The sequence below is a fragment of the Dendrobium catenatum genome, unplaced genomic scaffold (genome assembly GCF_001605985.2).
Source record: "Dendrobium catenatum unplaced genomic scaffold, ASM160598v2 fragScaff_scaffold_1427, whole genome shotgun sequence".
In the NCBI taxonomy this organism is placed as follows: domain Eukaryota; kingdom Viridiplantae; phylum Streptophyta; class Magnoliopsida; order Asparagales; family Orchidaceae; genus Dendrobium; species Dendrobium catenatum.
The window spans coordinates 405,925-468,666 of NW_021319889.1; the positions used below are offsets into that span (position 1 = coordinate 405,925).

Here is a 62,742-nt window from a genome sequence, read left to right on the forward strand (position 1 = left end):
CAGCTTTAAGATTTGATTTGATTTGATTTATTACACTTTTTACATTTCAAGTCTTTAATCCATTTTCTACCCGGACCATGCAATGCTTCTGTTGTAGAGAGAGAAAGACTAATGAGGTAAAATATTTAAAGAGAGAGGGAGGAATGACTTTTCATTGTGGATGGAATAATGAAAAGAGATTTTGACGCAGAGTTGCAAAGCTATTTAATTAATTATTATTTAAAAATATTTAACTATTTAAATATGATTTTATTGAAACTTTTACCATTAACTAGCTATTCATTATCTAATAATAATTATTAAATATTAAATTACCACTCAATTATTTAATTATTTTTGCACTGTTAAAATGCTAATGATCTAATTAATTACTATGAAGGATACGCTTTGCTTTTCCTTGCTCTTTTTGCGCAATGAAAATGCGGCGGCGGCGCACTCATGACTTAGTAAGAGAGGACTCCTCTAAAGGATTTGGCTAAAGCTAAAATTAAAAGCCTAAAGAGGCTTAAAGCTGGTTGTTTTAGTGGCTTAATAGAGCAACAAGTTCGCCAACGAGAAAATCTGCTCTAATTTTTGTAATTCTTCTTTTTAAAGTTATTTATTAATCCAGAGAAGCCATCAACATTTTTTTCTGGACACATGAAAAGCATCAATGGTTTGTTTTCCCCTTTACTCCTCTCTCGCGACTCACGAGTCACGACCTCGAGCACGGCTTTTGTTTTCCCTTTGGCTCCTCTCTCGCCCCCAAACGAAGACCGCCTGTGGCAAATGGTTATGTATTCTAAGCTCTAAGGGCCATGTTTATGTCTTCTAAGATCAGGTAATGAGACGATAAACGAAACTATTTTAATATATTCTAACCTTCCAAATGAGATGACAAACATAACTATTTTAATTTAGGCCCCCTTGAACAAAATTTTTGGCTCCGCCACTAGATGGGAGGAAATGCAAATTTCGGCAACCAGAAGAGTGATCACGATGTAGAGATCTTGGGGGAAGAGGAAAGGAGGCAATCTTTTGAAATACCACCTAGGAGAGGAATGGGGGGAGTTTATGGCATGTGGAGGTATAGGGATGAAGAATTCAGGAGAGCTGAAGTTGATGAAAGAGAAAAATATAAGAGGGGACAGAAAAGAAAAGATTATCATAATCGTTACATGGGGGGAGCCAGAGAAGGAAGAGGTAATTAGGGAGACTTGAGGGTGAGGAAGCTAAAGATGTCGATGTTCAAAAGGGAATATGTACATGGGTGGATATATAGGGTAAAGAGATATTTTGCGGTGAATGGGCTAACATATGAAGAGAGGCTCATGAAAGGCGCTCTATATTTGAAAGGAAAAGCTCTAGTGTGGTATCAATGGAGGGGCATAAGGGCTCCGATCAAATCGTGGGGGGAGTTCAAGGATTGTTTATAAGAATGTTTTTTAATCAGTTAGGAAGTAGACTTCTATGAGCAGATCTTCTCTCTTGTGCAGGAAGGGACTGTGATGGAGTATCGGGGGGTTGAGGATTTTTTTTAGAGCATTTTGGAGAAAGAAAGGGGGCAACTATTGCTGTCAAGAGCGGGTTTCAAGGAGATTCTTGTGTAGGAGATTTGATCTACCTCTCGAAGAATATATTAAAGTTATCCTTTTTTTTTCAGTATTGAGTTGTAGGCTTGTAGCGTTGTTATTCTATTTTTTTAAGGGTTGTCTTGCCTTTTTTTTTTGTACGGGTGCATTGAATTGCTATTTTCTTTGATTTAATGGTGTTGAAATTAGTGCTTCTCGTCTTTGTTTGTTGTTTTAGAGAAAATCTACTATTTTATGGGTTCAAGTCCTATCACATTCTCCCTAAACCCATAACAAAATAAGCCATCATAATATTTGCTACAAATCTGTTTAAACCATCTTTGAACAATGGTTGACCATTGTTCATACTTTTAAACAAGGTTAGATAATATAGAAAAGGGTCAGAGCAATATTTAAGTTGGTTCGAATAAGGTTCAGTAATGGTTCAAATGAGGTTTAACAAGATTCGTATATGGTTTAAATAAAATTTAACTAAGATTCATGCATGATTGAAAAATGGTTGAAGTAAAGTTCGAGCAAGACTAGAACATGGTTTAATATGGTTCAAACATGGTTTAATAGGGTTCGAATATGATTGGAATAAGGTTTAAACAAAGTTTAAACATAACTTGAATATAATTTAATAGGGTTCTAAACTATTTGGAATAAGATTTCAATAAAATTCTAATAGAATTTCAACCTTCATTCGAAGCATTGAGCAAGGATCGAACACTATTGGAACCTTATTCAAACAAGACTCGAACATGGATTGAATTTTGCTCAAATATAGTTTCAAATTTCAAACATGATATAAAACTTATTTGAACATGATTTGAACTTTGGTAAAGCCTATGTGGCTCGAGGAGAACTTTAAATAAGTTGTCTGCAATCAAAGGCAGGGTATTTTGATACAAAACAAACTTTCGGGCATATTGGCCGAAAAAATAGTTAGAGAACTTATGACTATTATGAAGCATATGAAATAAAATTTCTATTCCAAACAACATTTCAAACCTAAATAATTGTTTTTTCAAAAAACATATGCTAACATAAGAGCAAGTTAAACTCCATTCCCCGATAGAACGACCACTTAAACCAAAGAAAACAGTCACATAACTAATAAATCGTATGATAAAAGCTAATCTTTAGCTAAGGAAAATTTATTCCCACCCATCAAAAAAATAGAGCCAATAACCCCAAAAAATCACAATTTCTCAGCCAATGGTTCCAATCAGGTCAAGAGCCAACACCACCCAAATTCGAAGAAACTCGCATGCCTCTACGGGCAATCTAAAACGAAAGCCATCAGCCTCGCACGCGTGCACAGATGGAGAGAGAGTGAGAGATAGAGAGAGGCGAAGCAGCATCAGCTTACTCGTAAAGAGAAAAAGCCCTCTGAATCACGTAGGTCGCGTTCTGATACTTGGTTTGAAGCCTCCGATCGCTGCAATCCCTAATAGCCCTGTCTATTTCCATCTATAGGATCGATTCTCAACTTGTTCCAAAGAGAACAAAAGGGAGTACGAACTAAAGAGAAAAAGATGACCCTCTTGAATGAATTGGCGAGGGAAGAGGAGCTGGAGGCGTGATCCAACAGCCACGAGGGTGTGGTGGAAGATTTTTAGCTTGGAAGAAACGGAAATGGGATACCGATTCGCGCGAACCCTACAGCTCTCAGACCCATAGGCTCAAACTTCATAGCGATCCGACCCTATCCGGAACCAAAAATGGTTATCGGGTTGTTAGGCTATTTCATTCCTACTTTGCGCCAACTCGATAATTTTGTTGATATAATATAGATGGCATAAAGTGTATATAATAGATTCTGTGGTGAGAGTTGGAAGAGTCATGTGACAAAAGATCGTTTGCTATTTATTTTTGCTGTTCAATGAATTATATTGGTTGTTCTCTAGGGGAGGTCAAATACCTAAAAACTAGCATAAATCTTGGCGCTGACGTTGAGAGTTAGAGTTGATGTCAATGATATGTAGCAGTCTTATGAGCCATAGCGTGTGTTGATGTTATTGGTGATGGCAAATGACGAAGTTAGTAAATTTTGATGTAGCCACGTGACAATAGTCAAATAATCATAGTTGAGTGATGATAATCGAATGATTGTAGTTGGTTGGTTATAATCGGAGGACCTTTATTAGGCAACGATGGTCGGAGGATTAGGCAATGTTGATTAGAGGACTATAGTCGAGTTGCTCTAATATGAGAATCATAGTGTAATAGCCTGCAATTTAATCCAAACAAATCATTTTTAGAGGAGTCATTATAAGTCCAATTTGAAAATCGTCTTCACCGTAAGATAGATATTAGAGTGTTTTAATTATAATAAATTTTTCATAATTTTTATTACTGGTGCAAATCCTTAAGAAATTGATATCGATCAATACAAGTCGGGATTTTAAGATTGTTAGGTGTTTGTTTTATAAACCAATTTTACCGGTATTTTTTAAATAAAATGAGCTAATTTTTTAATATTTTTATAGTTATTAAAGCACCCAAAAAATCTATTTATATTTTATACAAAAAATTAATTAAATTATATATTTATATTATATTATACTATTATTTTATTTTTAAATATCTAATTCCATTGCATGAATTTATTAAATTCTTTTTCTCCTTAAGCATTTGGCTAAGAGAACTATAAGGAAGAATTAGAGAGAAAATGAGAGGAGAGAGAAAAAAATAAACCTAGTGTTTAGACGTTGCGAAGCGATTTTTAACAATCAGTTTAGTTGAGATTTTTTTTTCTCAGTGTAAGGAACCTTTATCTTACATCTGATATAAAAAAATTTATGTTTTTCATATTTTATCAATCAAATTTATATTCCTTTTACCGAAAATGATGATAATTTTGTATTGGTAAAACTTTGACCACATAACTTTTGGTATGTAATAGATAATGTCAATATGAACATTTTGACATGAATATATTTAATTTCACTGGTTAAATAGGAAGTTATGGTTTTTTCAAGTAAATACAAAGTAGATAATTTTGATGGATTTTCCTGTATTATATGAATTCTACATTCCATATATGATATTGATAAAAATGTAGCATTTACATGTAAGGGAGGCTAGATGGAAAGCTGGTTGTTATCATAAAAGATGAAGATTTATATTTATTAGTCGACAATAGGGACTAATTAAGAATGATACACAACTGTGTAATAATTGGGGTGGATCGATACTAATTAGTTGAAAATTGGGCCTAATTAAAACTGATTACCAACTCGGCGATAATTGGGATTGACCGATACCAATTAATTGAGAGTTGATCCTGATTAAGATTAATACTTCACTAGACAATAATTGGGGTAGAAAAATATATTGTATTCATGATTGCATTTACATGATAGTACATTTGAATTGATTGATAATACAATTAAAATTATATTGGCATCAATATTGATACAACAAAATATAACATACTGACATAATTCATTGGATAATAATTCGTTTTACCGTATGTCTTATAGTTAGATAAATCTCTTTTGACTTCACCTGTTATATTATTTTTTCATATTTTTATTGTTCATATTAAGTGATGATTGATATTGACTAAAAATGAAACTGAGGATTGTTGTCAAAAGAATGTGACTAATATATCATAGTCTAGTAATGATTGACGAATTATAATCAAGTAGTAATACCCAAAGGTTGTAGTTTAGCATTAGTGGTTGTAGGATCATAATCATGTAACTTTGATTATAGTTCCATAGTTTTATGATCATAAATATAGCTAAAATATTGAGCACTTCGTTAGTATGTCTATATTAAATTCATACATCACAAATAATTCTTATAAGCATATAAGTGCCTTGATGATATTGGGATTAGATGATTTTAGGCTTGTTTGTTTTGTTTTAAAGTTTTATCGAGACACTCAATTTGATTGTAAGCATATAAGATTTAGAGTTCATTTGGGTTTACAATTAAAATCCTAAAGTTTTCTATTGTGCTTCAGTTGCTCTATTTGAGCTCAAATTGGATCACTTTTAATGGTTTTGGATTCATTTCTATAAGTCGTTCAGCTTCAATTATAAAGTCTACTAAAATCGATGTTTAGATGGTTCTGAATTTGAATTTGGAAGTTTAAATTCAACTATGTGGCAATATTCACGCCCGATTAGGTAGATTTCTTTATGAAATTAAATTTCAAACTTTTAAAATAAATAATATATAAATATATATGAATACATACATAAACTTTAACATTGTTGTGGAATAGAATATACACGGCGATAGAGTTAAAAAACATCCATCTCAGTGTTGTACAGATATCTAGCACACAAATAGAGGAGAAATAACGATACCACAATTTTTACGTGGAAAATCATGAAAGGGGAAAAACCACCAGGCCACACCCAATTTAATGAGTTCCACTAGTGTTTGTTTGAAATACAAGAGGATGACTCGTCTTTAAAATTTAGGACGATCAGATTACAATGAATCTCTTCAGGATTGAGAATCAATTACAACGTCAAGCAGATCAGTTCCGGCTTAAATTGAAGATCGGGCGGAATTTTGGCGTCCTTCGGAGGTCAGGAAGAATTCCGACATTGTTCATAAGTTGGGCAGAATTCCGACGTCGAGCAGAACTCTAGCATCACTTGAACGTCGGACAGAACTTCAGCATCGTTCGAAAGTCAGGCATAATTCCAGCGTCGAGCAAAACTCTGGCGGTGGTCGAGTAGGAGTTCTTCCCTCCTATCCTTCTCTTCTTCTTCTCTTTTGCTTGCTTGGGTCCCTCTCATGAGAAATAAGAGGTCTATTTATATATATTATGGAGTGGCATGACTTGTAAATAGGTGAGAGATCAGGGGTAAATAGGGAGTGGTCGGATGGACGACCAATATTGAATCCCTTGATTTTGCACCGTTCGTCACACATTTGAAGGTTTTAATGATGTTGAAATTTGACGATCTTGGGCTCGTTGGATTTGTCTTGTTGAGCTGCTCGATTTGACTATAAGAACGTCATATTTGGAAATCGTTTGGTAACTCAAATTATGGTTTGAACTTTCTAACAGCGCTTCGGGTGCTTGATTTGGACTCATTTTGTCTCGGATTGAGTCGAATTTGGTGTCGTTGAGTTCGTATTTTTGAGATGCTCAGTTTGACTATAAGTTTGTTGAAATTGAAGTTCAGGTGATCCTAGATTTAATTTTTGAAGTTTCCAGTTGGATTTTGCCTCGAGATTCGTGCCCGATCAAGACAAATTTTTGATGATACATCAAACATATAGCAGTTTAATGACCTCATTAGAATAATTAAACCCTAACTCTTTGGAATTGTGAGGTATTTAAGGCCAATGCTTCCAAGTTTCTTGCAATGGAAACTCTACCATTCCTCTATGGATGAAATCCATCAAAATGCACTTTCTTAGATTCCATTTGACAAAAAGTAATTTGGAGGGCAAATAAATCTATTTTATTTCATGCTTTTGCATTGTGTTTGATTATAAGGTAATTAATAGCTATATATTAGTAATAGAAATAAATTTTTATTAGGCCAATGTAATGAAATTTTGGATTAATATGTTATGTGTATTTTATTTCTTAGGTTTCATATGGTATAGCATTCGCGTTGCTTTTTTTTTTTTTTCAAATCGCAATCATGATTTTTATTTGATCACAATTTTTTAGTTGCTTTCAAAAAAAATTTGTATAAGGGAACTATTTTCTACAATAACTTTAAAAAAAAATACTTTCTCTACAATAATTTTACAAAGCAGCAAGAAAAATTTCATGAACAAATCCTTAATCTTCTAACTTGGCAATTAATACAAGGAAGCATTATGAATTTGGATTGGATAACATTACCTATCAAAGTATATTTTGGATTTTTTTTCCCTTAATTCTCAATGCATTCTATGTTAAGACTTGGAACACCCCCACTTTGATTTATTTTGGTGATTTAAGGCTTGTTCACAAAACATAAACTATCAATTTGGAAGAATAAATTGCATTGGTCAATAAAGAAGGATAATGAGGGGGTGGGATTCATAATCTACATGCTTATCTATTGATATTATTGATTGTTCAAGCTTGCCTAATTCAAGGGCTAATCAGGGACAAATTATTGCATTCGGTCACCGGACGCGGAGAGAGGTCCGGATATTAATAAAATATTATTTTAAATAAAATGCGTCAAAAGCGCAGGTAAAGCGCATGTAAAGCGCAGGTCAAAGCGCATGTAAAGCATAGTCAAAGCTCAACTAAAGCGTAAGTCAAAAGCGCAGGTGACGTGGCAAATTTTTATTGGATGTCCGAACCTATTCTCCGCGTCCGGTGACCGGATGCAATAATTTGCCCTAATCGGGTCTAGCTGAGTACATATGATATTGTTCAAGCTCGATTATTTTTTATTTTTTCTTATTGAGGTCAAGCCAAATTTGGACAAATTTAATATTTGAAATCTTGTTCAAATTTATTTATTAATTTCTGACAAACATTGAATCGTAATTGAGTTTTGATCGAGCATAATTAACAATTATATATTTGTTCATAATGTTTAAACATGTAATTTCACTACTAGATGTAATTGGATTTATAGATCTTAATCAAAATTAGTATAATTCAGTAGTCATTAGTTAAGTTATTTAGTGAAGTTCAAATATTAAAAAAAAGGAAAAAAAAAATTATTTATATATCTAACTATTTATTTGTTGTGTTCAATATAGTTATATATTTAATAAAACAAATTATTTTTAAATGCACAATATATGTAATATTTGATACAATAACATTTAATAAGTGATAAAAAATTAACTCTGATTGTAAAACATAGTTTTATACTCCAAATCTTTTTTATTTTTTGAAAAATAGCGAGAAAGAAGTAATAAATCAATAACAAAATAAAAATATAATTGAAGTTTGAAAAGTAAATCAATGAGAAAGTTATCCGACCCACCATTGCTTAGCTTGGTTGGTGAGTGAGTACGGTTGAGAAACTCCAACCTTTGCTCGATTCCCCTCGAACGACAGTGTCTTTTAAGTGGGGCTCAATCAAGTGCGGGCTAGTGTATGGGATGGGTGCCTCTTCTAGATCAGGCGAGTATTAGTCATGCCGCCAAGCACCCTTTCGGAGATATCAACGGGTGAATTCCGTTCAAAAAAAAAAAATAGTACTCATCACAAAATTTATTATTTTATTTCATTCAATATTTACAGGACAGGGTCTTTATAAATATTTACAGAACAAAACCATTAGACAGAAGCTAAGCAGAAGACTGATCCTGTAGGGCTTCAAATATATCACTGCGAGTAACCATACCTGCCATGATCAATTACCATACTTAGCCTTATTTAATTAACCAACTAACATAATGATTAAAAACTAATCACACTTAAGCTGCTAATTAAGATTGGTGGAAGTCTCACCTATAACTTGCTTTTGCTGGTTCAGAATGGGAATCCTGTGGATCTTCATCCTTAGCATTAGAGCCGCAGCGTCTACAAAATAATAAATTTATAACTAATCATAAGATGATACATTTAATTAACATCTAAGTAATGTGCGCATCTGTAATTAAGAAGCTCTTATTGTATACCCTTCACTGTCTTCTCAGGCGTCAGTGTGATCGCCGGCGACGACATTATATCAGCCACCTTGGAGTTCACCTGATTTCATAGAGGCAGAAAATGTCAAGACAGCTAAAATATCTCACCAAAAGCTCAGGGTATAAATTGAAGACTTACACATGTATTAAAATTTAAAAACATTCACATTTTTAAAAAATATTCTGTGAGGACCGGATGGTCCGGAGATCAATCAAAACGTGTCACATCACCTGGTACCGAACCAAAAACGTATTATGATCCGTTCAGATTGATCTCCGGACACAGTCCAAAGTTCGCACAAAATAATTTTTCCTAGTCAATAATCTCTCCATCGCCCCTTCTGCCAAAGAGCTCATGATGTAGATCTTGGCTTCCCCAATTGATGCCTTCTCTCTAAGAGCTACACTAGTAGCTCTTGTGCAATTTACTCGATTCTTTGTTGTTGAGAGTAACTCCAATCGAACACCGTTCGCCGGTTTGCAGCTCCAGCGAGTGTCCACTCGATGAAAATGGAATAAATTTTTGAGTTTTATATTGGCTATGAACAGTGCGATATCAATATTGACGTCACACTATTCATCCGAACAACAATCAAACACCATTTTTTCTATTGTCACTCTACAAAGATGAGAAATAATATATACATAATATTTATTTTTTATTTATTTATTTTGATGTCGAATGTTATATGAGTACTTATTAAAAAAAATCATGTCGACTATAGATGCGATGAGCGTTGATGACCTCATGGTTTGCTTTGGCTAAGTCAGTCTTGCAGACGACTCCGAGACACCGTCGCTCATCGTCGACCACCGGAAGTCCCGACACGAATTCAAAATGGTCGGCGATCTCTCCCAAGCTCTGCTCTGCTCTCGCTGCCCTTACAGTCGTCGACATCACTTCTCGAAGCAGGGTCTTCGATCCCACATGCTGAAGATAAAAGTTTGTTAACAAGAAAAATTTTGGTCATATTCAAGAAGTTTATTTCAAATCATCTGAAAATTTTTGAAAAATTTCAACCCACTTAACAAAGAAACTAAAAAAAAAAAGGATTTATGGAATCTAAGGAAAGCTAATCAATTAGAACCTTTTTAGCTGGTGGTTGGGAACGGATGTAATCGAGGAGGTCGTCGTAGCTGAGCAGGGAGAAGTTCGGAGCCCACTCGCCGGAAATTATGGCTTCCGGGTTCTCATCAAGCTCCGGCCTGAGATCGCCGGCAGAGGGGAAGAAGACCTTGAGGGAAGAGCGTCGGCCGGCAGTAATTGTACCGTGGCGGTGGTGAAAGCGGAGGGCGGCGGCGGGGGAAGAGAGAGAAGCGAACAGAGAAGTGGAATGGGCCATGGAGGTTGTACCGGGAATTCAGAATAGCGAGGCCTTGCCGATTAAATAATTGGATCGTCAAGAAGAGTGGGCCCTACTGCATGAAATGATTGGATAGATTTTAATTTTTAATTTAAATATTTTTTATTTTTACCCAAAAAAATATATTTTTTATTAAATAAATCAATTAATTTTATTTCGGTTCAATTCAATTAATTGGAGCAGAATTGAAATAGATAAGATCGAGCTGATCTGAAAGAGACAAGCACTTCAATTTCTAAAAAAAAAATAGAGTAAAATAAATAACATAAAAAGATATTTAAAATATTTTCTTATGATAGAATGATTGTTAAATAAATATAAATAATTTTTTTTTTGTTAGAAGTAAAATGAATGCAATATAAAATTTTACGATGGTGAGAACAGTCGCAGTGACCAACGGTGAGCGTCGAGATAAGGGGAGGTGGGCAGCTACCGATGTCGATGACCAATAACTGATGATGAGGTGGCATGTGGTGTCGGACGACAACAACAATAGTAGTAGAAGTAGTAGTAGAGAGTTTATTCAAATTTGAGTCTTGAGGGCTTTATTGAGGGGATTTTTGTGTTGGTTTGATTAAATTTCACTCAAGTGAAATATGTTGAGTAACTCTCAGAAGAAAGATTGAAAGTTAAAGACTTATATGTAACGTAAAATTTTTTTGGTGATTTTTCTCTCTCAACTATTTATTTATTTATTGGATATTCATATATCATTGAGACGAAAAAACTCTTTCACTTTATCCTCACAAAATACCCAATAGTCGACAACAATAATATTGATAGGCATTGGCTGAAAAGTGAAAATTATCTAAAACCAAAAACTGAGTGGTTTGATTTTGATTGATTTGAATTTAATTTGTTTTTAATTTATTAGTTTTTTCTTGTAAATTGATTGATTTGATTTGTTTTGAATTTTTTGAAAAAAAAAAATATTTTTTGAAATAACATGAATGTAGTGTAATGCCTAATGATTATAGTGACTTTTGTTTAGTGGACGACAGCTGTGGCTGACGACTGTGGGGGTACTGGTTGGTGGTAGGTGGCATCCAACTACAACATCTTGTAGCAATGTTGGGTGGCTATCGATGGTTGGGCAACTTGGAGGTTGTGGCTACCGATGATAATGGAGCCACCTTTGATTTTGATCGACTGAGTTTATAATAGATAAAAAATGAACTATCAAGTAAATTTGTAATTCACAAACATTTTATTATGCAATTCTTTTTCATCAAGCCAAACACCAAATTTTCTCAAACTCTTATAATTATTATATTTTATACTCACTTTTTATGAAACCAGCGAGCATTTACATGAAAAATAGAAGAAGTAAAAATATAAAATATCGAGAAATCATTGTATTCATTTCATTTTATATTCATCACAGCCATTTAGTTACAATACTGTCTTAAATAACAAAGAGATAATATTTGTTATCATGTGATGAAGAAACTTGGCTTGAATGGCTGAGATGAGGAGAATGGTTATGCTTGGATGGCTGTGATTTATGTAGTATAAGAGGTGGATTAGCTTGTGAGATATTTTGGCTATTTGGTCAAGTTTGGTTGTTACCTAATACCTACCATCATGGTAACAATCAATTCTTGGATTGTTAGCTTCTCCCTTTTTATGGGGGATGTGATTAGTTGGAAGATAGGGGGATTCTTCTAAGGTGAGTAGAAGAGTGAGGCTTAATTACGAGTAGTTAATTTGAAGGTGAGGATAAGATTTAAGGAGTTTAGATAGTAAGCCACAATTCCTATAATCTGCCTACAATGGAAACTAAATCTTCTTCCTAAGATTTGTTCCTCTACAAAACCCCAAATCAAGCAAACTTATATTTAATTTGTAGTTGAGAATATATCCTTTAATTATAGAGAGTTTGGTGAGGATTGCAAAAGATATGTTGGACCCATTGTGCTCCAGAAGTAGATAGGTCAATTTTGTCAAGAATTGGCCGGAGCTGGGGATTAGTTGTGGATTTCTATAGATCTCACGGAATTTAGAAATTCCAATTGCAATGGCTCAAGGACATTCACTAGTTCGGATTTAGAGGTTTTTATTTTTTTTAATGGAGTTTTAATATCTTTTGGTAGTTGTTTGGTTGACTGAAAACTATCTACAAACATTTTTTTTTTTTAACAAAACTAAATTTTATTAGAAAAAAAGTGAGATACAACACACAACCAAAGACCAAACAGGCCAGTAAAGAAAAAAGTACAGCCACAAGAACATAATTCTATAAAGGGTTAAAAGTCATCGGACTTAGACCGCCACCTGGTTGCCAGGCATGGGCCATCCAAGGAGTACAAAGCATCCAAAAAACTGACAACCAGCAAAAATGAAACCTCCACCAAGGTTGCCCAGCAAGCCCAGGCCATCCAAGGCGCATGCAGGATACCTGCTTCATCATTATCCGGACCCCAGATATGTGCCGCACTGAAAGTAATTCCAAATAGCCAACAAAGCCAAAACCAGTCAAAGAACAAAAGGAACCATCATTTCTTTTTGGCTTTACGACATCTAGACTTATCATTCATTTTAAGAAAACCATTGTATGTAATTAGAATAGCACCATAGCTAACTCATGCAACTCCTCCCCACCGTATAAATAATAACCTTCTTTAAGATCCAGCCAATCACATTGATCCAAAATGCTACCACCTGCAAGATGAGACAACAAGCAAGTACTAGATACAACAGTTAATGGAACATCCACCAAATGTCCCCTAACACCATCAAACTCCATCCCAAAACACACAACATCAGAAGAAACCAACCCCTTCGAAAAACAATCACCCCCTGACTCATTACCCGCAAGAGAGTCTTCCCCAGAATCAAACAGAGGAATCAAATCCTCATTAATGTCATCCATAGGAACATGAATGTCACTCGGACAACCAACCCGATTAATTAAACAATTTTGAAGTTCAACAGCCTCACCAGCCTTAGGATCAGGTGTCACAATCTCGTTACCCAACAAAGGAGAAATCGAAACCAACGCATCATTAGAATCCACCTTCTACTCTAAATCAATGGCCTCAATAGACACAACAATATTCAACTCAACAGCTAAATCCTACATACCAGAGTCCTCACAAATAATGCCAACAGGGTGCATAACCACAGAATCAGACAGAACCTCCGTAAGGCCAGGAAGCACATGAATAACTTCCCCACCCTCACCTTACATATTATTAGCTTTAATAGAAGGCGGAGGCAAAGCAGACGAGTCAAGGTCAAGATGCAAAATCCGACAAAAAGCCTTCGAATGACCCAAATAATAGCAATGCGTACAGTACTCAGAGAAATCTTCCAAAACTACAGACTGCACATATCCTATGTTATTTAGGCCAATCCAAATTTTATCATGATATTATTTGGTCACATCCAGTTAAACCAAAACACGAACAACAGTGAATGTGAACCAGAAGAAGTCACATTATCAATCTTTAAGGGCTTACCAAAAATGGAGCCTAAGCCATGAAGAATACGCAGAGTAAACAGATGGGGCCGAAGATTAGGAAAAGATAACCAAATAGGGATAACAGGTGATTCAACCTCAATGTCCAAAGTAGGAGTCCATTTAATCAATTTCATATAGCACTTATTCACAAAATAAGACCTATGAGCAAATATCCTATAGTAATCCAAATCGTTAAAGAATTTAATCAACACATTCCATTGGTTAAGAACGATAACAAAACAATCGCCATTAAGATTTAGGTTGAAGAAGAAATTCCTACTGGCATCAAGCTATGGCCTACGGTCAGGGAATTTTTGAACTAGAGCGAATTCAAAAGGAATAGCACGAGACAAGATTTCTGCTTTCGAATTCCACAAGGTCGGCATACCCCGATGAGACGACACTTTAAGGTTGGGAAAGGAGGCGGAAGAAGGAGACACACCAGATAATGCATCTTTAAAAGAAAGAGAGGAGGATTCAAAAAAAAAAAAAAAAACAGGATCCCAAAAATGGGGAGGCACCATAAAACCAAAACAGATCGCAAATAACAACGAAAATGAAAAAGAAGAGAAGAATGAACTTCCCTGAAGCACACGAGGAGCATCGCCCGTTGAAAGAGGCGGAGAAAGCGCCGGAAGGGGCAGCTAGGGCGAAGCCCTAGCACACCCCAGAGAGAACATGAGAAACCATTTTGTCAGTCAACTAAACTATCTACAAACTTGAAATAACAAATAAGAAATGCAACTAGGGCTAAATTGTTCTAAAAAAATTTGACTATAACAACCCTAAAGAAACTTAAGGTTGCAGAAATATACGATGTTTACAAAATATCTTGAGATTTTGGTGGGTTTTTTTTGTGTTTTTTAGGTTGATCAAATGCTTTCAAGAGTGGAACCAATCCAATAGTTCCAAAAAATACTTGCCAACTTTAACTATGAGGGAATCTATTTGGATTAAGAGGGATGGAATGGGATTTGAGATTTTTTAAAGATGGAATACCAAAATTAAAATTGAAATAGAAAGAAAGAAGATTAGAGTAAGGAAACATGTAGAAAAATAAAAACTTTACTCACCAAAGTAGAGGTCCAAGAGATCACCCTATATCCTTGAGTATGGCAGGCCACCAAGCCATTTAAAAATGCTCTTCAAAACATGTAACCAAAGCCTAAAGAAGTTATATACAGCCGAAACCATATGAAAAAACACATCCATTTATTTTAATTCAAAATAAAGAGGGAAAAATGAGAGGAGGAAGGGGCCATCTCCATACTTAGACCCACTAGCAACCACCCACAACCACCTCCTTCCATGCACACTAGCATGGCATGTCCTTACCTCCTTTTCCATGATTTGGACTTAACCTATTAAGCACTAACAAAATAAATTCCGCTTGCTTATCACTAGTAAAGCAAACTATAATATTATGTAGTCCACAAAACACTTAAAAAACACCATAACATGGAAATACAATACAAAATTATGTAAGCTTTCATTGTTTCTTCATGGATTGAGCTTTATGCAATCTTGGTCTAGTGAAAGAGCCACCTTTATGTGCTTATGTGCCCTTGCTTTAGTGATATGATAACATCCATGTGTTATAGCACCCTTAACATAAGGTAGTCGTTATTAAATAGATATTTTGTGATGTAGCTAGGGTGTTAAAGGACAAGGAACAAGAATTATCAGTGGTTAATTTTTGAACGGATGATAGATTATATATGCAGAATGTGGAACATGAAGAAGAGTGAGAATAAACTTATGACATAAGGTTTGGAGAAGATCATCACTATTGTGAGATGCGTAAATCTTGGTTCTTTCTAATTACAACTTGTTGGACATCGTAATAAGGTTTGACATTATCTGGCTACTGAGAATCGAAAATAATGTGGGATGAGACCTCTATATCAAGCAATTATAATAGCAACAACATTTGGAGTGGCTTCAGTGGTGGGATAAGAAAAGTTAGTGTGATGCCAACATATTTGAATAGTATAATCAAGCTTGTTGTAGATTTGACAAATAACTCCATTGTTATGAAAATGACATCCCATGAATTTGATATCTCAATTTCTGCTAATAGTTTTGTTCTTGGAAAAATCTTTTCCATGGAAGAATGAGCTCCTATGCCACAACCTTGAATGTTGGCAAGTGCAAGTAGAATATTTGAAGGATTTTGTATGAAGCATTTTCTAGGCATTAGGCAATTTCATGAGTTAAATTAGACCCACCGATGCTTAGCTCGGTTGGTGGGCGTATTCGGTTGGGAACCCCCCATCCCAAATTCGATTCCCTCGAGTGGCAGACAGCCCCTAAGTGGGGGCTCCAAGGCGCCAGCTATGAGTTTGTGACCTGAGTGGCCCATTAGGTCGGTCGGGGTTTACGGACCGTCAAGCGCGCTCGATGAAGTCGAGTGTGATAGCGGACAGTTCCTCGTCATAAAAAAAGAAGTTAAATTAGTCTCCTCACTGCACAAAAGTGAGGAGATATTTTGGAAACAGTTGTTGTGGAGCAGCTTTTGAGATATTTTGGTTATTTGGTAAAGTCTTGTTGTCATCGTCCAAATAATTCAAATAAAAAATATTAATCTTTATTTTATTGAATGGTATCAATCAAAATAATTTGATTAGAGTAACATAAAAAATAGGATAAATTTATTGGACTTTAAAAAAAAAAAAGACTTTTAATATAATTTATATTGACAGTAATAAATGATTTATTATTTTATTTATTTATTAAGGAGAAAGATTTTGAACATATATTTTCAATCATTCTCAATTTTAAAAAAATATTAAGATTATTAAATATAAATGTTATGCACATGTCATCTATTCATTGAACTTTGGAAAATTAGATACTGAAAAGCTTCCTTCATTTTAAATATTATGTTGTCTATATTTGCTTTTGAATTTTCTAAATACTATTATTTTGGCAACGTGGTATAAAATGATTGGCTGATCAAATTACTGGTGGGGTCAATAGCACGTGAGAGGATAAGATGAAACTGATCCAAGCCAAGCTAGGCCGACATCAGTGGGCCCTCCAAACTCATCAATAATGCAATAATTTAATGTTTTATTTGGGATAAAAATTGCTTTATAGTTTTTTTTTACTATAAATTTTTTTTAAGTGAAATTTTTTACTAAAAAATAGCTTCAAAAAAATAATAAAAAAATTATCCCAAAAAAAACTTAAATGAAAAAAATTGCATCATGATATTATTACATAAATTGTACTAAAATGTTCATGAAATGTAAAGATTTATTTGAAATTTTAAGAATATCAATAGTTTAAATATGTAAGAAAAATAAAATTTGTAAGACAAAATTGTCTTTTCATCTTCATGATATCTATCTTTGAACAAATATCATTTATATTATGCTCCTAAATAAATTTTGAATCAAATACTCTCAATAAAGTATAATCTCTTGAATTCATTGCCTATTCATAAATCCTTAGAAATTGATTCAAACTTGATTCAAATCACGATTGAACAAAAACTCAAAGTGGATCGAATTGAGAAAGCATGGGTGATATTGTGAGGGTTTCAAATTGGTAGCTGGCTTGAGAGTTGAGACAGTGAAAGTATGTCAAATTGACAGTATAGTTTCATCTTGCTCATCACAATTGAGCGAAGGGTTAGGAAGCAGTGAGAATTGGATCGTGCAAAGGGTGACATAGTGATTAGAACTTGACTCACAAGCAGACATATATTGAACAACATATGTGTAAACCAACACTCGACCTATGTTGATCACCACTAATTGTGAGCTTACCTCTCTTCTTTGTGTGACTCGTATGCATCGCACCTTCTCTGTCTCACACCTCTCCCACATATCTACTTCAAACCCTGATTTGAACGAGAGTTCAACACATATTCAAAATTTGAAATAAGCTTAAAGTATATTCCAACTTTTTTTTTTTTTTTTTTGAAGAAAAAAATTATATTCCAACTACTTGGAAGTAGCCTAAATTATAATCAATTTCAAAGGAGTGTCAATTTAAACGCGAAGTCTATGGGTATAAGATACTATTGCTCAATGATTAAAAAATATTAACTAGACAATTTGTGTAAGGAGCTTTTCCTCATCTTATTATTTTGTTGACAAATGTAAAAAGTGGGTCCCATTTGGCTGTCGACGAGAGACAGTTCTTCGGTCTTTATTGGACCACATGGAAAGTAGGACCCACCATGGGTTCTTGTCAGCTTAATGGGTCCCGCCGGGCTAAGCGGGCCAATGAATCATGAATAATAAGTCTGCCCAATAAAAAATTGGTTCGGATGCCCAAGACGGGCGTGCCATGGAATGTCGTTGCGATGTCGAACCTGAAGAGCAGAATTAACGAATGCAATAGGGGCGGTAATTTGATACAGCCCGTTATGGTTGCGATCACGAAGAAGTTGCCTATTGTCCTGAGAGTCCTTAATCATAAAATCATTAGCGTCAAAAAGGATTGAAATCTTATTATTGATTGTTAGTTTGGATATTGATAAGAGATTATGAGAGATAGAGGGAACGTGTAAAATATTGCGAAGATTTAGCTTACGAGCGGACTCCTGTAGAGGAAGAAGTCCATTTCCAGTGTGTTGGATAGGAATTGTACTGTCGTTTGCCACCGAAACCGAGTCGAGCCCATTGTAAGACGAAGTATTAGTCAGGTTGGAGAGATCTGGAGTCAAGTGGGAAGTGGCTCCGGAGTCAAGAATCCACTCCGTGTTGTTTGAAGAAGGTTGTGTCTGCGTGTAGTATGCTCTGGAATTCGTCGAGGTTAAGGGTACATATTGAAGATTGCATCTATGCCAACAATTTGGCGCAGTGTGACCAGTCTTGCCGCATATTTGGCATACCGGTCTTGGAGTGTTGGGTGGATTTCGAAGCTGAGATGTATTGTTGTTGGAATTGGAATGCCCGTTCTGGTTCTTTGTTTGTGATCTATTGAAGCGGCCACGGGTAGATTTGTTCCGAACAGACAGTAATGCCGTATTGTCGAACGGCTGGTTGAGATCTTTGGAGGTTTCTTGCTGAATATTTATCTCTTCGCTGACAAGAAGAGAGTAGAGAACGTCCAAAGAGATTGGATGCTGAGAAGTCCGAATTGCTGTCTTGAAGGGATTGTATAGTGTTGGAAGTCCGTTGAGCGTATAAAGGATGATATCTTCGGTGTCGAGCGTGGAACCAGCAGCTGCGATGTTGTCAACGAGGTTCTTGATTTGAGTTAAGTATTGTTGCATAGTCTTGTTTTTCATTTGAACCTGGTGGAGTTCGTTCTTGAGCTGGATCACCTTGGATCGATTTGTTGGTTGGAGTCATGTTTCAAGAATCGACCATATCTCATGGGCGGTGGATAAAGTAATCACATAGGGAAGAACGACAACAGAGATTGTAGACAAGATTGCAGAGACGAGATTCCGATCTATGAGCTTCCATAGACGGTGATCATTCGCGGCGGAGACGGGAGGGCACGGGTTTGTGCCGTTGAGGTGCCCGCTGAAACCATTGGCGGCGAAGTGTTGGTGAATTTGAAACCTCCATATGGAATAATTCTCGGTGGTCAGAAGAGTAGGAACAAGATTTTTCAGATTTGAGATGAGGAATTTTAATGGCGCTGGAACCACGAAATCTTCAAGCATGGTTGAGATTTGTGAGTCTTCTTGCACGGAGGCCGACGAGCCTTGATCTGCCATGGACAGGAGACGAAGAAGAAGGAGAAAGAACAGAAGCCGCTAGGCTGTGACGTCTGATACAATGTGAGCGAAAGCTTAAGGAGGAAATTGAGTGAAACGAAAAGAAAAGGTATTTGGAATTATGACTGAATGTGTAATACATGATTGGGCCTTGATATATAGGCGTATGGCTTGACATGTAAGCCGTACATCGAGAATATAAAATGACATAAATGTAAACCAACTATTGGGACCTAAAGCCACCTGTACACATATGCTAACAAAAGGATCCTATAGACGCCTTATAATTATTTATTTATTATAAAACACAATATTTTCATTTAAGCTTCTTTTGGACGATTTTTTTAATGTTTCTTAAAACAGCTTTCTAATAAAAAAAAAATAAAAAACCGTCCCAAACGAAGCCTTTTAGTTTACATATAGCCTTATAATTAGGGTTTAAAACAAAATTAACTGTCTGCTTATGAAAGAAAAAATAAAAGTAGTCACAGTTGCCGTTCTAAATCATGATTGGTTCTTACGTGCCGACGCAGTCACCACTTAAATAGGCGATTGGATCCACTCATTTACTCACCAATGCCCCCTTCGCCCGTTATCCTCTTCTCCCTGTTTTTTCCCCCACTAAGGCGACCGTGCCCTAGGTCTCGTCGATAGACTTCACCCAGGCCAAACACATTTTTTCACATTTTCCTCTACTTCACCCGTTGAGCAAATATGATTTTTTAAAGCAAAATTAAGGTTTCGTTTGAGACGGCTTTCTTATTATTTTTTAAAACAACTTTTTAGTACAAAAATTAAGGTTTCATTTGGAACTGCTTTTTATTGCTTCTTAAAACAGAATTTATAACGAAAATTCTAATTTTTTTATTCTAAAACACTGCTTTAAAAAGCATTAAGAATGTCGTCCCAAACGAAACTTAAATATATATGGAGAGATGTTGATATGGGGTATTAAGTTAATTTTTGGTTGATATAGAGCTGGAATTTGTTTTAAATGTCGAGATATGTAGATCTGGAATATTTTTTTAATGCAAAGAAATATAGATCTCGATGAGATGTTAGATGCAAAGTTAATTCAAATCTGAGTTTTTTTTTTCCCGAAAGTTTGTGATAATGTAATCACTAAAAAAAATTAAATTCATTCAAATTCTAAGTATTTTATTAAAACATTTTTAATTTATATTTAAAAAAAAAATAAAAAACTAAACATAAAAGTGATAAAACTAAGAAAGGCGGCCGATTCACAAAATAATAATAATAATATGAACTATTTTTTTTTTAATAATAATATGAGCTAGTCGCTTATTGAAGTGGGTATTGGTAGGGGTATAACAAAGTCAAGCTGACTCGCAAGCTGGCTTGGACTCGACTCGTTAACTGGCTCGACGAGTAGAGCTTATCAAGCTCACGAGCCGAGCTAGAACAGGATTTCAAGCTTGAAGGCTTATCGAGCTTGAGTTAGTACAACACACCGCTCGACTCATGAGCTCGTCAAGCTGCTCGCGAACTGAGGCGAAGTTCCACATGTGGGAAATCGATGTCAGATAACTCCACTAGCGGGAAAACTCGAGGGAAGGTGGACGACTCGTTTGGACGCGAACGACCACGAAGGCTTGCGAGTCAGCTTGAGCTCGTTTACAGTGGAACGAGCTTGCTTTCCAACTGACGAGCTGAGCTCAATAATGTCAAAACTCGACTATGCTGGACTAGTTTACACCCCCTAGCCAATGGCTATAACTAATTATAATTTGGTGACTATAACTAGCTTTTTTTTCTCTCTCTCTCTAAGGCTTCGTTTGGGGCAGCTTTATTATTGCTTCTTAAAGCAGCTTTTTAGTTCAAAAATTAAAATATTTGTACTAGAAAGTTGCTTTAAGAAGCACAAAAAACTGTCCAAAAAGAAGCCTAAGTGTAATAGTGCACAGTTCGTTTTGTTTTAAATAATAACTAAACCCTAAATTTGTCCTAATAATAAAATGTGGTAACTCAACAGTGAGTGTGGGTCGACACGAGACCGCGCTCGTCAAGTCGTCACCCGTCCACGGCTCTCTCGCTAGCCCGCCATTACTTCATCCCAACCTCTTCTCTTACTAATGGCGACAGCTCCAGCTTCTATTCTCAGGCCTTTGCCTCTCATCGTATCCCCTTCTCAACAAAGGCTCGACCTTTACCCCCGCTTCCTCTCGCCCTCTGCTTTCCCCAGTCTCAGACAGTCGCCGTTATCACTCCGATCTAAACCGGCCTCATCGAGCTCGACGCGTCGGTTGGCCACAGTAAAGGCAGCGCAATCAAGGTTCATTAAAGGTTCGCTGCTTACATCCCCTTGTTTATTTTTCCTTGTTGTGGTTAGAGCAGGCGAACCGTTGGTTGCTTCGCTGCGCATCACCTGTTTGTTGAAATGTCTCAAAAAGTGATCTTTGCTTGTAAGATGGGAGGCAAAGATATAATCGAGGGATTAAGGGGAGAAGAGATTGTGAAATTCTCTGGAATACTTGATTTATGCTTGTTCAGCTGGAGAAACCTTAAACATATTGATTTTGTGATAATTTTTTCACGCGAGATTAAGGCCGCCTGAATTAGTTAAAGTAGATTTGACCAAGGATAAAGAACTTGGGGAAAGATAAGGGGAGACTGAGTAGAAAAGAAGCAGAGAACCCAAACGGTATGTCTTTCGCGGGAGAATATGATAGGAAAGTGCAACGGACGATCATTGTAATTAGTAATTTAGGTTTGGTTAGTGGCTAGTGGGAAGTTGCTAGTTGGACGCGTGTTATTGTACGAATTATTCTGTGCTGAGTCCGGACGGCATCCAGAGACTAATAAAAATGTGTCACATCACCCCAAAAGTGTACCGTGCTTGGTACCAAGAGATACAGGATGGTTCTCCCATCTGGTGTTCGCACAGAATAATCTCTCTTCACATTCTGTAAATAGGAATAGTTAGAAATGAATAGATGTATCTCTTCGTTTGCTTTCTGTCCCTCTCCTTTTTATGGAGTTCAGACATTCTTATATTGTCTAATTATCCTTCCATCTCGTTTCCTTATTTTCAAATCCTCATTCTTCCCCACTTCTTTCTTTTTGTTGTTGACACAGAACAATTGGTGTTCTTATTGAGATACCACCTTTAATGCCTTAGCGTAATCACTAATGATCCCCAACCTCATTGTTTTCTAGATCTGTCCACTTGTCTAAGACCTTATTGATGGACTCCATCAACGGTAACTTAGAGAGCACTGTGGATTCTTGAAGCCTAGAATGCCACGCCACCAACACCTCGCCTCAATTCCATTTACCTGGAACGCTCTTTCCCAAGCACTTCCCAAAAGATCCTCCAGCCTGAACTGTGTCGAACACCCCATATTGTTACCAGTAAATCACCCAACCAAACATTTCCAAGCCAGTTATATTTAGTAAGTTCAAGACTAATCCATGGATAATCTCCTATCAGTTGATAAATTTCGAATGCGATTTTGATTGTCAAAGTAATTGAAAGTTTTGTAATAACCTTTGATGTGATGAAGTTTGACAATATTCTTTTTGATAAAATGTATGTGCAAACTTAAAACTTTGGTCTGGTCGATGTTCTGATCAAGTTTTCTAAGTGTCCATCTGTTGCATTCTTTTTTGTAACTTTAATTTTGGTCTAGTGTATAGGAAGGGTCCTCTTGAGAATTTGTACCTCCATTGTTACAAGTGGATCGGCAAGGTTGGTTTTGAAGGGATTAGAAAATAATAAAAAAAATGCAAGAGCTAACAATTTTAATTAGTAGTTTGGGTTAGTGGGAGTTGTTTGTTGGTGTGTTTATGTATTCTATAAATACTCCTAATTAGAGAGAAGTAGGGAGAAAATAAATCGAAGTGTCTCTTCTCAATTATTCTCTCTTATCACTTATTTTTTAAATTGTAGGCATCCTTGAATTGTCTAAAAATCCTTCCCTCTCGCTGTAAGACTTCAAGAGTTCGTAAATTTCTTGCAAGAACTTAATCACATTTAAGATTCAAGTTCTAGAATTCGTACAAGAACTTTCTTTAAATTCTCTAAATTTTACAAGAACTCCCAACATGCATTATGAGTTCTCTAACTCTTGCAAAAACTCGCAACATAAATTATGTAAAAGAAATTGAAACGAAAAATATGAATTTACATAAGTCTTAAATCCCCAAGATCTTAAACAAAATGATTTTCACAATCTTTTAATCAGAAGAAAAACATACCTTGATTCATTTTGAATTCGCTGAATTTTGAACTACGATTTTCTCCCTTTTCCCTTTCACTTTCTTCTTTCATGAGTTAATTCTCTATGGAGCAAAGTAACTCCTCATAATGAGAGAGAGAGAGAGAGAGAGGATCAGTAGTTATTTCCTGCAGTTTAGTTATAATAATCGCTCATATGAGTTATTTGATCAAACGGTTTATAAACGATTGATCAAATCATCTCTTTTTGACCAATAAGATTTAAACATAAATAATTAAATTTCAATAATTCTAATATATGGGCCACTTAATAGGTTATATAATTAAATATATATACTTAAATAATTATTGTGAGGTCTCGCATAATTAATATATTTAATTATTCTAACACTCTCTTCCTTACTCTTTGATCTTCCTTCCCCACAACTTCCTTGTTCTTTTTACCATAGGCACATATCAAAAGACAAGTCTTCCTTGTATTACCCTAGCTTTTCTCAAGTTTTATGATGTGGCTAGATGCCCATTTGTGAAATCATGCTACATAATCGCTTAAGCACTATTTATGGGTGTTGTTGGGATCCTTTTTTGTGTCAGTTATCAATTGTTGCTCACAATTATTAGTCAGCAATGATCAGGCATGGAAGGCTAATTCTTAGGACAAAGTTAGTGATCAAGTGTTGTTAAATGGTTTGTTTTCAATCATTTATAGGGTTTTTAGTGAATTTAGTCAAGCTGAGTACTGCCTTGTTTAAGCTTGTTCTTTTTTTTTCGAACCAATCCATCCCAAATTATCAAGTTCAACCATGCACAAAGAAGGAAAATAATAGGAAAATAAAAAAAATCTCACAACATATATATTACCTCACACAAATATTGCCTTATTGGAGCTGTAAATCCTCCCAAATGCTAGCCATCAATAGAATATGTGAGGAACGAGAGGGATCTTCATTGCTTCTTGCTCAAAATCTCGCCTTTACACCTTTCCTTATAGCCACTGCATAAATATCAAAAACCGGGTCATGTTTGGTTTTATCAAATAACTTGAAGTTGATCTGTTTTGACTCAGAAACTCGAGATTGACCTATTTTTACCCACTTTTGATCCGAAAACTAGCAATTTTTTGCACGTCCCAGGTCATTCGGGTTGTGTTGGGTTGACTCGGACCCAACGCAGGTCGGGTTCGGGTCTGAAAATCAGACCCATTTGCCGACATGGGTCAGGTTTGAGTTGACCCGAATAGTGTCGGGTCAATTTCAGGTTCGACCCGAACCCAACCGTGACCCGAAATTGACACCCCTACTCTAAGTTCCCAAAATTTGAAGGGCTCACAACCGACAATATTACAGGCCCAAATGTCGCCTAACCTGAATTCCTGCAACAAATTTTGTAGCATAAATGTTGCACTCTAAAACGTTACAACTAAAAATGAACATACACTTGCCAGTTAATGTTCATATATGTTGTGTGGTCATCTCCTTTTCCTGAATGTTGTAATTGTATGACCTGACATTGGGGTAAACTGTGTAATGTAAATCTAATTTATTTCATCACATAAAGTCTTCCCATACTTTCATGCTTGAATCTGTTTTGGAACATTGCAATCTGGAAGCTAAAACTCTCTTGTTTTCACAAAATAAAGTGCTCTAATGTAGATGGAGAAATAATTTGATGTTGCACATTGCAACAGATATAGTAATATGACTTTCCTGGCCTTCATGCAAACCACAGAATCCCTGGAAACCGTGCCGATTCAATATCTTGAAGTCAAGTATTAATGACCAGTTGTTTCTCATCTAACCCTATTTCTGGGTAATTCTTGCAGTCATTCAAAGTGCTTGGAGGATTGGGAAAGATGCAGTTGAGGCGGGAACCAATCTTGTGCCAGTAAGAATTTCCTTTTAATGATTCCAATAATGGTTCCATATGCCATGCATAGAAAATCTCTCATTTTCTCCTGAGATGATTGTATCTTTGTTTCAATTGTTGATATCAGGGTTCAATTCCCAGACCGGTAGCAAGAATTGGTGTTACTGGAGCCTTGGTGACACTTGCTCTTTTTCTATTCAACTCTATCCTCTCCACTGCATTCTTTGTATTGGTAAAGTGTATATTTTTGTTTCTTTCCAAACTCATGAAAAGATAACTTAATTTAACGCTAGATTGGAATAAACGAATGATTGAGAATGAAAAAGCCAACTCCAAATAGTTGGAATAAGTCTTCGTTTGGGACGGTTTTCTTACTGCTTCATAAAACAGTTTTTTTAGTACAAAAAAATTAATTATTGTACTAGAAAGCTATTTTAAGAAGCAGTAAGAAAGACATTGATGGGGACATCAGATCATCATGGAGAGTTTATCAGAGACGCGGCCGATGATCTACGGCCACGATCGAGTCTTTATATTTTTGAGTCGTTGATGTATTTTATTTTCATGTAGTTTGTTATTTGCTTATGTGGCAGTTTGAGTCATTGTATTTTTTATTATTATTTAGTTGCTTATGTGTTTCTTTCCCGTAGTACCCCTCTCATAGGAGTTATCGTATGTAAGCCCAAAGGGCGTTTGTGTCTTTGTTTCGAGTCATGTTGTAGGAGGCTATTTAAAGCCCCATTTTATTCTATTATGGATGATGAATGATTATTGGAGAATTTGTTTTCTTGCTTGGAGCATTGTAAGAACTTGTGAGTTCTAGTGGAGAGAGCTTCCTTGAAGAGGAAGGAGATAGCGTAATACCCACCAACTTGGATAAGTCGGGTTCGTGGTTCTTTCTTGATCCCCTTTTCCTTTTTTTCCCGTCACTCTTCCCTCCCCACCCGTTCTTTTTCCACTTGGACCTCACGGCCCAGCATCTCACCTGAGATCCATTGCCGCCGGCCTAGTCCTTGGCCGCCGGCCCCATCTCCTTGCTCTTTCTATTGGGTTTCCTAATTGGGAGCAACTTTAATTGGGATTGATTCGAATTTCAAAGGCATTCAACTTTGAATTCAAATTATTTCCTAGTTTGAGCCAACCTATTTTAGGGAAGTTTTTGTCTCAAATCTGATTGAATTTCAAATTCAAGAGGAGTCAAAAGAATTCTTTCCTAATTTTAAAAATTCTGATTTAAGAATCATTAACTGCTCCCCTTAAATCCCTCCCCAATCCTTGGGTCCGCCGGCCCTGCATGACTAGCCGCCGGCCCCACTTCTCCTGCTACTAGTTGGGTTTTCCTAAATTATTTTGGGATTAATCTGGAACAATTTAAAATCCCATTTAATGCAATTTCAAAATTCAAAACCTTTCCTAATCATCAAGAGTTATTTTAGGAAAGTTTCCAATCACAGATTCAATTTAATTTCAAATTAAATTGAGCCCTTTTAAAATCTTTCCTTAATTCATCCAGCCAAAAACAGAAGCTTTTAATCTCCACCTATTCCCTCTTACAAACTTCCGAAACCTCCAGCACCGCCTCACGTACCCGCCCAAATCTCCTCTAGTTTCCTCTCTGTTGGTGTTCTCCTCCTTGAGAAAAATCTGAAACTTCTTCCAGATTTTGGGTTGTTTGGTCCACTCTTCTCTCAAGACCTTAGAGAAACTCATTTCTCTTTGATTATTTCGGCCAAGTATTCCCTCCTTGAAGAATTGATCTCCAATCACCCATGAATGGCGGACCCCGGGACTGAGTACGATATTACTTGGGACGACGACGGCTGCACCGACATCTTCCGTTCTACATTCTTCGACGTGAACCCGGAGATTGATCATACAATCAAAGAATACGTAGATCGTATTTTGTTTCAATTGACGGAAGCCATTGAAGAGCATTTCGAAGGACTTGAGTGGAGGATTTCAAAATCTTCTTGACGAAAGGTTTCTTTGTTTCTCTACTTGTCTTCAAATTTTTCTAACTCCAAATTCTCGCTTGGTTAAGATTGTATTCACTAAAGGCTACTCCGAATGCTCTCGCTAAATCTTAGTAAATGTTAGGAATTGAGTGCGCTTTCTATGCATCCTAGATCTCATTGTTAGATTAGGGATTACATTGGAAGCTACTATTCTGTGTTGTTGTTATTTTCTTGATTATTCTTGAATGTTCAAATTTCAGCGCATGTAATTTAGCCTATGAAATATTAACTTCCTCATTGTTTGATTCGTCGTGGATAATTGCTAGTAATTTTAATCCGAACTTATTCTAATCAACGAGTTGTGCAAGGCCTAAGCGAAACTCATAACATTGCATTTACGTAGTCCTGCATCAGACATCCCAAACGAAGCCTAAGTCTAACAATGATGATGATGTTTTTCACTGAAGTTGATATGTATTTTACTTCCATGACTTACTAGAACACATCACCTATGATTTGCTCTAAGTCATAATGATCAAAATTTCACATCTGTAAATTATCTGCCTTATTATGTACTTTGCATCAGCAGATTAAAGAAATTCATACCATTCTGTATTATTATACCTTATTAAAAAGAAAATGACTAATTTTTCTTTTGACGACAGGCAGTGATGGGAGCCATTTATTTCCTCTACATATCCTTTAACAAGGACGAAGGGCCTAGAGGAGGGGGTGACCCCTTGAGTGAAGAGGAAAGCTTAGAAGAAGCCAGGAGAATTATGGAGAAGTACAAGTGACTGGCTCTGGAGTTCAATATCGTTTTTGAAAAAGAAGAATGTGGAATCATATTGTTCTCTAACTTCCAGTATTTCACAGTTTAAAAACTACCATGATTTTTTGTTGAATACAGAATTTGTAAAGCAAGACTGGAACCAGTTACTTAAAACAGTAAATAGGAAGCTCTATATTCCAGACAAACACAGCCAACCTTTTAAAATGTTTAAAAAAAGGTACTTCGAGGGGATTTGATTTCTCACCTACTCTCCTTGAAACTGATTAGTATTCTTTGGAGCATTCTAGAAAGTTCCTCATCTTTTTATTGTGTTGAAGAGATTTCAAAAAGATAATGCTATTTAGGTCGAATTCAGATCATGGAATATGACTTGTGGGGGAAGGCCTTCAGAGAGTTGAACGATATACGAGAGGAATGATAATCTGGGTGAATTCCTTCAGGTTGAATGGTTCAAAAAGGATGCTTTTAGAACTTGATAAATGCAACTTGCAGAGATATTGAGGGTCTGTTTGGTTGGAAAATAAAATAATAAGCTGTATCAATGAAGGCTTAAGCTTTGTGAGTTTGGATAAAATCTGTAATGGCTATTCAAATTGTTTACTAATGAGGAGACTTGAGCCCTATGACTGTCTAAGATTGAAATGGAGTGAGAGCAATGACGACAGAGACTTGAATAATACTTACCAATAAACACAGAAAACTCAAAGCAGCTCTTTATGCCGCACCTTTGATCTGTAATTTTCAGAAGTTCATAATTGTTTACAGTACTTTCCAAACTTCAAATAATATAAAAGAATAGAGGTAAAATACATGTAATTGCAGCCCTGTAGCTTATATAATCATTCTTCTAAAATAATTGAGGAAGCATGAAATTGACCATTAATCCAGCAAGTGATGCCTTGAATAATGAATTGCTGTTAGAAGACCTGTGAAAAGTAGAGAAGGTTTATCAAAAGATGAACTTCTTGATTTTAAAATTATGAAAAATCTTTGCCAAATCTGTGCTTTAAATTATCTTATAAAGACAGATTATGATGTCTAGTAATCTGGAAGCTGTAATGAATAAGGCTCATGAAAATTATATTTTGTAAATTGAAGAAGCATTTACATGACATATAGGCTTCGTTTGGGAAACTTTTAGATCACTTTTTTTTTTTTTCTTTCAAGAGATTTTTTTATAAAAATCAGATTTATAAAATAGTAAAAAAGCCGTTTCAAACGAGTAATGAAAAATATTTAACATGAAAGAAATCTACTGTCTTACTCATTGTTTGAATAAGTCTTCTCAAGGTTTGGCATGCACAATTCAGGCTGCCTGACAATGTAAATCTGATCGCCTCTACTGCTTTCTTTATAAGCATCCTGATTTCGATGCCATGTCCATAAAGCATATGTCGAGTTGATCACCTGCACATTTTACATAAAACCATTTAAAGCAGATGAAATTTGGGAAATAAATGTGTGAATGAGTGCTTACTAAATTGAACCGATTCGAGCTGAGTACCATTTTATTCAAGTTTGTTAACTTATTTTCTAATTGAATTTAAGATGAGCTTGAATATAACCCCAATTTTAAAATCTTGTTCAAACTAACTTATTAGTTTTCTGAAGAAGTTCGAGATATACTTTTAATCAAGCCTAACTAATTATATACTTGGTGCTAACAAAGTATACATATTTGTTCTAATATTTATAGAAAGTAATTTGTATATATTAGTTATTTTTCAATATTTGTGACGGAGGTCGCGACTACTAACCTGTTCGGGACAACGCTGGACGAACCGCTCGGTGTGAGACGAGTCGAACTCGAGCTTGTCTTTTGAGCTCGACTCGAACACCCCCTGACTCGAGCTCAACTCGACTCGTTTGCACCCCTAATCGAGCCTAATTAATTATATAATTGGTACTAACAAAATATAATTATTTGCTTATCACCAGACATAAATAGATTTATGCTGCTGGGAAGTTCAAATATTTATAAAAAGTAATTTGTATATATTAGTTATTTGTTTAATATTTGCAACATACTTATACCTTAAATTATATGCACGAATATAAATGAATATATAATAAATTAACAAATAAATAAATAAATTATAATTAAATGGGTATTTAATTGAGCAACCAGCTGAACAATAAATAAACATATTCACGAATATAAATGAATGAGCGAGACAATGCTCAAATTTGTATTTATTACTCGTCTTTAAAATTTTGACCAAGTTTATTTAATTACTAAAATAAATGAATATAAACATGCCTTATATGAAAGGGTATTGAGATGTTCATCAAGTTGACTAATTTGCTTACAACCCAAATCATTGATAAAGAGAACCCTAATAAGTTTGAGAAATAAACCTCAAGAATTCCATGACCAAAGCTGCTTTCTCTGAACGCGCTCCATTCTGGCTGCTGATCCCAGCAGAATTTGCCCTTCGCTGGGCCAGAAGAAAAGTTGATATGGCAGACACCCCCAATTTCAGGAATGTTATCATCCTGAGATGGGCATTTTCCAGAATCATCTGCATGATCAACGTCAATTTGCTCAATATTTCCTCCATCTCCTACAGTAATATAAACTGGACCACATGAATCCAATGTATAGTTGTAAACTCTGTTCATTCGTTCATAAGCATGAACCTGGACAAAGAAGAGCAACAATGGGGTCTGTTGATTAAAGAACTCTCAAGCAATTTGCTGTAAACTTCGGTTTCTATTTTTGCTTTTGATTAAGGTATACATACTGTTAAAAGGATCAATATCAAAGAATATTCCTATATTATTGTAAAGGGTAAAATTTGAAAGTCCATAGTACTGAAAAAATGGATAAAATAAGGTTGAATAAATGTTTACTTACGTGACCAGAGAATACAATATCAACACGATAATGATACAGAAGCCCTTCCATTTCCTGCCTCATGCATTCGAATTCTTGGTAATGAGATGAATAGCTGTTATACCAAGGAGGATGCCAAGAAGCCACGACCCAGGGAGTTTCAACTCGGTCAACTTTAATCAAATCTTCCTTTAGCCATGCATACTGAGCGCCTACAGTCAAGCAATATAGCCAAGTAAATATGCGGTATTATTGTACTAGCAAAAAGACAATTAAGCATCAGTTTCTTGACATCTGAAATAATCTGAATTGTGACCTCAAACGGTCAAAGATTCAAAAAATACTAACCTGTCTGATTGTAGTTAACATAAGCACCTAGCATGATGAAATGCACCCCACCAGCATTGAATGAGTAGTAGAAGCTGCTATTGGAGCGACTTTCTTGTGCTGGAACGGCAAATCGTGCCTGATAAGAACTGAAATTCATTCCACCAATTTGTGTCTCAATTTCATGATTGCCTTCAATCACCATCATAGGTATCTTTGATGTAAGGGGTTCCATAAACCTATACAACAACAACAACAACATCATCATCGCGATCTGACTTCTTCCTTCAGCATTTCACCGCAACATGTCCGATTTCGAGAGAAAAGGGATTAGAAAATAGCCCTAAACCCTAAAAAACGGAAAAGGCGCGAAAAAAAATGAAGCCCATGTCTTTGAAATCCAACGATCGTACTGCCTATAAAAATGGAAAATGAGAGAGCCAAAGTAATGAGAAAATGACTTGTCACTGTGAAGCTAAAGGGTATCATACCCTGGGGATTACGAAATAACGAAAAAGTAAAAGTGACCGAGATGCGAGGGGAAAACTTTTGTTTCACATTTCCGGAAAGACCACCTATTTGTTCGTTTACCAGGTTCGGCAATGGTAGGGTGAATCACTGCTTTCCTTGTGCGCTGCAGCTTTGCTTGCATGACTTCGCTCGTGCTTTATTGGAATCGACAATAGCAGCCTCTATTGTTCTTTCGACCTTGTCAGCCTAGCTGTTCGCGTGCTTTGCTTGGTTTGCGCAGCTAACGCTACTATAGAAAATAGAAAGGCCTGCCCGCTTTAATAGCTTGTGCCGCTTGGCCCGTCATTCCCGGGTGGCCGCCTATTCTTAGGTTCAAGACTTGAATGGGAGTCAAAGGGCTATCGAGCCCCTCTGCAATTCCAACCAGGTGCCGTATCCAAAGGGATATTCTGTGCCGAAATTCAACATTTTTTATGGCAATAAAAATCCCAGACATCACCTGGCTCAATTCAAAGCCACATCCCCTACGATGATAGGGCAGCCAGCTCGACATTCGGATATTCAGTTTTCGATCTGAGAAGGATGGACCTTGTACCCCAAAGGTGCCTATGAATAGGCGGGTTGAAGCAACTTGCTACTTCTATCGTATTCAAGTCAAGCTTTTCTTACCGGTTCATCAGACATTGTCAAAGCTGTAGCGTGAGAGGGGGAAACCAAGCTAGAAAGTTTCACGAACTAGCTTGATCGCTTCTTTCTTTTCTTTCGGTTGTCCTTATGAACTGATTGTTCTACACTTCTTACTTGGTGTAGCTTGGAGAAAAAGAAATGTTTCTAACAACCTTTATTGTTGATCGAATGGAGAAACGATCAGCACTGGCGAAAAAGAGGTCGGCTTTACATAATAAGAAGGGTAAATAAGAGGCTTATGAATTTAAGCTCTTCTCTATGAAGAAGACCTCCTCGCTCTTCGTCCATTTCCGATAGGATCTTTTCAGCGAAGCCGGGAGTTGGAACGCAGCGAGGTCGTCCTTTCTTTTGAAACAAGCATTTTAGTCTTGCTGTTAGGTATGGGAATGACCCCCAATTCTAGTATTCTATGAAAATCGCTTTTTGTCTCGCATGGTGCTAGGCACAATTCTTCAAGCACATATTTGAGAGAATGATAGGCGTTTTAACAACATTTCCCTTTTTCATACATATGATGGTTGGCCACTGCTAGGATCCCTTCATTAGCTCTCTACTCCTTAGTTGTCGGATGGTCTACCCGAAGACCAATTTCTTTCATTTTTTTCTCTTGGCCGCTGGAAAACCTTTCGATCTTGGTAACATGTCCATCTCTCGTACCAATGGCTCCTTTTGGGGCCTCACTTCAAAACCGCGTATTTCTACTTGTTGATCACCCGGGAACCGATAGCCCCCAGACTCCTATTTCTTCTACAGGGAGTGAATTTGTTTGCAAGAGATTCACCACCAAAGAAATGTATCTCGCACGATCAACACAGCAACCTCCACTCGTCGAAGGCTACGTTTGTTGCTCCCTTTCTCGCTTCCGAGAGGCAAAAGGATTGGATATGAGCATAGATGCGTATGGTATAGGAATCGGTAAGAGAAGGTCAAAGCCTTCCACGGATTACGAACTGGAGTTTTCTAATGAACGAAATGCAAGAGGAGGCCCTTCTTTTCTACACCCCTCTCTAGACACTTCTTCGAGGTTGGTGAGAACCGTTGAGCCATTGGCTTGCTGAGCTTCTCTGATTGGGTAGATCACCTGCATCACCGAGAGCGACGCTTCTGTGGGATTCAACCCGGTTCGGCAAAGAGAGTTTGGTCCTGTAAAATGGATTAGCTCTCACGCTGAAAACTCACTCCTCCAGACCTTCGGTGCTCGCACATGCTTAGAATAGGCAGGGAACATGCGGAGCATGGTCATCAGTGGGAACTGCTTATCCTAGTGAGTTTTACGGACCCATTGGGCCGAAAGCTTCTCAAGCTCAAGCATTTACTTTTCTAGTGAGAGACCAACGTCTTGGGGCTAACGTGGGCCTTTGTTCCACTATGTGGGGTCAGCTACATGAATCCTTTTTCTCCATTGTGTCATGCTAAAAGTCAAATTCTCATTTAAATCTAATAAAGAAAGATCATTTCTAATATTTTCTAACCAAGTCTTTTAGGTTTACCTCTACCTTTCTTAACTTAAATCAAATCTAATACCTCTACTTTCCTAACCAGGTCATTGGAAGGCCGCTGTTTTATGTGACCAAACCATCTAAGGCGACTCTCTCTAGTCTTGTCTTCCACTGGCGCTACTTCAACCTTTTCACGTATATGCTCATTTCATATCCTATCTCTAAGGATAAGCCACTTATCCACCTGAGCATCCTCATCTCTGTTACACTTAACTTAGTATTATGCTTCTCTTTTAATAGCCAACATTAGGCATATACGCGAAAACCTATAATGCCGCAAAATTGTTATGTTCATTATGAAAGGTAATCAAGGATCCTCACAAGATGTAACTCCAGAATCCACAAACATTAAAAACATCATCTTTGTGGTCATAATTGATGTAAATTAATAAATAATGCTACATAAGATGCACCTTAGGAAGAAATAGAAATAGACCTAAGGTTGTATAGATAAAAATTATTCAAAATAATATGTGAATACATTTAACATTATAGACAGCACTCAACAGGAAAGAATGTAAAATGAGGTTCATAATACATACTCCAAATAATTGGGAAACTTCCAACAATGATGATGATAAAATGACCTTTGACATTCACTAGCATGAAAATGAATGAAACAATTATCTAAGGCATGAAAGGACTATAGATTTAGGATTTTAATATGATGCATGCAAAGGCTAGATCTATCTTGCAAACATATTAATGAAAGTGAACTTTAAAACATTTTAAACTAAACATATTTTGTACGAATTAAAACGTTACTAAGATTTATTTGTTATATAAGTGAAGAAACGCTAACCCTGTAAAGGAAGAAGTTGCAAGAGATGAGGTTGCCTTGTGCATTAAAAATAAATAAATAGATAATGAGGTTGCCTTGTGCATGTTGTTCAGATGATCAAACACATCAGCTTTGCATTGTATAGTTTATACCAGTACTAGATCATGCAATTTCATCATTCAAAGTGAGGAGACAACCACTTGAAGCTATGAAAATTCAGTGCCAGTTATACAATCAATATTGGTGAATCCGTCTTGTATGCAACAATGTGCTTCAAAGATTTCTTATGAGTGTTAAGTTATAATTGGAAAGGAGTTATAGAGAAGATCCAAATATTCACCACAATAATAAATCAAGAAAGAATACATGTTTTAGAAATCTTGGGTCTATTGTTCAAAGTAATGATGAAATAAATGAGGATATTATTAATAGAATTCAAGTTAGATGGATGAAGTGGAGGAATGCATCGTGCGTGTTGTGTGATAGAAAAGTACCACTCAAATTTAAGGAAAAATTCTATAAGATGGTGGTTAGACCTGCAATCCTTTATGGTACAAAATGTTGGGTATTAAAAGAGAAGAGTAATATTAAGTTAAGTGTTTTAGAGATGGGGATGCTCAGGTGTATGAGTGGCTTTACTCTTAGAGATAGGATACAAAATGAGCATATATGTGAAAACGTTGGAGTACCTAGGTAGATAAGATTAGATAGAGTCGCCTTAGATGGTTTGGTCACATAAAACGACAGTTTTCCGATGACCAGGCTAGGAGATTAGATGTATTAGATTTAACCTATGTTAAGAAAGTTAGAGATAACCATAAAAAGATTTGGTTATAAAATATTAAAAATGGTCTTTCTTTATTAGATCTAAATGAGAATTTGACTCTTAATCGGACACAATGGAGAAAAAGGATGTAGCCAACCACATATAGTGGGATAAATGCTTGATGTTATTGTTGTTGTTTGTATTGAATCAAGAAAGAGAGTTGCTGAATATTGACTCAATATTAGGATTTTTGAAGAGATTTAACCGTTTGTGTTAGTAGGAACAACTTTCTAAGGATCATATGAAGCCAAGAGAATTGTGAAGAGATTCAATCAAATGCTTTGGGGGATTTCTCGAGATCTATGCTAGATGTGGGTTCCAAAAATTCACACTCCAGCTTCTCAGTAACATTTTTCTTTTTGCGTTTGGCGAGGAGAGTTTTAATAAGTTTAGGTTCTAGGATAAATTTTCAGAAGGCATATTGGCTTTTAGATAAGATGCTATCCAGAGATTTCTCTCTCATTTTGCAAGGACTTTATAATCTAAGTTCAAGTTTCCTATAGGCACAAGACCCTATAGATGGTTTTATGTCTTCAGTTTTTTGGGTGATTTATTTCATCTTAAATATCTTAATTTTTGTGATTTGAGTTCTGAACTTTCATTGAAATTGGAGCCCCATAATGGTTGATTTTAAGATTTGGAGGCATTGAAAAAGCATGATCCCCTCCAGTTGAGATTAACTTTCAACATGGCCCTCATCAAAGTGACTAAAAATCAATTTAGATGCTTCTATTTTATAGGTATTTAGGAGGCATTTTAAATGTTCGGGGTCTCCTTTATTTGATATTTTTTGACAACACGACTATTATTAGGGTGATATTATAGTTATTTGAAAATATTTGTGTTTATAGGAATTTGACGACATTTAAAAGGGTAGAGTCACCTCCAGTTGAGATAAACATTCAACACAATCATCATTGGAGGCTTTGAGTAATTTCATTTTATTATTTGAACTTTGTCAACTCTGTTTGATTGCCAATAGAGGATCGTGTTCAACTCCTAATTTTAAGAGTTGTCGTATGCATATCAAAACTGGAGTATGTCTTTGATGAATGAATTTTCTTTATAAAAGAAACCTTGAATGCCTAATATGAACATATAAAATTCAAATATTCTGATTGATTTAACGAGTAACGATTCCGAGTTTATGTTTTTAATAGTGATCATTTCTTGCAATAGACCTTGAAGGCCTAACCGCCTAATATAAACTTTTAAAAGAAAATACTCCGGTCGACGCTACAATCGTATATTTGTTCGATGGTTCAAGTCATGTCAACTTCGGTCCATTCAAAGGGAGAATCGAATGTGAACCTAAGTTCACTTTTGAACCGGGCAGTATTCTCAAGTAAAGGTTTAGGGGTGTAACGCACTTGTCGGAGCACATGTGGGTATTTTAAATTTACATGATATGCATGCTCAATGGTCTATTTGTTATTTTCTTTTGATCAGTGCAGCATCCTCAGATGTCACGTGTGTATATATATAACACTCATCAGGGATGATGCGGTATTTTACTTTTCAGTGCATTTTGCACAATTACACATTTGCATGTGCATTTGCATTATTATTTGGTGTTTGTTTGCACAAAAACATATTTGCATGCTTCATGATTTGAACAACGCATTTTCATAGTATGAATAATGCATTTATATAATTTGCATGATGCATTATGCATTTATATAATTGTTACATGATTGGGATAATGCATTTGCATTATTAACATAATGCACCTTAAGAATTGGCATGACACGTCTATATGCGTAACAAACATAATACATTTGCATGATGATTGTAGGATATGCTTAATCATTTGTATGGTATATTTGCATGATGCAGCCACACTAAATAATACATTAATATGTTACATTATGTGCTTGCACAATATTTGATGCATGTACATAATATACTTATATAAACTTTAGTATGTATATATAATATACTTTTGTATTATTTAGTATGTGCATGGTATGCCTGCATATGGCTTGGTATGTATACATAACATATTTATATATTGTATGTGTGCATTTTGAATACTTGCATGTGCATTCATATATTGCTTATCATATGTGCATAATATACTTGCAATTGTATAATGCACTTGTACATTTTACTCGGTGCATTTGTGTGACGCATCCACACAAATCTCGATGCACTTGTATTGTGGCATGACCATTGGCGTATGTACAAAATGGCTTGCATGATCAACAGTAGGTGTCCATGTTAGTGTGCTCTCGTGATTAACGGTATGCATGCTGTTAAATCCCAACCGTCCCTTGGCAATTTTGATCCCACGGCTAGGATAGGAATCCATGGGAGCCGTCCCTTGGCATTTTGATCCTACGACTAAGATGGGAATCCATGGGAGGCTCACCTGGATCACGCTGATGTCCTTCCATATTTAGATGGCTCATTTAGGAAGGATTATATTAGAGCAATTATGCATTATTCTGTAATTAATTGTTTCTTTATTAATATATCTTATAGATTTATAAGTAGGCACAGGTTTATACACTAAAATTAAGCCTTTTCCCTTTCGAATTCTCTGAATTTAACACACACATACCACTTGATGTATATGTATAGTGCATTTATTTGTTTGGTACATGCACATTATACAATATGGGCTCATATGCAACACCCTCTTTTGGTGATTTTGGCACATCATGCGCACTTTAATAAGGGGTCGTACAACCCGTGGCATGTAACAATGTACCATTTTTTTTCTTTTTAAAAACAAATGTTCATGGGGTGCATGAAACATTCATGGAGAGTGTACGAGTCTCCTAACTTTAACAGCTGGCGTGCACACTACCTAAGGCACTTGTGCACTCGTGACTCCTATTTGTCATTTTATATTTAAAGCTTTCTTCAACGGGTCCCACAAGGTGTTAATTTCCTGGGTTATAAATAGGGAACCCGGTCCTAGTTCATTTCTTTACACTTTTTCAATTTAGAGCGTGTGTTGTAAAGGAGTTTGCGTATGCACTTGCTAGTAGCTAAGAAATAAGAGTTTTCATCTATTTGTTGGTAAGCAACTAGTTCTCCTACAAGTTCTATTTTGCTAAGTTTTGATTTTCAGTTAATCTCTTCTTTCAGTGTTTAGAACGTAAGATGTCGTGCACTTCATATCTTATTGGCTTAAGAATTTGGGTAGATTTCAATTTCTTTAAATTTTTCTAAATCATGAGTTTTTGTTATAAATTTCGGTTGCAACCTGACGCCATCCCTATGTAAGGGGCTGCATCGGGGTACCAAGCCATCCCGCATGCTAAAACAGACAGGCATGGTTGGTGTCAGGTGACACCAAAGCCGAACTCTCGTCTGCCAAGAAAGGCAATCACGGGTCTTCAAGTACTTATTTCTAAAGCAAAACATTTTCCTTGCCTTAGGTGCGCAATTACCTAGGCGACAACAGTGTGAGAGTGTCGTGAAGAATGATGGGGGCCAAATGGGTGAGTGAGTGTATAAGTGAATGAGTTATGTGAGGGGTAGTTTAGGTATTATTTAGATTTAGGATTTTTTCTTTTTTTTTTAAATTCATTTTTTTCATTATTTATAATTTATTTTAATAATAAAATTGATGTGATTTTTTTATTGTGGTTTGACGTGATTGCCACGTTATTGTTTGCACACGTCGTCGCCTCGATATGCACGCACGAAATTTAATTTTTATCCAATCGACGACCCCAATCAATATGAGTGTCAATCTTAGATGTTTTTGTTGCTCTGGACGCACTAACACAGTCCATTTCGTAAACATAGGCCATTTTGACAATTTGGATTTTTATTCAACACGCATCAGGTGAGTTACGCACGATGTCATGCTCTTTTGCCTTTGAAATTCACCATGTGAGGTTGACCCAACCCTGACGCTAGTATTGAGGTTAACACTAGACTTATAGATGGTGTGATGTCATATGGCCTTATTAGGATTCAGAAATCCCATCTTAGTTCAAATGCAAAGGATGACACAATGGTTTGATGAACTTAGGTATGAACATCTCAGTTCTTTCAAGCAAAGGATAGCAGATGCATGAAGAAGGATGATCTTAGACTAAGATTTGACATATCTTGGACAACCTTTATTTATATATACTAGGGATAAGAGTTTCTCACTTTTTTTTAGGATTGGCGGTTTTGACGTGCAACCCAGTTAGGGTTTTTTTTTTTTGTGTTTGCAAGAAGATTGATCTTCCTAAGGTAAACATCTTTGTGAGATTTTTTGAATTTCTTTCAGAGCAAACATAATAGTACTTTGGGAAGGGGCAATGAGAGCGTTTTATTGCACTCCACTTGTGGTTTTACTGTCTAATGGATCAATTTTTTCCCTCTCCCATGGATAAATGCTTTGTTTAAGTCGAATCACATAAATATTGGTGTGCTATGTGTTGCTTAATCTTTCATTTTCTGCTTTGTGGCACATCATACTTTTGATTTTTGTACAGTCATGACTTTTCTGTTATGCTTTCTTTCTGTCTGAAAGCCATGACCTGTATTTGTACATGATTTTTTTGAGGAAGAAAAAAAAATATAGATGTTTTGTTCCGCTGTATTTGATGTTTCATAGTAGCTCCATGTGTCTGTGTTTGAGTTGAAATATTTGGAAGATTCAGTTCAGAAGCAAATTCCAAAGCCAGATCCTGGTCAGTCAGTTTGTTCGTTCCAGTAGCGACCCGGTGCGAGCGGGATCCGTCCCGGATCGGGTCGGGTCGTGACAGGTTATGCCTATATGTATAAATCTCATAAAATATTGGATTAAGAATTTATTTTATGATTTAAGATAAATGAAAGCAACTTTACAACTATAAGCATATTATCAATTTAGGATTATGCCTATATGTATATATCTTATTAAACTTTGGACTAAGAAAATGTTTTACTATTCAAAATAAATATTGTTTATTTGGGCTATAATTCAACAGAATCATATATATTTTAAGATTCAAAATAAATATTGTTTATAGGACATGGTTATCCTTATGCATTTTGTCTAATAAGATATGGGTTTCTTGAAGTTATTACTAACCTCTATATACATTTGTTTCATGAGCTATTTGTAGTAAATTATTGCTCGAATGAGAAACAATTCAATACAAAATAACATTCGATCACATAAATTTCTTATGGCTTGAAATTTGATGCTCGAGCAATTTCAAAATTGTTCTCCTTTGATCGTCTGATTTTGTATATAACGACTTGATTGAGTCTATGATATCAAAATGATATATTTTACAAATTTGTTGTAAACTTTTTCGATTATAACCACTGCAACACCAACCCTTGATCATTTTTGTTGGTTGTTGGGCCTATCAGACATGCTCGAATAAGATTTAGGCTTCGTTTGTGATAAAATCATTACGTGCGGTTATCGGATACCGTCCAGATGCAAATTAGGATGCGTCACTTCACCATTTGCTATGTAATGGTGTTGTGTACCAGGATGACATAGAGTATCCTGATTCGCTTCTGGACCGTCCGGTGACCACACGTGATAATCTTTCGTTTGTGATAGCTTTTTTACTGCTTCTTAAAGCGGTTTTTTAGTAAAAAAAAAAAAAGTTTGGATGATAAATTTTTGTAATAGAAAGCTGCTTTAAAAAGCTGCAAAAAATTATCTCAAATGAAGTCTTAATTTGTTTTATGAATTTTAATATTTGGCCGAAAATTTAATAAATAAATAGGAGGGTATTAATTTTTAAATAGCCATACGCATGAACTTGTCCTGTTATATTAACTATCAGAAGTGAAAAAAGTTTTTTTTTTTTTAATCAGTTTAGTGTAATTAAATGTGGAGGTGGTGTGAGATTTCTATAAGGCGGTGTAGGGCTCGCACATCCAGTCCAGTCTCTCATTTTCTGGTCCTCCCACTTTTTTTTTCTTTCCAGAGAGAGAAACAGAAAGACAGACAGAAATTAGAAAAGAGGGAGGAGAGTGAGAGTGATAGAGAAAGCAGAGAGAACAGAGACATAACTGGAGGCCATGGCGTCATCTCCAATTTGGCTCACATTGCTTGGATTCCTCGTCTTGGGTTTTGTCGGCGGCTTGGGGTGGATTGGAAGCCAGAATCGCGACGTCTTGAGGTACATTATGTTTTCAACTTATGGAGCATCGATTTGGATAAACGGGTGTTTCAGATATGCTAATTATCTATTCTTTGCGAATGGCGAAGTAGAATGTTCTGTTTGTGGTCTACGGGTTTTTCATCTTCAATCGATTGCGATTTTTTTCTGTTCTCTCGAGAAATTTGTGGCAAAATTGATGAATCCTAATATTTCCTAGAAGTCTGAGTAGAAGCAGATGAACTGAAGAGATCGGAAGGTTATTTACAGAGCTTTTGCTTCTCTGCAAAAGAAAAAGAATACATCGGAAATGACGGAATCTAGATCTGTTCTGTCGGTAGTTTTGTCTTGTAGCAGATAAAATGCAATTGCATGAAGCTCAGATGTCGAAATAGAAACAGAACGACGCTCTCTCTGTTTCTCTCTCAAAACTATGGCTGAAACTTACGCTCTCTGTCTCGTTTCTTGCAGTCATGATCGGCCTTCGATGAGGAGCTTGAAGGATGAATCCACCATGCGCAGCAACTTGTCTTCCATTCAATCAAAGAGGTGAGACCCCAGATCTCTGTTTCTGAACCTTCTCTAACAGATCTGGATTCCGCCACTGATCTGCAGACCAAGGTCATGCAGTTGTGTTAGTGTGGAAAATCTTTGCCGTTGATTTCCCTCTATAAATTCCCTTTTTGCTTGTTCTCTCATAGATCTTTATCCTTGGTTCTCCTAAGGAAGATGATGAAACCGTTGGGGGGTACTGTAGTCACTTCGTCTTCACAAACGAACTTTTCTTTCTTTTATCTTTTTAAAATTTATGCTATTGGACGACAAATGAGAAACATAAGTAGTAGGGGTAATTTTGTCATTAACGCTAACGCGCTCTTTTTGTATCGCGATTCAGGGCGCTGCAGAAGGAGGTGGAGGGAGCCGTCGAATATCCAGAGTTGGTCGCTTCAATGGTCCACATGTAAGCAAGCTTTCTTTTAATTCCATATTGTTGCTCCCTATAATTAGGGAATCAGAAATTTTCTTAATAAAATGTATAAAATAATTAATTTTATTCATATGCCTTCACATTTACAAGTTTTCATCAAATTAATATTAAAGCAAAAATTACAACGCTTATTTGTCGAAAAAATGATATCATTATTATTCACATTTCCATAATTTTATTAAACAAATACTTCGGTATATTTCGACAAAAAATTATTATATTTAGGTTTTATTTAGGATAGCTTCGTTGTTGCTTTCTAAAACAACTTCTTAGGACACAAAAATTTTGAATTAGAATTTTTATACTAAAAAATAATTTTATAAAGCAGCAAAAAATTTGTCCCAAATTAACATTAATGCTTTCACATTTTAATTTTTTTTTTCTTCGGAGCAACAATGAATGTGAAGGGAGTCTCACTTAATTAGGATGTATGTAAGGATTAGTGCTTATGAATTATTTTTATTTTATTTTATAAAACTATATTTACACCCGTTAAAAGTAATATTGGATGATTATATCTAACATGACAACAGCATATTAGAAATATTTCTACTTTTATAATGATAATGATAACCCAATGCACGTTTTCATAATAATTTATTTATTTTAGGGAATAAAGTGGTTGAATTTGCTCTCCTCATTATTGGCTCATGCTCGAACATATCAATCAACTAAGTTTTATTAAATTATACTTTTATGCTAATCTCTTCCAAAAAATATTTAATAATAATAATAATATTTAACAATATTAAATGTAACCTGTATTAATTAGAAAAATATTCCCATTTATTTAGATCAAATAAACATTATAGAAAAATTCATAAAATATTAAAAAAATTAGTATTCTCTTTTACTCTCATCTAAATAGATAAAAAATTATATGAAGATGTTTTTTTTATATATATAAAGATGTTATGATATAAATTTTATTAAAATAGGTTTGAAAAATTAGTAGATTATCAGTGAAAAAAATAAACAATTTATGTTATATTATAGAAAATAAATTTAATTAATTTTAAATCCATTTTAAATTAAATTATATAAGGATATCTAAACTAATATTTTATTATGTAAATATAGGATAACGGTCACTTTCACTTCAGCTCCAAAGAGCTGGAAATGTACCCGTTGGAGGCTGAGTTTTTATTTTTATTTTTCTATAACAATGCTTTTTTCGCTATCACATGCCTTTTAGCATCTACCCGACTGTTTATAGACTAGTGTAATAAGAAACCTCCATTAAATTAATCAAGCTACCATTGTTGAATTTTATTTAAGAGTTGTAGACTTTGTATTCTATCTATCATTTGGACAAACTTTTTCAATGAGCTCACGTGCCTTTCAAATGGTCCCAATAACTTTCCTTGGGCTGGGCTGAGATGGGCCTCTTGTGGTAGTGCCCACGATGACTGTTTGTTGCTTCCAAGGAAGTTCTTGAACATTCAATTTATAAATGTTCAAGACTGGTTGGTGAAGGGCTTGTTCACATGGTTTTATGTGATATAGGTCTATATTAGTTGTAGGGTTCCTAATGTTTAGATCTGTCTTTGATTTTGGAAAAATCTTTTATCATATTTCATTCACATCAAAATTTTGACTTAAGCTGGTTTGATTCATTCTTTATTAGAATTAAGCTTGGTTTCTTGTGTCTAAAATTAGTTTTTTTTTTTGCAACTATTTTTGTTTTTATTACAAGAGCAGTGTTGCAGTAAAAAATCAAATAAATGATTTATGGACATGCTCATTATTATCTAGTCGAATAATGCAAGCAGAGATGTCCTTTTATGTGGAAATTATTTTTTACAGTCATAGAACTGTTCAAAGGTGAATCAGAATGCGTTATGTCGTCCGGTACACAGCAAAAAAGTGACGTAGTGCATCTTGATTCGCCTCTGAACAGTGTCCAATGACCGCATAGAATAATTTCTCCATTTAAGGTTTGTTTTTATGTAGCATGAAATAAAATGTATAAGTAATATGACATCGGCTGGGACGATTTTCTTAGTGCTTTTAAAACTAATTTTATACTTAAAAAAATTTAGTTCTTGTACTAAAAACATATTTTAAAAAATAATAAAAAAATTGTCTCAAACAAAACCTAAAAACAAAAACAATATTTTCAACGCCACGGATAGCTTGAGGAAAAAGAAGAATTGTTTTTTTTTTTTTCATAGAAACTAAAACTTGCTAGTCCCCTAATTTTTAATAGAAAACATGTAAATAAAACGAAGTTTGTATGTACATTTCTATCTTTATATATATCTATACTATTGTTCAGATTTAATTGATTTAAATAACGAATGAGCTGATTAGTAATAATTATAGAGCCAGCACAAGCTCTTTTATTTCTTGCATGCGCATAAAACATTTGATGAAATGCTTGATCGATCTGCAGGGCCATCAACAACAGCATGGTGCGCCGGTCACTGAACTACCTTTCCTGCGGAACTGGAAACCCCATCGACGACTGCTGGCGTTGCGACCCTAATTGGCACAAAAACCGCAAGCGTCTCGCCGACTGCGGCATCGGCTTCGGCCGCAACGCCATCGGCGGCCGCGATGGCCACTACTACGTTGTTTCAGACCCCAACGATTATGACCCCGTGAACCCAAGGCCAGGCACCCTCCGCCACGCCGTCATCCAAGAGGAACCCTTATGGATCATTTTCAAGCGCGATATGGCCATCAGATTGAAACAAGAGCTCATCATCAACAGCTTCAAGACAATTGATGGCCGCGGTGCCAACGTCCACATTGCTAATGGAGCTTGCCTGACTATCCAGTTCGTCACCAATGTTATAATCCATGGAATTCATATTCACGATTGTAAGCCTACAGGAAACGCCATGGTGCGAAGCTCGCCTTCGCATTATGGGTGGCGTACTATGGCTGATGGAGACGCTGTGTCTATATTTGGTTCCAGTCATATTTGGGTGGATCACTGCTCGCTTTCACGTTGTGCGGATGGGCTTGTGGATGCTATCATGGGATCAACGGCTATCACCATTTCGAACAATCACATGGCTCACCACAATGAAGTATGTGATTTCTGTTTTTATTTGCTTTCAGTTTGCGTTGATCAGTTTTTACCTTTTTTTACACTTGAGATCTTTAATTTATAATTTTTTTTATGTTCACGATAAAAACTTAGATCTTAAAGACAGATCATAGTTCATCTGTCTTTCTTTTGGGGACAAAATTCTGATAAAGGCTGACTTAGATACATGTGAATGCATAAAACTACTGGGAGTTTCTTAAAACTCATTTGTTTGCTTGAAATTAAAAAAAAAAAAAAACTTTTTGATAAGAAAAAAATAATAGAAATATTGTGATCAAAATTTTGATTGTGATTATTTAAAATTATAAAATTTATTGCGAGATGAATGAAATTAATTACGTTTTGATTAATTTTAATTTATTATATTTATTTTAAAGAAAATTTAATGGCTATGATATTTATGTGATGAAAATTTGATAAGAATGTGTAGATCTATTTTTTTTTTCTTGAAAAATGATAAATTCATTGGTTTTCGACTTTTCGTTTATGTAGTTAGATATAGTTGAAAATTAATATTAGTCTTGAACTTTAAAATCACCTTCAAATTTTCTAAAATAATTTTTTTTTATTATCACTCTTTATTATGTTAAAGTTTGTTTTCACAAAGTATTTTTCATTAATAGGGATTTATATGAAAAAAATTGCAGATCTTAATGTGTTGAATACTTGAATGAATGATTATAATGAATGTTTTATAGGATTTCTATATGATTTAAATCACAGGTAAATTTATGCAAATTCCGTGACAAACACTCATTCCTTATAACAAAGCCGATTAGGAACTCCTTGTGTGAAATCTGTCCAAATTTCATGGCCTCACACAACTCACAGGTTGATGGATGCATGCAGGTGATGCTTTTGGGGCACAGCGATTCCTACGAAAGGGACAAGGCGATGCAGGTCACCATCGCTTTCAACCATTTTGGCGCAGGGCTCATTCAGAGGATGCCAAGGTCAGCTTAATTTCTTTCTCTTTCGCTCAAGTGAGACTGCTATACTTGTATGCGTATTGGATCTTCGTACAAAACTAAAAGTTAAACTTTATACTTCTCTACCGTCACGAATATTTCAAGACGCATCTTAGCTTTATGTTTTCCTACCGCCACGAATACTCCTGGACACAACAATACTAACTCAATACTATTCTAATTAACAGATGCCGTCACGGTTACTTCCATGTGGTTAATAATGACTACACTCACTGGGAAATGTACGCCATTGGTGGAAGCGCAAACCCCACCATCAACAGCCAGGGCAACCGCTACCTGGCTCCTATTGATCGGCATGCAAAGGAGGTATAACTGAGCTAATGAATCATACATTATCTTTGCCATCTGTTTACTTTGGTAATTGAGGATTTTACTCTTATTAAGAGAGCATAAATTCAAACACATGATTGCAGTTTTTTTTGCCCAATATAAGGGTTCAAAAATTTTTAATAAAAAAATAGCTGTAAAATTATTGGGGATTTTTTTTTTTTGAAAGTCGCTCTATGTATTGTAAATTTTATTCTGAAAAAGTTGATCTTAATTTTCTTACAACTACTAGATTAATTATTTTGTGCGGATGACGAACGCTGTCTTTAGGCCAATCAGAACGCGCCACATCACCATATGTTCGGTACTGCGGCTCGGTATTGCTGACTTGGCACATTATGATTGGTAACCATTGTTAGAATTCAGTCATTTTGCAACCCCGAATTGACGGTGGCAGAAGGTTGTTTTTGATCAATCGCAGAAGTATTTCAAATGCGACCATCCACGAAATCGGTCGCTATTAAACTGTAATCTTGCAGTGAACATCTGGATTTCAAGAACTTGTTGGATTGATTTGTCTCATCAAATTAAATAATAACATAATATAGCATAGCAGATGTCAAAATCAAATAGCCAATTAGTAATTAACCAAAGAAGGTATTTATTTCCTTGTGATTCACCGTTGGTTTTTAAATTTGAATGCAGGTAACAAAGAGGGTGGAGACATGGCAGAGCGAGTGGAAGAACTGGAACTGGAGATCCGAAGGGGATCTATTTCTTAACGGTGCCTATTTCGTGCCATCAGGTGCAGGTTCTAGTTCAAGCTACTCAAGGGCGTCCAGCCTAGGCGCCAAGTCTTCCTCCATGGTCCACCTTATTACTTCCTCAGCCGGCCCTCTTTCATGCCGCCGAGATCATCTATGCTAAGTTTTCCTTTTACCTCCATCCAGTGAGCTACAGATTACACATTACCGTTTACTAGTCTTTTTTGTTAGCATTTGTGGTTACAGTCACAGTATTACTGGGTTGTTTAGTGGGTCGGTCCAAGCCATTGTTGTCCTCCGACATGCCGACCTCCGCCGGATCCCGCCGTCACTCGGCGTGGAGCGGTTGCGGAAGCGTTGTCGGATTATTTGCTTGCTCCTTTTATTTTACTTGGAGTCTTTCTTTCTTTCATTCTTCATGTTTTTTGGGTATTATTTTGCCATTCCTCTCTTATATGAGCATTTGCTCATTTCTAGTATCTTATACCTGTATTTTAGTTTCAGCAATATGGACTTTTATAGGGTTTGGGAAACTAATAGAATGGTGAATTGGATTTCAATGCTCTGTTGTGTAATATGAAAATATGCATTTTTTTTGTCCAGCTGCTTGAATTTTGTGCGGGAGTGTCTTGATGTGATTTACGTCACGATGACTTAATAAATATTAGATTTACATCAAAATTAGTGCTACATACCCACCATGGGTTGTCTTGGTGGTGAACAACTGGCTGGCCATCTTTCTTTCTTTCATTCTTCATGTTTTTTGGGTATTATTTTGCCATTCCTCTCTTATATGAGCATTTGCTCATTTCTAGTATCTTATACCTGTATTTTAGTTTCAGCAATATGGACTTTTATAGGGTTTGGAAACTAATAGAATGGTGAATTGGATTTCAATGCTCTGCTGTGTAATCTGATTATATGAAAATATACATTTTTTTTGTCCAGCTGCTTGAATTTTGTGCGGGAGTGTCTTGATGTGATTTACGTCATGATGACTTAATAAATATTAGATTTACATCAAAATTAGTGCTACATATAATATTCAAAAGCATCACTAATTTTAATATAAATTCAATAACTTTTAAGCTCATTTTGTATCCTAATTAACCTAATTCTTTTCTATTTGGCATCTCGGGACCATTATACCCCGTTAGATACTTACGGCCGCATCCTGCATTCACATAACTCCTATTTTTATGAAAAATAATCCTTTTTCACTTAAAAAATCTACATTTAGGCTTTGTGTGGGGCGGCTTTCTTACTGCTTTTTTAAATATTTTTTTAGTATAAAAATTAAAAATTTTGTACTAAAAAGCTGTTTTAAGAAACAGTAATGTATGTGAAATTGTAGAACATTTTCCTTTTCTTTTTTAATTGATTATTATAAACTATATGTATAATAAAATACATATTTCTTTTGCATAATGTAAAATATTTATGGAATCAAAGATGAACACGTGTCTGTTGATTGGTCTCCACCAATCCACAAAGCTACCTCAAATCCTCTTTCACCTACCTCAAATCCTCTTTCCCTTTTGTCAAAGATGAATCCGCCATTAGTTTTTAAAACTTTATTGAAAGTTCAAATATTAAACACTTTAGACCATTGCTTCCAATTCAAATACTAAAGTTAGAAAATTATTCTTCTCTTTCACATCAATTCTAATGGTCAACGTGATTTTGGTTCTCCATTATTTTGTTGGCTGATGGATTGATTATCCACAAATTGAAAAATAAGGATTAGAATGATTATTTAATTTTATGTGTTTGATTGGATGAAATACTAATCCAAAGCATTTAGAGAATTAGAGTTCTCTTTTTAGTTAAACAAATTTCAAGTGCACAGTATCACAACTCTTATGCTTGTGATAATTACAAAAAGTATTTTGACATCAATGATCATTATGAAGCCGTCCCGTCGCTTCCTTGACAAGATCTTCGCACACTCTTCATAACAAAGTATTCTACGTTAAACACCTTCATCATATTAAGAACCTCCACCTTCTACATCCTATGTCACCTCTATATCTACACTTGGAAATTATTTTTGTGTGGATGTTGAACGTCGTCCCAGAAACCTATCAGAATGAGCCATGTCGGTACTGCGACTTTGTACCGCTAGGTAACGCGTTCGTTTTTAATTGCTGACATGATCATTCTTATTTGTCTCCGGATGTAGAGTTATGTTCGACGTCTGCACAGAATAATTTCTTCAAACCCGACCCTAATTTAGCTTTTTTTTCTTAATATAAATTCATTTTTCATTAAAATAAAAACTATAAAATATTTATTTTATGATTAATCAAATATCTATAAAAATTTTTAAATGCACTTCATTTTAAAACATTGGAATTCTAAATAGTTAACAAGAAATTGTCCCTAAATTTATTTTAAGATTAGTATAATAAGTAAATATTTATATTAATCTCATCTCAAAATAAATTGACCAATTTTGAGGTTTATTCTAATAAATAATTTGATTTAGATATTCTAAACTATTTTTATTTATATTATGTTATATAAAAATTAAAAAAAAAATGTGAACAAATGATGGAATTGGTAGAAGATATGATGCTTGAAAAAAAATAAAACTTTAAAATTTTCTAGCATAAATTTAGTTGTAAGGACATTATTACTTAATAAAATAAAAAAGTATAAACCTATTAGGTGATCAAAATGTAAATAGATATACTAATTTTTCAATTTTAACTCAAAAACTTATATAAGCAAAAGTGTGAGGGTTAGAAAAAAAAAATTGAGCTTAAATAATTTTCAGTTAAAATAAATATAATATAAAAATTTAATCCTAAGAAATCAATAATTATAACACTCACCTTCATTAAAATTATGTGAAATATTTTAAAATAAAAATATTATTTATGCACAAAACATTCACCAACAATGCAAAAAAAAAAAATTACATAAAAAACCTCATTATACCTGTCTAAGAAATCAATAATTATAACACTCACCTTCATTAAAAATATGTGAAATATTTTAAAATAAAAGTATTATTTATGCACAAAACATTCACCAACACTGCAAAAAAAAAAATTACATAAAAAACCTCATTATACCTATCACATGCAAAAAGCTCATCCACCTCTAAAATTATACCCACGAGCTTCCCTCTAAAGTTCAAACTAAGCACATCACGAGCCTCAATGAGGGGTGCATCACCAATAATTTAGGGTATAAATAGCAACTACTATTCCATTAACCCCCCCACAAAAACTTTATTTATTAAAAATAGTAAAGTAAGAAAAAAAAAAAAACAGATGAGGAAAAACCAAGTTACCAACTAACGGCAACCAAAGTCGTCAGTCATCGTACTTCTTTCTCTCTTTCGAGAAAGAAGGAAATCCCTATTTTCCCTTTCATTTTACATTGCACCCATTCTGGCACCCACATCCATACCCACACCTACCCTCACATGCAATTTTCTAAAATAGTCAAGAATAACATAAATACACAATTTGGTGGTCATAAGTTTGGGTGAAATATACAAAATTTAGGCAAGTGAGTATAACTGAAAGAATTTTTGTGAATTATAAAATACAATATTAATATGAAATAATCGCTTGTGTATTATGACCAATCTACCCCTATGAGAAAAGTATTACTTGGGTTGTATTTATGGAGGTTAATTTCACATATAATTTCATCACTAGCGTGTTATATTACGTTAACAACAGATGCTCAATTAGCTAAATAAGTTTTGGATGATAATTAAAAAATAAAAATTATTCTGAGGAATACATGTTGGTATTGCAACTTAAGATCTATATTAGCTATCAATGCAATTATTTTCTGTGTCTACTAAGGTCTTATCTTGTTTCATAAATTCTTGTCTTCCATTGTAATCTTGAAGTCTAATTTTTTCTAATAATATTATATCAAGCTCGTGAGTTTATGTTATTCCTCAATTATCCTTATAAATGTTGAGATTTCATCTCTAATCTCGAGCTATCAACTATAACTATATATGATTCATAGCGATGATCCCTGGCAATCCAAGGTGGAATCCAAATATTAGTAGTTCATTATTTATCAATAGATCAAGATAATAACATAGGGGTATAAGAATTATAGCAACTTGTTGCAAGTATACTAGCGAATGATAAATATATCAAAGAGTTCTATGATTAAAGAGGTCTGACAGTTTGCCTAACTAAAGTAAACGTCTAACTAAACAATGTTGGTTATACCTACATTACATAGCAAAAAAGAAATGATGAAGAGTGGCATTTATCTCTCTCTAGATATTTTTAATGACCAACACAATTGTTTAGCTCACCAGAATTTTCAATTTTATACACAAAGAGCTTAATGATAGGTAAAAATCATATCTAAGGCTTTAGTAAGTGTTTTACATAGAGTGGATGGCTATAGTGTTTTCCATGATCATCACCTTAAAAAGCTTTGGTTAATCGGTATACGGTGACATAAGGTGACTAGGTCATGTTCTAAGAAAAAAGGGTTAAGCCTAGATGAGAGCCAATTTGGGATTCCAATAAACTTTATGATACGTATGTAGTCTCGTTCCCTACACGCAAATGATAGAAAAGTCATCAATAAGCATTGTTGGTATGTATTTGGGGCGCCAAAAAAGCACTTTGGTGCTTGCTTGGCACCCATAATTGTCTAACGAGGAGAACTAGTAAAAATTAAAATTCCATGGGCACATATTTCTTTAAAAAAAAACTCATGTTTTGCTACTCAATAAAAGACACCAACTTTAAAAACAAAAATAATTATATGAATATAATGACTTATGAAATAATTATATTAAAAGTAAAATATGTAAAAAATTTCAACATTTGTATGATTGAACTTTATGCAAGTTAAATTTATACCTAGAAATTCAAAAGTGGAATTGAGTGCGGATAAATATGATTGTGAAATTTATAATTTTATATATGAAATAGAAAAAAAATTCTTAGGTGGTTAAAATAGTTAAAATATTATTTTTCTAAAAAAAAATTGGTGGGCAATTACCTTTATTTTTAAGGGAAAATTTTTTAAAATGGATACTTGCCCATCTTAATCTCTTCTAGAAAGCTAAATAGAAGTCATTGAACGATAAGCTCACACCACATTAAGCTGAAAAAAACAAAGTATGGCAAAGTAAAATAAAAATATGCAAGGGAGTACAAAATGATGGTCACAAATCAGGTTCACATATCACATGTGAAGCACCCGTACCCCAAAACACCTCTTTCTCGCATTCCTCGCCAAAACTCTTCCCCAACAAAGCTGCAAGCACCCTAAAACCTCCTCGCCACCTTCTCTTCTTCTTCTCTGTCATGGCCTCTTTCCTCTCCCTTCTCTTTCTCTTCTCTTTCTGCTTCTCGTCATTCACCTCTCTCTCGTTCTCCTCAGATGCTCTCCTTCTCCTCCAAAAGATAAAGCCTGCGCTTCAGGGCCCCATTCCGCCGGAAAACATCCAGCTTTCTTCGTGGAACTCATCTTCCCTTCTCTGTCTCTGGCGTGGCCTCTTATGGTCCCACGCCGACGGCTCTCCGCTTCGTTGCGACCTCCCAGCCGTTCGCTCCAACCTGTCTCTCCTCTCTGACTCCTCTCTCCAGCTCACCTCCCTCCACCTACCCGCCGCGGCCCTCGCCGGCTCTCTCCCTCGCGAGCTTGGAGAATTTTCGTCTCTCCGTTCCCTCAACCTTGCAGTTAACTCCCTCTCTGGTTCTGTTCCTCTCGAGCTCGGCAACTCTCCTTCCCTCTCCGACCTCGATCTTTCCGGCAACAACCTTACTGGTTCTCTCCCACCTTCTTTATGGAACCTATGTGACCGCCTTGTCTCCGTCCGCGTCCACGGAAATTCTCTCTCGGGCGTTATTCCACCTCCGGCTACCCCCAATTCGTCGTGTGAGAATCTCACAGTGCTTGATTTCGGAGTTAATCGGCTTACGGGAGAGTTTCCCTCGTTCTTCGCTGGATTCCAAAGTCTCATTGAGCTTGACCTCAGCAGCAACCGCTTCTTCGGCGAGCTTCCTGAGTCTATCTCCGGCCTCTTCCATCTCCAAAGATTGAATCTTTCATTTAATAAGTTCTCTGGGAGGGTACCGGAGAGCTTGAGGAGTAAGTTCGCCACCACAGCTTTTGAAGGGAACGCAGCAAGTTTCTGCGCCAATTGCTCGCCGGATTCCGGAGGACTTAGCGCCGGTGCTAAAGCCGGCATCGTCATCGGCTCCATGGCCGGAGCCGTTATTATCGCCTCCGCAACCATTGGGTGGGTGCAGGGGAGGAAACGCCGGAACAGATCGAGGGGAGCAGAGGAGGATGAGATTGCAATGGAAGAAAATGGGAACAACAATGGCGATGGAAAGCTGGTAGTTTTCGAGGGAGGCGAGCATCTAACTCTTGAGGACGTTCTCAACGCCACCGGCCAAGTCGTCGAGAAGACGAGCTACGGCACCGTCTACAAAGCCAAGCTCGCTAATGGCGGCAACATTGCTCTGCGTCTACTCAGGGAAGGAACCTGCAAGGATTTGGCTTCTTCCTCCCCTGTAATACGTCAGCTAGGCCGTGCCCGCCATGAGAATCTCGTTCCGTTAAGAGCTTTCTACCATGGCAAGAGAGGAGAGAAGCTCTTGATATATGACTACCTCCCAAACAGAACTCTTCACGACCTTCTCCATGGTACTAACTAATTTCTCCATTTTTCCAAGTCTTAGAAACACAAACCCAAGTTTCAAAAATCTCATATTTTTCAATATCTCTGTTCCAGAAACCAGACCAGGAAGGCCTGCATTGAACTGGGCAAGGCGGCACAAGATAATCCTTGGCGTCGCAAGGGGACTTGCTTACCTCCATGGAGGCACTGAAACTCCCATCACTCACGGCACCGTTAGATCGAAGAATGTCCTCGTCGATGATTTCTTTGTGTCGAGGCTGACCGAATACGGCCTTGATAAGATCATGATCCCTTCCATCGCCGACGAGATGGTGGCTGCCGCGAAAGCGGAAGGCTACAAGGCGCCAGAATTGCAGAAGATGAAGAAAAGCAATTCGCGAACCGACGTCTATGCGTTCGGTATTCTTTTGCTCGAAATTTTGATAGGGAAGAAGCCGGGGAAGGGGGTTCGACCCGGTGAGTGGGTGGATTTGCCAGCATTGGTGAAGGTGGCGGTGCTCGAGGAAACAACAATGGAGGTTTTTGATATGGAGGTGCTTAAGGGTATAAGAAATCCATCTGAAGAAGGGCTGGTGCAAGCTCTAAGGCTGGCGATGGGCTGTTGTGCGCCGGTAGCATCAGCACGACCGGACATGAATGAGGTCCTCAGGATCTTGGAGGAGAATAGGCCAAGGAACCGCTCGGCGCTCTATAGCCCGGCCGATACCACCAGTGAGATCGGTACACCATTTTGAGTAGCTTGTGAGAGCTTCCATTGCACTTTAGCAGAAGTTTCAGAGGGAAAAGGTGACGATTTGAATTCAATTATTTTTCCATCTTTTTCATGACAATCATGGAGCAGTTAGTTTATCTCTATCATCATATAAAAATTATAACTTCAGCCTAAAAAGATAATCTTTTTAGCTGAATGTAGCTTAATTTGAAATATAGGAGTAAAAAAACAGTCCAGTTTAACTGTTTGTTTGGGGATTTGTTAGCTGTTGCTAGTCTTAGAACAATTGTAGCCATTATGCATGAACCCTAACTCTCTAAGGTTTATCAAATGAGACTTGCAATATTCTAAGGACAAGTTTACACTTCTTTTCTATTCAATGCTCATTTGATTGTTTGAATGCTTTCAATAACTTTGTATTTTCAATTATTTTTTAGTCAAGATTTCATTTTTATTCTCAAAATTACTGATAATAAAATTATAATTTTTTTTTCAATTAATGAAAATAAATTTTGAAAGATTTTCAATATTTTATATTATTTTTAAAGTTCTATCATGAGATTTATATGCTTATTTTAAACATTGGCTTTGTTTGGAATAATTTTCTTATTAAAATTTTAATTTTTTACTAAAAAGCTGCAGAAAAGCCGTCCAAAACAACAAAGCCTTATTCTATTATTGGACAGTGCATCCAGCTGTGAAGCAATTTGGTTTGATAAAAATGAAAAAATTGGAGTAGTTTTGATAAAAATAAATAAATAAATTATAAAAAAGTTTTGAAATTGGCATCATTGATTTTGTACTTAGGGAGACAAAGATGTTGGGCAAAGGAAGAATATTGTGTTTGTGAAAAATATTGATACATTGTTAAATAGAAGAATCTGGAAGACATGATTAGGCCCAACTGCTTTCAATCAACTGTGCAGAATTGTTCCCCGGCCATGCTTCCAGTTCCTTCATTTCTTTGGAACCTTTGAAAACCATTATGAAACCTTTCCCCTCCTTTCACTATGCTTAGACCATTTTGTTTATTGTTCTTTCACTTAGGTTAGGGCAGCTGATCTAACAATGAGTGTGAAAGGCTTTTTTGTCATCTGCAGAGTTCTTTTTTAATGAGGTTTTGGATGAGTATTGAGTCTTTTGAGTTTCGATTGAGTTAGACATTGTGAAACAATCGGCTTGGTTTGGTGTGAATCTGAATGCATATTTGAATTGAAAACTTTTATAATTAAATTTAGGATCGTTCAAATTTTCATTTCAATAAATTTATAGTTGAATTGAGCATCTTGATTGGATGAATTTCAACGTGCCTAAGATCATTTAATTATGATATCGTTGATGTTCTTAAATATGAAAAAATGAAGATTTATGAATTGTCAGATGGAGTAGTATTGATTTTCTTCATATTTATGAGATATGCGGTGTATGACACTATCAAAAATGTATTAAATACACCCTCACTTTGTTTCAAGAGAGCTCAAAAGCTTGAAAAATTCTGGAGCTCTACCAGTGCACCATCACCAAACCATCATCATCCGACCACAATTGGTGGACCACTGCCCGACTTCCATTGTCAAATAGCCGCAACCCGATCATGATGGATACTTGAATGCCAAGAATAACTCGTAATAATCTATCCTCCGGGGCATATGAAGATTCGCTCGTTGTCTGAGCTGTTAATTTACCTATTAAGATATCACATGTTTCTATCCAATATCCCAGCATCACAATTCCATTTATGTTTAAATTTCAGAGTAAACGAGTCTCTAAATGCGGAATAACCTTAGTGGGGGATGAGCAAATCCTTATAATCAAAGCTCATGGAGCTGAATTATTTCAGCTGAACATAACCCTATATTTTCCCCCCTTTCCTTATTTTGAAAAGAACCCTACCTCTTATACATATTTGTATTTATGACATCATTTGTCCCATTACATTCCTAAAGAATGTGAGCTGTTGCAATGTGATGGCTCACAATGCTAAAAGCAAAGGGTGAACATTACTATTTGAGATATCAGCTTTTGCTTTCAATTGATGAAGTTCACATTTATTGGTAACTCAGAAGAAGAGCAAGCGATCGAGATCTGTAGGAATCGTTCTTCTTTCCTTTTTCAGCATTAGGTTGAAGAATTTTGCTGTGAGAATAGGCACACAGATGAATTGCTTTACGTTTTCTTTGATTTGATTGATGATATATAAATAGTCATGTCAACTTTTTTGTTTTTTATTTCATTTTCTGATAATAAAATAACAGTTTTTATTGAAATAAATTTTTTATCTAATACAAGGAGTGAAATATTAGTTTATTTATTTAGGTAATTATTGGAATTTTTTTTGGAGGAAGAGGAGCTTTTGAAGTAGAGGGATAGAGAGGAGAGATTACTCTTTGTGGAGTGTGAATGTGTAATGCACTATGCATTGGGTGACGTAGCATGTCCGAATTGGCCTCCGTATGAACGTCCGAACATCGCATGTAATAATTTTTCAATAGAGAGAGCTCAAAGCCTCAAATATTGGAGGAAAAAAATTAGAAGTGAATTGTTTTCTTCTCCTTAAGAAGATGTTGTTCACAAAGAACAACAACTAAAAAAACATCTACCGGACGGTCATCTGTTTCTCCTCTATCTGTTCGCTTGAACTAGCACATGCTACGTCGTCCTTGTTGCACTTCCGATCCCGCTCCACTTCCAAGCCCGCGAGTTCGCCTGTGTGACCCTGCTTTCGATCCTGTCAGCTCGTCTCCCGCGCTTGGCCTGAACTCCCACACGATCTCCTAAAGTTGAAATCAAGAAACATAAACTAATTACAAATTGGAACAAATATTAAGAGTAATCTTACACTAATGTTCATTTAAATTACTTTTATTGCACCTCTTTAAATAAATGAAATATTATATTTTAATATATTTAAGCAAGACTTTTTTTCCATGGGAATATTTAGCATTTTCAACACAATTACACAAACTATGACATAAACCAAGAAGATGAGCCACCTCTAGATGGAAATTGATTTGATAATAGAAATTAGCAAATTAATACTTTTTTTTATTTCTTGTTGAACAATTTAGAAGGATCAAATTGTGTTAATGGGTTAGTTTCGGGTTCAATTTGAATACGGTCGATTTAAATATGAGTCATTTTAACCTGTCAAAAAGATAAATTTGAATATGATATGTTGGAAATCCTTGTGAATTCGAGTTCATAATTAAAAAAAAAATTAAAAAATAACTTGTCAATTATGTAGATTAAATTAATTGATAAAATAAAAAGAATATATCAATAAGAAAATAAATAAATAAATAAAAAGTTTAAAATCGGGTTCACAACTAATGAACTAAACCTAAATTCAACCTGCCAACTAAACATATCAGAATTCTTGACCCGAACATGAATAAATTTTTGAGATTAGGTCTCGTCGTACTAAAATAAATATTTCATTTATGTAAACATAAAGATAATATACTTTAATTAAAAATTTTGAATTTATTAAAAACGAAATCTTATTTCACTCTTAAAGTGCTTTATTCATTGACATTATTCCATTTAAAAATTAAAATATTAAGCGTAATATTTTGTTCTTAAATGAATTTTTTTTAAATGCACAAATAAAAAAATTTCATATAAAAGATAAGGGGTTGATGTTTTATTTATTTAAATAATTTTTTTTTCTATTCACAAATTTATTTGAAAGAATTTTACTAAATTTTTTAGTCCTCAAAATTCCATTAAAATTTTATAATTACAGTATAATTAAATATAATGTTTATTAAAATTTATGTTAATTAGTTAATTATTTTTTAGCATAAACATAATTTTAAAATATTTTATGAAAAAAATATTCTGAGGGGCCCACATCAAATTTTAAAACCATTATTTTGATTTTCAAAGATGTGAGTCAAAGCCGGCTTTTTTTTGAATGTTTGTCCTTTTAACATTTTTTTTTAATTAAAATAAATTTATTAATTAAAAATCACAGTCAATCTATTTTCATGCAGATAAGTTGGCAGTTTTCAACACTATATTATTTCTATTAAAAAATTAAAATAAATCTATAAAAATATGCTAATTTTTTAAAAAAATTGAGTTATTTTATCTATTTTAATAATATTATATTATTAATAAGAAGAAATGCTATATTGCATATACTTGTCTTTTTAGTTGGTTTGATTATTATAAGTAGAACTCATTTGTAATTAGATTTTTTTTTTTTTTTTGCATCTTTATAGAAATAATGGTATCTTTGTAAGCTTTATTTTACGAAATGGCACTACAAATTATCATACAATAATGAAAAGTAGCCTCAATGCAAAGATCCAACCACCCGAATGTATTGTATTATATTGGCCTACCGAGTACATAAGAGTTTTATACTATAATACTTTAAACCAAATAAAAAAAAGCTTAATAACAATAACATCGACATTAAGCCTTTGTCTCAATACTTCGGGTGGGCTATATGAATCTTTTTTCTCCATTGTCCTTTTAAAAGTTAAATTCTAGTTAAAATCTAATAAACAAAGTTCATTTCTAATATTTTATAACCAAGTCTTTTTTAGTTTTACCTTTACCTTTTTTAATATAAGTCAAATCTAATACCACTACTTTCCTACCCAGGTCATCGAAAGCTCGACATTTTATGTGAACAAATCATCTAAGATGACTTCAAAAAAAAAAAAAAAAAAAAAAAATCATCTAAGATGACTCTCTCTAATCTTATCTTCCATTGGAGCTACTCTAACCTTTTCACGTATATGCTCATTTTGTATCCCATCTCTAAGGATAAATCCACTCATCCACCTGAACATCTTCATACGTGCCACACATAACTTAGTATTATGCTTCTATTTTAATTGTCAATATTCTGCACCATAAAGTATTGCAGTTCTCACCACCATCTTATAGAATTTTCCCTTAAGTTTGAGGAAATTTTTCTATCACACGATAAGCTCAATGCATTCCTCCACTTCAATCATCCAACTTGAATTCTACTGATAATATTCTCATCTAGTGGCTATGAAATTCAGAAGTGGAGCAAAATTAAAATATTATAAGTAATTGGTTGACAATACATATTTTTCCCTAACATTTCACATCAATCATCGCATAATGTTTGACATTTGCTTATAACATATATTCAATATAGGCTTCGTTTGAGACAACTTTTTTACTACTATCACTATTTTTAATACCAAACATTTTAGTTTAAAATTTTTTTATACTGAATAGTTATTTTAAAAGCAGTAATAAAGTTGTCCCAAATGAAGCCATAAATCGTCCTAGTCATTTGATTATATCACTTATCAAAAGAGCGATTATGCCAATCACTCTCACTCACCCAATTTTTCGTTGTTGACTATCTTCCAACACTCATTATCTGAAGATTTTCAATAAAAAAAACACTTAATTAGCAAAGGGACAAATTCAATAAGCTTATAACTTAAAAATTTTCTACTTTATTAAATGATAATATTCAGATATTAGAAAATCCATTAAGATAAAACTTACTATGAAAAATATGTAACAATAGTTATATATTTGTAATCTTGTGATTTTTTCACACAAAATCCATAGAATTCTAAGCCATCAAAATTTCAAAATAAAATATTTGAAGATTAAAATTCTCCTATAAATCAAGATCACAAAAGTCGCAAGATAAATAAATAAATAATAAAAAAGATTATTATCTTTGTAAAAGAAAAAGCCAAACAAAAGTGGACCCCGGCAAGAAGATTATTAGGTTGATCATCTGCCCCCCATTTATTGATCTGACGTAGAGGTTACAGTTGATATTACTAGCTAGTTAATTTTGTAAATATCTTGAATTCGTATTTTATGCGTAAATTTTTATTTAGGCATTTAATATTTCCAAAAATTATATAATTATTATTTTTCACAGGGCCGTATATCATTAACACGCCGTGCTTATTGCTGTTTATTTAGGCTTCGTTTGGGACGGATTTTTCCCTGCTGTGCGTCATCGAATTTAACCGAGAGGTCGTTTGGGGTCAAGCGGTGATGCTCCGTTTTTAAAATTTCTGCGTCCCGCGTTACTTTTCCCGTCCGAAGGAACATCCTTGCTTTCGCCTGCTTTCCGCTGTTCGGAAGTTAAGAAATACGTCAATACCCTTACAGTTATATACCCCGTCTTCCTCATTCTGGAGAACTTCCGCAACCATTTCTTCCTCGCTGTAGCAATATTTGTTACATCCGATCAATGTAAAAACTCATCCGAGGTATATGCTTATACACCAAATCTTTCTTGTGATGATCTCTATGAGATCTTTCTTGATCGAATGCTTTTGTTTTGATTCCAATGCATGTTGTTTCTTTTCTTTTTTTAGTTTCAAAATCATAAAAGATAGTCTATTATTATCTTTCTGCAGGATTATGGAAGTGCAAAGTCCTTATCATGTATTTATTTGGTAAATGAAAAGATAGCATATATGTTAAATTAATTTCGATCCTGATAAGGGTTCCGTGGGAATTGTTTTAGTTTGTTCTGAATTTCTTTTCTATAGAAAGATTTTGAGAGATTGAGAAAAGATAACTGCTGAAATTTTTTTTATTGGTTGATCTTGAGAGATTGAGAAAATATAACTGCTGAAATTTCAGTTCCATGTTTGGAATTTTCTCCTATCATCCAAACTCTACTTATTTGTGGTTTTGAATTAAAAGATTTGAATATCTCTTTAGGTATCTATTTAGCAATAAATCCTCTTTTTAATTAAAGAGTTTGGTTCTAATAGAATTGGATGCAATGGATTTACTTGATATGACTTTTTCATGCCAGAACAGTAAACAATAAGCATATGGTTATGTCTCAGGTCTGCATTTTTTATTATTGTGTGAAGTTGAATGAAAACATTCTAAAGTTTGTTCTTTATATATATATAGCATAAGGTCGATGCCTTGGGCTAGAAAACATTGACATACGTTGACTGTCCATTATCTATTTCATGGTTTGGAATGGGACTAGTTTTGGTTTCAGGAGAATTTCCACCAGACAAAGAAGCCAATGAACGGTTAATATTATCTATTTCTGCCTGTGGTTGCAAATTCAAGTTCCCTTCCATAACAAATGAACATTCAACATTATCTATTTCTGCACATCTTCTGTCTTCAACAGAAAACACTTAAGATTGTCTTTTATATATTACCAGATCGGATGTCTTTGCATGAATTTTATGGTTATTTTTCTTCAGCTGGACGGCATGTTCCAGGTTCTGTGAGACAGGGCAATGCAGTAAATCTATTAACCACTCTTTCGCATGGCTACCTGTTTGTGTTGTTTCAGTGTACAAGTTGTGGGGTGTGATATTGCCTTGGAAGGGAGCAGTAATTAGAAGTCATGTTTCAGCTTAATACATTTTGCTGGTGAG

At 35.2% G+C, this 62,742-nt stretch overlaps 5 protein-coding genes across 8 annotated transcripts; 3 read left to right on the forward strand and 2 right to left on the reverse strand.

The window, feature by feature from the left end:
- Positions 1-8,688: 8,688 nt before the first annotated feature.
- Positions 8,689-10,493, reverse strand: LOC110111097. The gene is made up of 5 exons (XM_020842813.2): positions 10,214-10,493; positions 9,871-10,056; positions 9,117-9,186; positions 8,947-9,018; positions 8,689-8,839 (listed from the first exon to the last, which is right to left on the reverse strand). The coding sequence occupies exons 1-5, from the start codon at positions 10,466-10,468 to the stop codon at positions 8,784-8,786; spliced, it is 639 nt and encodes a 212-aa protein (XP_020698472.1). The 5' UTR covers positions 10,469-10,493; the 3' UTR covers positions 8,689-8,783.
- Positions 10,494-21,610: 11,117 nt separating this feature from the next.
- On the forward strand, positions 21,611-28,728 carry LOC110111098. 2 transcript variants are annotated; one of them, XM_020842815.2, is made up of 4 exons: positions 21,611-21,939; positions 25,656-25,717; positions 25,827-25,931; positions 28,324-28,461. In XM_020842815.2, exons 1-4 carry the CDS (start codon positions 21,729-21,731, stop codon positions 28,324-28,326), a joined length of 381 nt encoding a protein of 126 aa, XP_020698474.1. In that variant the 5' UTR covers positions 21,611-21,728; the 3' UTR covers positions 28,327-28,461. The 2 variants fall into 2 exon arrangements, with proteins under 2 accessions (XP_020698474.1, XP_020698473.1); XM_020842814.2 differs by having other exon boundaries at positions 21,614-21,939; positions 28,320-28,728.
- On the reverse strand, positions 24,638-31,932 carry LOC110111096 (purple acid phosphatase 15-like). 3 transcript variants are annotated; one of them, XM_020842810.2, is made up of 6 exons: positions 31,632-31,929; positions 31,305-31,495; positions 30,806-31,087; positions 29,712-29,854; positions 29,258-29,373; positions 24,638-24,827 (listed from the first exon to the last, which is right to left on the reverse strand). In XM_020842810.2, exons 1-5 carry the CDS (start codon positions 31,876-31,878, stop codon positions 29,295-29,297), a joined length of 942 nt encoding a protein of 313 aa, XP_020698469.1. In that variant the 5' UTR covers positions 31,879-31,929; the 3' UTR covers positions 24,638-24,827; positions 29,258-29,294. The 3 variants fall into 3 exon arrangements, with proteins under 3 accessions (XP_020698469.1, XP_020698471.1, XP_020698468.1); XM_020842812.2 differs by lacking the exon at positions 29,258-29,373 and having other exon boundaries at positions 31,632-31,932; XM_020842809.2 differs by lacking the exon at positions 24,638-24,827 and having other exon boundaries at positions 29,135-29,373.
- A 9,858-nt stretch (positions 31,933-41,790) lies between these two features.
- LOC110111116 (probable pectate lyase 20) lies at positions 41,791-48,497 on the forward strand. Its single transcript, XM_020842849.2, has 7 exons — positions 41,791-41,954; positions 42,405-42,482; positions 42,829-42,894; positions 45,317-45,959; positions 46,829-46,932; positions 47,136-47,274; positions 47,941-48,497. The coding sequence occupies exons 1-7, from the start codon at positions 41,854-41,856 to the stop codon at positions 48,160-48,162; spliced, it is 1,353 nt and encodes a 450-aa protein (XP_020698508.1). The 5' UTR covers positions 41,791-41,853; the 3' UTR covers positions 48,163-48,497.
- Positions 48,498-53,189: 4,692 nt separating this feature from the next.
- Positions 53,190-55,743, forward strand: LOC110111137 (putative kinase-like protein TMKL1). Its single transcript, XM_020842877.2, has 2 exons — positions 53,190-54,656; positions 54,745-55,743. The coding sequence occupies exons 1-2, from the start codon at positions 53,309-53,311 to the stop codon at positions 55,383-55,385; spliced, it is 1,989 nt and encodes a 662-aa protein (XP_020698536.1). The 5' UTR covers positions 53,190-53,308; the 3' UTR covers positions 55,386-55,743.
- The last annotated feature ends 6,999 nt before the right edge of the window (positions 55,744-62,742 follow it).

Bases quoted from the DNA above. Each gene is read 5' to 3' on its own strand.
- LOC110111137 (XM_020842877.2), top strand. From the start codon at position 53,309: ATGGCCTCTTTCCTCTCCCTTCTCTTTCTCTTCTCTTTCTGCTTCTCG. The intron at 54,657-54,744 runs GTACTAACTAAT...TCTCTGTTCCAG, and splicing joins TCTTCACGACCTTCTCCATG to AAACCAGACCAGGAAGGCCT.
- LOC110111097 (XM_020842813.2), bottom strand. From the start codon at position 10,468: ATGGCCCATTCCACTTCTCTGTTCGCTTCTCTCTCTTCCCCCGCCGCC. The intron at 9,019-9,116 runs GTATACAATAAG...ATTATTTTGTAG, and splicing joins GCCTGAGAAGACAGTGAAGG to ACGCTGCGGCTCTAATGCTA. The intron at 8,840-8,946 runs GTGAGACTTCCA...TGATCATGGCAG, and splicing joins CCAGCAAAAGCAAGTTATAG to GTATGGTTACTCGCAGTGAT.
- LOC110111116 (XM_020842849.2), top strand. From the start codon at position 41,854: ATGGCGTCATCTCCAATTTGGCTCACATTGCTTGGATTCCTCGTCTTG. The intron at 45,960-46,828 runs GTATGTGATTTC...GGATGCATGCAG, and splicing joins ACATGGCTCACCACAATGAA to GTGATGCTTTTGGGGCACAG. The intron at 46,933-47,135 runs GTCAGCTTAATT...TCTAATTAACAG, and splicing joins CTCATTCAGAGGATGCCAAG to ATGCCGTCACGGTTACTTCC.
- LOC110111098 (XM_020842814.2), top strand. From the start codon at position 21,729: ATGGCGACAGCTCCAGCTTCTATTCTCAGGCCTTTGCCTCTCATCGTA. The intron at 21,940-25,655 runs GTTCGCTGCTTA...TAATTCTTGCAG, and splicing joins GCAATCAAGGTTCATTAAAG to TCATTCAAAGTGCTTGGAGG. The intron at 25,932-28,319 runs GTAAAGTGTATA...TTTTGACGACAG, and splicing joins CCACTGCATTCTTTGTATTG to GCAGTGATGGGAGCCATTTA.
- LOC110111096 (XM_020842810.2), bottom strand. From the start codon at position 31,878: ATGATGATGTTGTTGTTGTTGTTGTATAGGTTTATGGAACCCCTTACA. The intron at 31,088-31,304 runs GTAAGTAAACAT...TTCTTTGTCCAG, and splicing joins ATATTGTATTCTCTGGTCAC to GTTCATGCTTATGAACGAAT. The intron at 29,855-30,805 runs GTTTATTTCTCA...TAAAATGTGCAG, and splicing joins TTGGTCATGGAATTCTTGAG to GTGATCAACTCGACATATGC.